General features: G+C 42.0%; 1 protein-coding gene, 1 long non-coding RNA gene and 2 other non-coding genes across 6 annotated transcripts; 3 read left to right on the top strand and 1 right to left on the bottom strand.

The window, feature by feature from the left end:
* Positions 1 to 13,639: 13,639 nt before the first annotated feature.
* LOC134357175 (U4 spliceosomal RNA) lies at positions 13,640 to 13,780 on the top strand. Its single transcript, XR_010020533.1, has one exon. It is a non-coding gene; the product is annotated as a U4 spliceosomal RNA (small nuclear RNA).
* Positions 13,781 to 24,840: 11,060 nt separating this feature from the next.
* LOC134357174 (U4 spliceosomal RNA) lies at positions 24,841 to 24,981 on the top strand. Its single transcript, XR_010020532.1, has one exon. It is a non-coding gene; the product is annotated as a U4 spliceosomal RNA (small nuclear RNA).
* A 362-nt stretch (positions 24,982 to 25,343) lies between these two features.
* LOC134356795 (uncharacterized) lies at positions 25,344 to 28,638 on the top strand. The gene is made up of 3 exons (XR_010020431.1): positions 25,344 to 25,522; positions 26,744 to 26,882; positions 27,530 to 28,638. It is a non-coding gene; the product is annotated as an uncharacterized LOC134356795 (long non-coding RNA).
* A 168-nt stretch (positions 28,639 to 28,806) lies between these two features.
* On the bottom strand, positions 28,807 to 66,735 carry uba3 (ubiquitin-like modifier activating enzyme 3). Of its 3 annotated transcripts, none has more exons than XM_063067937.1 (18): positions 66,708 to 66,735; positions 66,554 to 66,592; positions 65,144 to 65,264; positions 62,167 to 62,247; positions 60,580 to 60,662; positions 57,317 to 57,397; positions 54,942 to 54,985; positions 52,184 to 52,248; positions 42,651 to 42,806; positions 41,716 to 41,818; positions 37,548 to 37,661; positions 37,406 to 37,459; positions 35,238 to 35,274; positions 35,064 to 35,145; positions 34,214 to 34,314; positions 31,751 to 31,814; positions 31,611 to 31,665; positions 28,807 to 30,164 (listed from the first exon to the last, which is right to left on the bottom strand). In XM_063067937.1, the coding sequence occupies exons 1-18, from the start codon at positions 66,725 to 66,727 to the stop codon at positions 30,076 to 30,078; spliced, it is 1,389 nt and encodes a 462-aa protein (XP_062924007.1). In that variant the 5' UTR covers positions 66,728 to 66,735; the 3' UTR covers positions 28,807 to 30,075. The 3 variants fall into 3 exon arrangements, with proteins under 3 accessions (XP_062924007.1, XP_062924008.1, XP_062924009.1); XM_063067938.1 differs by having other exon boundaries at positions 66,508 to 66,592; positions 66,708 to 66,725; XM_063067939.1 differs by lacking the exon at positions 66,554 to 66,592 and having other exon boundaries at positions 66,708 to 66,728.
* Positions 66,736 to 72,089: the final 5,354 nt, after the last annotated feature.

Genomic DNA, 72,089 nt, shown 5'->3' with positions numbered 1-72,089 from the left:
ACTAATAAATATTATTAGTTTATAGCAATACTGAACTCCAAAGTGTTTTCCATCTCTGCTGGTTCTTTATCCCCGTCACGGGGTATGTGACAATGGGTAGTCTTGAGATTTACAGTGTGAAAACTAACAATAGACAAGCAACACACATCGAAGTTGCTGGTGAACGCAGCAGGCCAGGCAGCATCTCTAGGAAGAGGTGCAGTCGACATTTCGGGCCGAGACCCTTCGTCATTCCTGTTGTTTGCGTTTTTAAATAGACAAGCAATATGGCTTACACCAGAAGTGAACGGCAAATTAATAAAAATGGAATTGGACGTTGGCTTGGCTGCTTCACTCATTCCACTAAGTGAGTTTGAACGGCATTACAAAGATACTGAACTGAAGCACGCAGATATCCAGTTATGAACTTATACTAGAGAAAAGATCAACCCTGTGAGAATGACAATCATAAGAGTGAAATACAACAGCTAACAAACTACATTGGGTTTGTAGGTCGTAAAAACAAGAGGGCCAGCATTGTGGGTCCTTGATTGCCTAAGACAACTACAAGTTGATTGGAGATCCTTCCACCATTTGCATGCCACATCCCTGCAAAATCGTCAAGTGAAAGCAAATTTTAAAAGGTGATGGATGATGATGTAACCACAGTTTCCAAGGAAGGCATTGGAAAACTCAAACATATCAGGGTTAAAATAGTGTTAAATGAAAATGCTACACCAAGTTTTCCAAGTTCTGGTTCCTTATACCATTAGTGATAAAGTAGCCAGTGATCCAGATCACATGGAGGCCGAAGGAATTTTTTCCCAAGTTGAGTGGAATCCATGGGCAATACAGTGATTCCAGTAGCCAAGAGGCTACACAGAAGCTACTCTCCTACACAGTGAAGATTGCTTCTGATGTCATCTGGAGATGATACATTAAGGAAAGCAGAATCAATTGTTAGAGAGAAGAAAGGAGCCCGGAGCTGTCAGAACCACTTCCTGCAGTCCCATAGTTAATTCCTACAACCACCATGGAGGAGGCCCCAGAACCTGCAATTGCTTCACAGTCACAAGTTGCAATTGCCAAGCAGAGTGATTCCCTGCCTTGTCAGGAGAGATGTTATCCCACAAGATTAAGATATCCTTCACAATAATTAAATCTTTAGGCCTGAATGGGGCGATTTAAAAAATTATCATCCTGTGGATATCTAGATAGTTGTTGTATTATGTAGTACATTGTATATATAGTTTAGATGCATTCATTATTGATTTGGAGTTTATAACTCAGCAAGGAGGAGTGTTGTGTATTTGATATTTCAATAATATTTGAACAATATTGTAAATCTATTATGTGATTAAGCATTCTTTGATGTTTACAGAATAAATTACTGGTTTCATGTAAAAGTACTTGAAAGGCATATGTCATTACACCACCACATCATATGTGTGCCCCTCTCTAAAAGAAAAACTTAACATACAAAAGTTCCCCAGGGCTCTCGTGCTTTTCTTTCGATTCATTTCTGGAGCTCCAAAACATAACCAAATCTCTTTGTCTGGAAAATAAAATAGTGAGGACATACTGTAGATAGGATGGCTATTAGAAGTTTTTTTTTACCCCATGACAAGGGAGTCTAAAGCTAGGGGGCATTCGTTTTGGCTGAGAGGTAAAATCTTAAAGGAGATTTGAGTGGTAAGTAGTTCATATGGAGGGTGGTAGTTACATGGAGGACTGGCGGGGCAGTCCAAATTACAACATTTAAAAGGACTTTGGACGGAAAGGAGTTGGGGATGTGGGCAAATAGGATTACCCTAGACCATTTCATTCTCACCACGTTCTCCTCAACTCTCCCAGGTTCTACCACTCACCTACACATTAGGCCGACTAACATACCAACCCCAGCACATTTTTGGGAAGTGAGAGGAAAGCAGGGCACCCAGGTGGAATGCACTCTGTCACAGCGATAATAAGCAGCCTGCATGCAGATGGTACGCGAGTTCAGGAGTGAACCAGGGTCTCTGGTTCTTTGAAACCAGCTACAGCACTGAGCCATCTGAGAGAGAGAAAAAAGACAAGGGTCATGGCAATTCTACTTTTGCTCTGTCCAAGGAGAAGAAGGTGTAAAGGCAAAGGCACAGGACATAGATGACATGTGGGCAAGGGCTCGGTTTTCCATGGCAGAGGGGAACTCCTGTCACAACCACGGACTCAGCTGCAGAGTCTGGGCGTCCTCACAGTCATGCTCCTGAGTATGCATGTTCCGGCCATTTAGAGTTTATTTGTGGTTGTATTTCACCGACTTCACTTTGTTACAGTCTTGACCGATGCACAATGATGGTAACGCTCCCTGCTTACCGTATCCACGCTCCGGGAATGAAGATTCCAATTCAGATCGACAGTGTGAGTTTAGTATTCAGTTACTGCTTCTGTGCCACAGTGACAGCGTTAGATTTTAGTTAGCGGTCCTGTTGGCCTAGTCTTTATTATTTTTATCATTTTGCTCTCAACAGTTCGTATTGAAACTCAGTGAATTGTTTGTTCTGCTGCCGTGTCTTCCTCAGCACTTGGCCCATCACTGAACACAGTATCAGTGAGACTCAATCACTAAAATAGACCCAGTGCAGAGAGAACAGCTGACTTTGGGCCTGCATTTTGTTAGGCAGGTGGGAAAGGAGTGAAATTCAGTGGAGGCCGGGCTGGCGGAATGGCTTACGCTGTGCGACAGGCGCAGTCCAAACCGAAGTTCGTTCGGCAGGTAGAAGAGAAGGTTAAGTCAGTGGGGTCCGCTTGGCAGAAATGCTCGCGAAGCATGACAATTGCTTTTAGAGTGGCAAGTCCAGTCTAAACAGGAAGAAGAAATTATTCATGTGCATAGATGATGCCTGGGCTGCTAAGTTCTCTAGCATTTTGTGTGTGTTGTTTGGGGAGAACAGGGTCAGCGTTTGCAGCGACAGTTCAGCGGCTCTGCACTGTCAGCCAGAATCAGTCAGGACAGTCCCACTCCCAGCATCTCCCATTTCCTCCTCAGTAACAGTCTCGTCAGCCTCGGCCACTGGAGCCCCATTCCCCCGGCAGTTTCCGGATCAAAACCGAGCTTTCCTCCACCAGTCATGTACCCTGGTGACCCCGGCAGCCGCAGAAACTTCATTACCCAGTGCGAGCTGACTTTCCCGGCCCAGCCAGGACAGTTCGGTGAGGATGCACGCAAACTGTGGAGAATCTCTCAGGCGCACCCCTGCTCAGTTCAACCCTCTACGAGAACAGGATTCCCCTGCAGCAACTTGTAGTCGAGTTGAAGAGAACGCTTGCTGCCCGCTCCTGGACCTGCGCCGAGGGAAAGGGCCAGTGAGGGACTATCAGTAAAGTTCTGCAGGCTTGCAGTTGAGATGGGGTGGAATGAGAGATCCCTCATGATGCACTATCAATAACTCCAAAAGACTGGAAGTGGAGTAAATACTGAAAGGCTTTTATTAACAGTAAAATGGGACCTCATCCATGCTGAGTATCTGCCCCTGGACTGAGAGGAGGAGCAATGACACAATCGCCCTTATTCAGGGGTCTGTGGGAGGAGCCCAGGGGCAGTCAGCAGAGGGGTGTGTCCAGACAGGTAACCCAGTTACAACATATATATATGGTTTACCACATTCACCCCTCCTTTATTTTAAAAAAAGAGTCCCGCGGGGTGAAGTGATTGACAATATTTACAAGAAGTATATTTACAGGTTAAGTCTATCAGGCGGTCGAGTCCGTCGCTGTGATCTACGTAGCACCGGCAGTGATTGCACCGGCGATGGCGGTTGTGCTGGCTCCCGCCTGACTTGAGGTGCCAGCACGTTAGGCATTGGTAATCCCTCGTGCGTGTGCGTCGCGCCCGGTATGGGAGTGTGGTGTGGTGTCTGTGTAGGGTTTGGAGTGCGCGGTGTCTCGTGGGTATATATATCGGTGGGTACGGGGTTAATAGTCACCACGGAGTGTTCAGGGTAGGGGCCCGGAGCTCCTGCGGGCGCCAGGTCGCGGATGGAGACCGTGTCCTCCCACCCATCGGGTAAAACCACGTAGGCATACTGGGGGTTCGCATGAAGTAAGTGAACCCTCTCGACCATCGGGGAGTATTTATTGCTCCTCGCATGTTTCCAAAGCAGCACTGGCCCCGGGGATGTCAGCCAAGTTGGTAGGGTGGTCCCAGTGGTCGACTTTCTGGGAAAAGAAAAGAGCCGCTCATGAGGGGTGGCATTGGTGGCTGTGCATAACAGGGAGCGGATGGAGTGGAGTGCCTCGGGAAGGACCTCCTGCCAGCGGGAGACCTGCAGTCCCTTTGACATGAGGGCTAAGAGTGTGGCTTTCCACACTGTGCCATTCTCCTTCTCTACCTGTCCATTCCCCCGGGGATTATAGCTCGTGGTCCTACTAGTTGCAATTCCCCTAGCCAGTAGGTATTGGCGCAGCTCGTCACTCATAAACGAGGACCCTCTGTCACTGTGGATATAGCATGGGTATCCGAACAGAGTGAAGAGCTTGCGCAGGGCTTTTATAACTGACGTGGTAGTGGTGTCGGGGCAGGGGATGGCGAAGGGGAACCGCGAGTACTCGACAATAACATTAAGAAAGTACACATTGCGTTTGGTGGAGGGAAGGGGGCCCTTAAAATCAACACTCAGTCGCTGAAAGGGGCGGGTGGCCTTGATGAGTTGTGCCTTTTCGGGTCGGTAGAAGTGCGGTTTGCACTCTGCGCAGACTTGGCAGTCCCTGGTCATCGTCCTGATCTCCTCAAGGGAGTAAGGCAAGTTCCGGGCTTTCACGAAGTGGAAAAGCTGGGTGACTCCCGGGTGGCAAAGATCTACATGTAGGGCGTATAGCCAGTCGATCTGCGCGCTGGCGCACGCTCCCCGGGATAGGGCATCGGAAGGCTCATTGAGCTTCCCAGGCCTGTACATGATGTCATAGTTGTAGGTGGAGAGTTCGATTCTCCACCTCAGAATTTTATCATTTTTGATTTTGCCCCGCTGTTGGTTACTAAACATGAATGCGGCTGAGCCCTGGTCAGTCAGCAGGGTGAACTTTTTGCCAGCAAGATAGTGCCTCCAGTGCCTTATAGCTTCCACTATGGCCTGGGCCTCTTTCCCCACCGCGGAGTGCCGAATTTCAGGGCCTTGAAGGGTACGGGAGAAGAACGCCACCGGTCTTGCGGCCTGGTTGAGGGTAGCAGCCAGCACGAAGTCGGAGGCGTCACTCTCTACTTGGAAGGGAATGGCCTCATCCACCGCATGCATTGCTGCTTTGGCAATGTCCCCTTTAATGCAGCTGAAGGCCGTGTGGGCCTCGGCTGAGAGGGGGAATGTGGTGGACTTGACCAGGGGGCGGGCCTTGTCTGCGTAGTTAGAGACCCATTGGGCGTAATATGAAAAGAAGCCCGGGCACCTTTTGAGGGCTCTGAGGGTGTTGGGAAGAGGGAGTTCCAACAAGGGGCGCATACGGTCGGGGTCAGGGCCAATGACTCCATTCTCCACGACACACCCAAGGATAGCAAGTGGGGTGGTTCTGAACACACACTTATCCTTGTTATAGGTGAGATTGAAAGCTTTGGTCGCTTGGAAAAATTTTTGGAGGTTGTTGTCGTGATCCTGCCGGTCGTGACCACAGATGGTGATGTTATCCAGATATGGGAACGTGGCCTTCAGTTGGCACTGGTCCACCATCCGGTCCATTTCCCTCTGGAAGACAGATACACCATTCGTGACACCAAAGGGGACGCACAGGAATTGATAAAGCCTGCCGTCCGCCTTGAAGGCAGTGTAAGGGCGATCCCCTCGGCGGATGGGGAGCTGATGGTAAGCGGATTTTAGGTCTATGGTCGAGTACACCTTGTACTGTGCTATCTGATTGACCATATCCGCGATGCGGGGTAGAGGGTACGTGTCGAGCTGCGTGAACCTATTGATGGTCTGGCTATAGTCCACGACCATCCTATTCTTCTCCCCGTTCCGAACAACCACCACCTGCGCCCTCCAAGAACTTGTGCTTGCCTCAATGACCCCCTCCCTGCGCAGCCGCTGTGCCTCCGACTTAATGAAGGCTCTGTCCCCCGCGCTGTACCTCCTGCTTTTAGTTGCCACAGGTTTACAGTCGGGGGTCAGGTTGGCGAACAGCGGTGGGGGAGGGATCCTGAGGGTGGAGAGGCCGCAAGTGGCATCGGTAGTGTGGCTGTTGGCATGGTGTTGGGTTGGATGTGCGGGTCGGTGTGTGTGTGTGGTCAGTAGCGGGATATGTGACGTATTCCTACAAAACTGAGGATTTATGACAGTGATTGGTGGGAGGGGCCCATCATACTCCATTGTCACGCTTTTCAGGTGGCTCTGGAAGTCGAGACCCAATAGCACAGGGGCACACAGTTGAGGCATGACCAGTAATGTAAAGTCTCGATATTCTGTGCCTTGCACCACTAGCGTCGCTACACAACCCCCGGGATGTCTGTTGTATGCGACCTGGAAGCCATGGCGACCCTCTGACTTACCGGCCGTATCGCAAATCTGCAACGCTGCACCGTGTCTGGGTGGATAAAACTCTCCACCAGGATGTCCATCATTGACCTTGCGAGCTGGTGGGGAAGCGCTTTGGTCACGGAGGCCAGAGTTGAGTTGCTGTCTTAGTCCGGTGCGGTGGGGTGCCCCGTGGGTCGTAGGCGGTGGGACGTGGCGCTGACCAAGATGGTCGCCCCCATGTCTCGCACGTGGTGGTGGCGTGCAGGCAAGATGGTAACCCCCATGCCTTGCACGTGGCGCTGCTCAATCCTGCTCGCGGTTTGGACTTACAGCTCTTGGCGAAGTGGCCCTTCTTTCCGCAGCTGGAGCAGGTAGCTTGTCGGGCCGGGCAGCGGTTCCGGGGGTGCTTCTCGAGTCCGCAGAAGTAGCACTTCACGGACTTGCGACTGGCAGCAGCCGTGGTCGATTTGCCGGTGGGTTGCAGGGTCTGCGGTGTCCACGAGGCCATCGGGGGATCACGTGCCTAGAGAGCCTCAGAGTTGTGCAGAGCGGCCTGTAGCGTGTCGGCCAACTCAATCGCCGAACGTAAGGTCAGCTAGTTCCAGCAGCTGCTGGCGCACATACATTGACCTGGTCCCCATGACGAAGGCGTCTCACACTAGGAGCTCCGCATGCTGTTTGGCCGTCAGTTCTCGGCAGTCGCAGGTCCGCACGAGTGTCTGCAGGGCCGGACAAACTTAGCGCTCGACTCCCCGGGCCGCTGCTGCCACGTCGCTAAGCGATGTCGTGCATAGACGGTGTTTACCGGCCGCAGGTATTGCCTTTTGAGGGCACTCATTGCGCCGTCGTAGCTCAGCTGGTCTCTGATCATGGAGTAGACCTGTGGGCTGACCCTGGAGAGGAGAACTCTGCGCTTCACGGTGGACGCGGTCACTTCAATCGCCTCTAGTTATGATTTGAAGCAGGCCAGCCAGAGTGCGAAAGCATTTCCGGCTTCAGGTGTTTGCCGGTCGAGGTCTAACTTGTCGGGTCTCAGGATGTGTTCCATGGTTTAAAATTACTGCTAATAAAATTGATGCACTATCAATAACTCCAAAAGACTGGAAGTAGAGTAAATACTGAAAGGCTTTTATTAGCAGTAAAATGTGACCTCCACCATGCTGAGTATCTGCCCCTGGACTGAGAGGAGGAGCAATGGCCCAATCGCCTTTATTCAGGAGATGTGGGAGGATCCACAGGAGCAGTCAGCAGAGGGGCACGTCCAGACAGGTAACCCAGTTACAACATATATATATGGTTTCCCACACCTCATGACCACTTTCCAGCATGGGCTGAGCACTGGGGTCTGGCGTGAGGTCTCAGCACATGATGAGCAGGACAGCCGGGATTTCCTGATAAATCTGGCCATTTGAATAGACAATAGAGTGGTGCAAAGAGATCAGTTTCTGCCTTCACCTTTTCTCTCATCACCTAGTGGTCTGTGGAGGAGTAGTCGGTCATGCACCTACCTCAGGAGGGCTGAGATCTGCCACAGGGGAGCAAGTTCCTGCCTCTAACGTGGCACTCCAGGACACTTCTGAGCATCCTGTCTCAAGTGCCCGGTGAAAGAGGTTACCTGTCAGCAGGAAGAGGAATTTGAGGGGATGATTCTCCCTGCAAGCACGTAATGCTCCCAGCTTTCTTGTCTTTGGGGTGGTAAACCCATAGGCTTCAGGCATTTATCGATTCCAGCCAGCCCGGAACCTCATGAGTATCACTCAGGCTCAAAGTTTGTGAGTCCCCACTCAACACATGAGACAGAATATTGATGTCAAGGCTTTGGATCGTTGGCCGCTGGGTACCAGCAAGATTCCCCTTTCCACAGAACCCCTTCAGCTCTTGGCAGAAGGCAACCTTAAGGGACAGCTCTCCAAACTTGCTGATTTGCCTGATCTGCCACTGGAGTCGAATTGAATTGACCTTATTACTTACAACCTCTATAATCATGAGGAATAAAAATCTTTACGTTACGATTCTGTCTAAATGCGCAATTTATAGCAATCTATAATAAATAGTATGTACAAAAAACAGGACAGTCAATATAACATAGAAATACAATTGTATCAGCGTGAATTAATCAGTCTGATGGCCTGGTGGAAGAAACTGTCCTGGAGCCTGTTGGTCCTGGCTTTTATGCTGCGTTACCATTTCCTGGATGATAGCAGCTGGAACAGTTTGTGGTTGGAGTGTCTCAGGTCCCAATGATCCTTCCGGCACCTTTCTCACACCTGTGTTTGTAAATGTCCTGAATAGTGGGAAGTTCACATCTACAGACGTGCAGGGCATCAGCTGGAGGTTGATGTGTCAGATGTTGGCATAAGAGCTGCACTCTCCTAGTGCTCTTCTGTGGATTTTCTTTCCCATCCCATGTCGGAAACTGAGAACTTCTGGCTGTCAAGGAGGTCCTGGGGGCACAGCGACACTGGCTGGAGGGAGCAGAGCACCCAGTTATGGTATAGAGAGATCCACAAACCTCTCCTGCATTCATGATACCAAGATACTTCACTTTCGTCAAGTCCACCGGGCTCTCTTCTTCACCCAGTTTACCTTCCCCCTCACCATCAGACCTGGCAGCAAAAATACTCAGACCTATGCTCGCTTCATCGTACCATTGAGGACAACACCTGTCATTCCTCGCTTGTGCAAAGCTGCTCTGGTGATTTAGGGAATAGAAGCAGAGGTGAGCTGCAAAAAATTCGGATCCAGGCCCGGGTGGGTTCCTCCCAACCTGCTGTTTGTTCCTGCCACTGTGTGCCCCTGAGTGTTGGAGTGGGGTCACTCTTCCCATCTGGGGGATCAACAGATCCAGGAATTTATACAGATGTTGAATTATGTCCCAGAATTCCATGACTTTGTCTCTGTCTGTCCCACTTCTGCTCAGAACAAGATGTCACATCACCACCCTGCTGGTCTGCATTGCCCATTGTGTGTGCCTCACCACTCCTCATCCCACCTCTCGGAGCTTCATCACTGGTCTGCCTCTGTCAGATGGGGTCACTGCCATTCTGGTAGTTGTGGACCGGTTCTCCAAAACAGTCTCTTCATTACTCTCCCCCAAGCTCATGAAACTGCCACCTTCATCGTTCAGCACGTGTTCAGGCTGCATGACCTCCTTTGGGATGTTGTGTCTGATCGAGGACCACAGTTCACTTGCCGTTTTTGGAAGATTTCTGTTCTCATCTGGTTTCCAAACCCAACTGAGAGAATGAATCAGGAGTAGGATGTGCTGCCTAGTATAACCATATAACCATATAACAATTACAGCACGGAAACAGGCCATCTTGGCCCTTCTAGTCCATGCCGAACTCTTACTCACACCTAGTCCCACCGACCTGCACTCAGCCCATAACCCTCCATTCCTTTCCTGTCCATATAGCTATCCAATTTAACTTTAAACAACAACATCAAACCTGCCTCAACCACTTCTGCTGGAAGCTCATTCCACACAGCTACCACTCTCTGAGTAAAGAAGTTCCCCCTCATGTTACCCTTAAACTTTCATCCTTTAACTCTCAACTCATGTCCTCTTGTTTGAATCTTCCCCACTCTCAATGGAAAAAGCCTATCCATGTCAACTCTATCAATCCCCCTCATAATTTTAAACACCTCTATCAAGTTCCCCCTCAACCTTCTACACAGCAAAGAATAAAGACCTAACTTGTTCAACCTTTCTCTGTAACTTAGGAGATGAAACCCAGGCAACATTTTAGTAAACCTCCTCTGTACTCTCTCAATTTTATTGACATCTTTCCTATAATTCCGTGACCAGAACTGTACACAATACTCCAAATTTGGCCTTACCAATGCCCTATACAATTTCAACATTACATCCCAACTCCTATACTCAATGTTCTGATTAATAAAGGCCAGCATACCAAAAGCTTTCTTCACCACCCTATCCACATGAGATTCCACCTTCAGGGAACTATGTACCGTTATTCCTAGGTCCCTCTGTTCTACAGCATTCTTCAGTGCCCTACCATTTACCATGTATGTCCTACTTTGATTGGTCCTACCAAAATGTAGCACCTCACATATTTCAGCTTTAAACTCCATCTGCCATCTTTCAGCCCACTCTACTAACTGTCCTAAATCTCTCTGCAAGCTTTGAAAACCTACCTCATTATCCACAACGCCACCTATCTTAGTATTATCTGCATACTTACTAATCCAATTTACCGCCCCATCATCCAGATCATTAATATATATGACAAACAACATTGGACCCAGAACAGATCCCTGACGCACACCGCTATACACCGTCCTCCAATCTGACACACAGTTATCCACCACTATTCTCTGGCGTCTCCCATCTGGCCACTGCTGAATCCATTTTACTACTTCGATATTAATGCCTAATGACTGAACCTTCCTAACTAACCTTCCGCGTGGAACCTTGTCAAAGGCCTTACTGAAGTCCATATAGACAACATCCACCGCTTTACGCTCGCCAACTTTCTTAGTAACCTCATCAAAAAATTCAATAAGATTTGTCAAACATGACCTTCCACGCACTAATCCATGTTGACTGTTCCTAATCAGATCCTGTCTATCCAGATAATTATATATACCATCTCTAAGAATACTTTCCATCAATTTACCCACCACTGATGTCAAACTCACAGGCCGATAATTGCCAGGTTTACTCTTAGAACCCTTTTTAAACAATGGAACCACATGAGCAATATGCCAATCTTCCGGCACCATCCCCGTTTCTAATGACATTTGAAATATTTCTGTCAGAGCCCCTGCTATTTCTGCATTAACTTCCCTCAAGGTCCTAGGGAATATCTTGTCCGGACCCGGAGACTTATCCACTTTTATATTCCTTAAAAGTGCCAGTACTTCCTTTTCTTTAATTGTCATACTTTCCATAACTTCCCTACCTGTTCCCCTTACCTTCCACAATTCAATATCCTTCTCCTTAGTGAATACCAAAGAAAAGAAATTATTCAAAATCTCCCCCATCTGTTTTGGCTACGCACATAGCTGTCCACTCTGATTTTCCGAGGGACCAATTTTATCCCTCACTATCCTTTTGCCACTAACATAACTGTAGAAACCCTTTGGATTTATTTTCACCTTACTTGCCAAAGCAACCTCGTATCTTCTTTCAGCTTTTCTAATTTCTTTCTTAAGATTCTTTTTACATTCTTTATATTCCTTGAGTACCTCATTAACTCCAAGCTGCTTATATTTATTGAAGATCCCTCTCTTTTTCCAAACCAAGTTTCCAATATCCCTTGAAAACCATGGCTCTCTCAAACTTTTAACCTTTCCTTTCAACCTAACAGGAACATAAAGATTCTGAACCCTCAAAATTTCACCTTTAAGTGACCTCCATTTCTCTATTACATCCTTCCCATAAAAGAAATTGTCCCAATCCACTCCTTCTAAATCCTTTCGCATCTCCTCAAAGTTAGCCTTTCTCCAATCAAAAATCTCAATCCTAGGTTCAGTCCTATCCTTCTCCATAATTACACTGAAACTAATGGCATTGTGATCACTTGACTCGAAGTGCTCCCCAACACATACCTCCGTCACCTGACCTATCTCATTCCCTAAGAGGAGATCCAACCCTGCCCCTTCTCTAGTTCGTACCTCTATGTATTGCTCCAAAAAACTATTTTGCACACATTTGACAAATTCCAAACCATCTAGCCCTTTTACAGAATGGGCTTCCCAGTCTATGTGTGGAAAATTAAAATCTCCCACAATCACAACCTTGTGCTTACTACAAATATCTGCTATCTCCTTAGAAATTTGCTCCTCCAGTTCTCGGTCCCCATTTGGTGGTCTATAATACACCCCTATAAGTGTCACAACACCTTTCCTATTCCTCAATTCCACCCAAATAGCCTCCCAAGACGAGTCCACTAATCTATCCTGCCAGAGCACCACTGTTATATATTCTCTGACAAGCAATGCAACACCTCCCCCTCTTGCCCCTCCTATTCTATCACACCTGAAGCAACGAAATCCTGGAATATTTAGTTGCCAATCACACCCCTCCTGCAACCACGTTTCACTAATCGCTACGACATCATATTTCCAGGTATTAATCCATGCTCTAAACTCATCCACCTTTCTTACAATGCTCCTAGCATTAAGAAACTCTCCACCTCCCACTCTCTGTTTATCCTTAATGGAGCAAACTTTGTTATCTTTTTCTTCCTTTCCCCCTACATCAACCTCCCCTTTCCTAGTCTCTTTAATTTGATTCCGTCCCCCCAACCATTCTAGTTTAAAGTCACCTCAGTAGCCCTCGCAAATCTCCCAGCCAGGATATTCGTCCCCCTACGATTCAAGTGCAACCCGTCCCCTCTGTACAGGTCACCCCTGCGCCAATAGTGGTCCCAATGATCCAAAAACACGAATCCCTGCCCCCTGCTCCAATCCCTCAGCCACGCATTTATCCTACATCTAATTGTTCCTACTCTCACTGTCGCGTAGTACAGGAAGTAATCCCGAGATTACTACCTTTGCGGTCCTTTCTCTCAACTCCCTTCCTAACTCCCTATACTGTATTCTTCTTTCAGGACCTCTCCCCTTTTCCACCCTATGTCATTGGTAAGTGTCACTCTGCAGCTTCCTGCGTTCACCCTCAGTCTCCACTCCCTCCAATTTTAGAACAGTTCACAGGCTTTCACTAAAGTTTAGCAGAATGATAGGCGATCTCATAAAAACATACAACATTCCAACAGGCCTGAACACATTATTAGCAAGACTTTCCTCCCATCACAGGAGGGGGTTTAATATTTTAACCATAGAAAATAGAAAGAAGAGCGGATGTTGAAACCACGAAACAGAAACAAAACAAAATGCAATCCGGAATCGGAAAACAGAACTGTCTGCCCTGCGAGCGGAGCAGCCGAATTTACAGCTCTCACGTTAATTCTGACTCGATGCTGCTGAATGATTAACATATCACCATCCCATAATCCTTTATCTCCTAGGCGAATTTTTAATAGAAACGATTTTTTTCTTAATTTCATGAGGAACCTAACATGATTGGAGGCTTCAGAAATGATCTATAATCTTACTAACAACAAAAAAAAAGTTTTAGCAGAGTTGATCGACAGTCATTACAACTGTGAGTGGCGGGAGGCAGATAGATGGTATCTCCGGGAAAGGTGATGGGTAGCTTTGCGCAGTGGCAGTATCGTAGCCGATGAGGTTTACCCGAGGCGCGATTATTGCTTATTGAAAACTTTTCCCAATACCCCGCTATGACGACTTGAAATATAGTCGGCATTGGCAATTTTTGACAGTCTCTGCGGAGACTTCACTCTGTTTCGAAAGATAGATCAAACAGAAACTCCACTCTCAGAATATTGCGGGTGGCCGAGGACTATTTAATATTCTCACTCCTTTGCTTTTTCCCTGTTCGGTTTTTCCGTGTAATTGTGATTTCCAGTCCTCAAGTGTCACTACTCGCTTTGTCTCCCTGAGCTTGTAATGTCTTTTCCGCTGTTACTCCATCATTCTTCATTCAAAAGCCGCTGCGGGAGAGGACTTCATGAGCTTGTGGATTTCCTGTGCCGACTATCATCGGCATTTTATCAAAAGTATTATTTTTCGTTGTGTGTGTGTGTGTCATGTGATCATTTGGTGTCACGTGATAGGGCGCCGTGTAGGCCTTTTCAGCCGAAAACTCGATTAAAAGCACAGTTAGTTCAGTTCGTCCACTGCCTAAGATAATACATACTCTGACAATTATACAAATGGCATAAGACTGGACATAAGACAGTTTTTGATTTGAGGATTATAACAGATGATTTAGCTTTAGCTTCAGAAACATGAAATATTGAGGGGTATGGTGGTGACTGGAGAAAGCAGAGCTTCAGCTGGAAAACATGGAACACTGGGTGAATATGATGGTAGGTGCAGTCGATAACAAGCTCTTGGTAGCTGTTTCTACTACAACTGGTTTCACGTAGCGCTGAGCCAACTTGCAGCTTTCAAAGGGAGATCTCCAGATGCCAGCCAGACTTTCTTCCTTGACTTGGGAGGGGCCTTGCCTGTTGGCAGAGCCGATCAGCCTGCCGGGCATACGGTTTCTGAGTGTGAGTGTGTCCTGGCCGTCTCCACTTGTGTTTGCAACATTCGACCAACTGCTCAGCAGCAGGAACTCCAATGTCAGTCCCGTGGTCGGGGAAGAGTGATGGCTGGAATCTGTTCCGGCATTCAAAGGGAGGCATGCCAGTGGAAGATGACTGGAGATAATTGTGGGTGATCTTTGCCCAGACAAGTTGGGAGCTCCAGATGGTGGTGATGGAAGACACAGGCAACACATCCTACTACTGATTCATTCTCTCAGTTGGGTTTGGAAACCAGATGAGAACAGAAATCTTCCAAAAACGGCAAATGAACTGTGGTCCTCGATCAGACACAACATCCCGAAGGAGGTCATGCAGCCTGAACACGTGCTGAACGATGAAGGTGGCAATTTCATGAGCTTGGGGGAGAGTAATGAAGAGACTGCTTTGGAGAACCGGTCCACAACTACCAGAATGGCAGTGACCCCATCTGACAGAGGCAGACCAGTGATGAAAGCACCGAGAGGTGGGATGAGGAGTGGTGACGCACACACAGTGGGCAATGCAGACCAGCAGGGTGGTGATGTGACATCTTGTTCTGAGCACAAATGGGACAGACAGAGACAAAGTCATGGAATTCTGGGACATAATTCAACATCTGTATAAATTCCTGGATCTGTTGAACCCCCAGATGGGAAGAGTGACCCCACTCCAACACTCAGGGGCACACAGTGGCAGGAACAAACAGCAGATTGGGAGGAACCCACCCGGGCCTGGATCCGACTTTTTTGCAGCTCACCTCTGCTTCTATTCCCTAAATCACCAGAGCAGCTTTGCACAAGCGAGGAATGACAGGTGTTGTCCTCAATGGTACGATGAAGAGAGCATAGGTCTGAGTATTTTTGCTGCCAGGTCTGATGGTGAGGGGGAAAGTAAACTGGGTGAAGAAGAGAGCCCGGTGGACTTGACGAAAGTGAAGTATCTTGGTATCATGAATGCAGGAGAGGTTCGTGGATCTCTCTATACCATAACTGGGTGCTCTGCTCCCTCCAGCCAGTGTCGCCGTGCCCCCAGGACCTCCTTGACAGTCAGAAGTTCTCAGTTTCCGACATGGGATGGGAAAGAAAATCCACAGAAGAGCACTAGGAGAGTGCAGCTCTTATGCCAACATCTGACACATCAACCTCCAGCTGATGCCCTGCACGTCTGTAGATGTGAACTTCCCACTATTCAGGACATTTACAAACACAGGTGTGAGAAAGGTGCCGGAAGGATCATTGGGACCTGAGACACTCCAACCACAAACTGTTCCAGCTGCTATCATCCAGGAAATGGTAACGCAGCATAAAAGCCAGGACCAACAGGCTCCAGGACAGTTTCTTCCACCAGGCCGCCTGACTGATTAATTCACGCTGATACAATTGTATTTCTATGTTATATTGACTGTCCTGTTTTTTGTACATACTATTTATTATAGATTACTATAAATTGCGCATTTAGACAGAATCGTAACGTAAAGATTTTTACTCCTCATGATTATAGAGGTTGTAAGTAATAAGGTCAATTCAATTCGACTCCAGTGGCAGATCAGGCAAATCAGCAAGTTTGGAGAGCTGTCCCTTAAGGTTGCCTTCTGCCAAGAGCTGAAGGGGTTCTGTGGAAAGGGGAATCTTGCTGGTATCCAGCGGCCAACGATCCAAAGCCTTGACATCAATATTCTGTCTCATGTGTTGAGTGGGGACTCACAAACTTTGAGCCTGAGTGATACTCATGAGGTTCCGGGCTGGCTGGAATCGATAAATGCCTGAAGCCTACGGGTTTACCACCCCAAAGACAAGAAAGCTGGGAGCATTATGTGCTTGCAGGGAGAATCATCCCCTCAAATTCCTCTTCCTGCTGACAGGTAACCTCTTTCACCAGGCACTTGAGACAGGATGCTCAGAAGTGTCCTGGAGTGCCACGTTAGAGGCAGGAACTTGCTCCCCTGTGGCAGATCTCAGCCCTCCTGAGGTAGGTGCATGACCGACTATTCCTCCACAGACCACTAGGTGATGAGAGAAAGGGTGAAGGCAGAAACTGATCTCTTTGCACCACTCTATTGTCTATTCAAATGGCCAGATTTATCAGGAAATCCCGGCTGTCCTACTCATCATGTGCTGAGATCTCACGCCGGACCCCAGTGCTCAGCCCACGTTGGGAAGCGGTCGTGAGGGATCTCTCATTCCACCCCATCTCAACTGCGAGCCTGCAGAACTTTACTGAGAGTCCCTCACTGGCCCTTTCCCTCGGCGCAGGTCCAGGAGCGGGCAGCAAGCGTTCTCTTCAACTCGACTACAAGTTGCTGCAGGGGAATCCTGTTCTCGTCGAGGGTTGAACTGAGCAGGGGTGCGCCTGAGAGATTCTCCACATCGGCCAGTTTGCGTGCATCCTCACCGAACTGACCTGACTGGGCCGGGAAAGTCAGCTAGCACTGGGTAATGAAGTTTCTGCGGCTGCCGGGGTCACCAGGGTACATGACTGGTGGAGGAAAGCTCGGTTTTGATCCGGAAACTGCCGGGGGAATGGGGCTCCAGTGGCCGAGGCTGACGAGACTGTTACTGAGGAGGAAATGGGAGATGCTGGGAGTGGGACTGTGCTGACTGATTCTGGCTGACAGTGCAGAGCCGCTGAACTGTCGCTGCAAACGCTGACCCTGTTCTCCCCAAACAACACACACAAAATGCTAGAGAACTTAGCAGCCCAGGCATCATCTATGCACATGAATAATTTCTTCTTCCAGTTTAGACTGGACTTGCCACTCTAAAAGCGATTGTCATGCTTCGCGAGCATTTCTGCCAAGCGGACCCCACTGACTTAACCTTCTCTTCTACCTGCCGAACGAACTTCGGTTTGGACTGCGCCTGTCGCACAGCGTAAGCCATTCCGCCAGCCCGGCCTCCACTGAATTTCACTCCTTTCCCACCTGCCTAACAAAATGCAGGCCCAAAGTCAGCTGTTCTCTCTGCACTGGGTCTATTTTAGTGATTGAGTCTCACTGATACTGTGTTCAGTGATGGGCCAAGTGCTGAGGGAGACTCGGCAGCAGAACAAACGATTCACTGAGTTTCAATACGAACTGTTGAGAGCAAAATGATAAAAATAATAAACACTAGGCCAACAGGGCCGCTGACTAAAATCTCACGCTGTCACTGTGGCACAGAAGCAGTAACTGAATACTAAACTCACACTGTCGATCTGAATTGGAATCTTCATTCCCGGAGCGTGGATACGGTAAGCAGGGAGCGTTACCATCATTGTGCATCGGTCAAGACTGTAACAAAGTGAAGTCGGTTAAATACAACCACAAATAAACTCTAAATGGCTGGAACATGCATACTCAGGAGCATGACCGTGAGGACGCCCAGACTCTGCAGCTGAGTCCGTGGTTGTGACAGGATTTCGCCTCTGCCATGGAAAACCGAGCCCTTGCCCACATGTCATCTATGTCCTGTGCCTTTGCCTTTACACCTTCTTCTCCTTGGACAGAGCAAAAGTAGAATTGCCATGACCCTTGTCTTTTTTCCCTCTCTCAGATGGCTCAGTGCTGTAGCTGGTTTCAAAGAACCAGAGACCCTGGTTCACTCCTGAACTCGCGTACCATCTGCATGCAGGCTGCTTATTATCGCTGTGACAGAGTGCATTCCACCTGGGTGCCCTGCTTTCCTCTCACTTCCCAAAAATGTGCTGGGGTTGGTATGTTAGTCGGCCTAATGTGTAGGTGAGTGGTAGAACCTGGGAGAGTTGAGGAGAACGTGGTGAGAATGAAATGGTCTAGGGTAATCCTATTTGCCCACATCCCCAACTCCTTTCCGTCCAAAGTCCTTTTAAATGTTGTAATTCGGACTGCTCCGCCAGTCCTCCATGTAACTACCACCCTCCATATGAACTACTTACCACTCAAATCTCCTTTAAGATTTTACCTCTCAGCCAAAACGAATGCCCCCTAGCTTTAGACTCCCTTGTCGTGGGGTAAAAAAAACTTCTAGTATCCATCCTATCTACAGTATGTCCTCACTATTTTATTTTCCAGACAAAGGGATTCGGTTATGTTTTGGAGCTCCAGAAATGAATCGAAAGAAAAGCATGAGAGCCCTGGGGAACTTTTGTACGTTAAGTTTTTCTTTTAGAGAGGGGCACACATATGATGTGGTGGTGTAATGACATATGCCTTTCACGTACTTTTACATGAAACCAGTAATTTATTCTGTAAACATCAAAGAATGCTTAATCACATAATAGATTTACAATATTGCTCAAATATTATTGAAATATCAAATACACAACACTCCTCCTTGCTAAGTTATAAACTCCAACTCAATAATGAATGCATCTAAACTATATACACAACGTACTACAGAATACATACAACTACTATCTACATATCCACAGAATGATAATTTTTAAAATCGTCCCATTCGTCCCTCTATCATGTCTCCTCTCATCCTCCTTCTCTCCAGAGAGTAAAACCCTAGCTCCGTTAATCTCTGATCATAATGCATACTCTCTAATCCAGGCAGCATCCTGGTAAATCTCCTCTGTACCCTTTCCAATGCTTCCACATCTTTCCTATAGTGAGGCGACCAGAACTGGACACAGTACTCCAAGTGTGGCCTAACTAGATTTTTATAGAGCTGCATCATTACATCGTGACTCTTAAACTCTATCCCTCGACTTATGAAAGCTAACACCCCATAAGCTTTCTTAACTACCCTATCTACCTGTGAGGCAACTTTCAGGGATCTGTGGACATGTACCCCCAGATCCCTCTGCTCCTCCACACTACCAAGTATCCTGCCATTTACTTTGTACTCTGCCTTGGAGTTTGTACTTCCAAAGTGTACCACCTCACACTTCTCCAGGTTGAACTCCATCCGCCACTTCTCAGCCCACTTCTGCATCCTATCAATGTCTCTCTGCAATCTTTGACAATCCTCTACACTATCTACAACACCACCAACCTTTGTGTCGTCTGCAAACTTGCCAACCCACACTTCTACCCCCACATCCAGGTCGTTAATAAAAATCACGAAAAGTAGAGGTCCCAGAACAGATCCTTGTGGGACATCACTAGTCACAATCCTCCAATCTGAATGTACTCCCTCCATCACCACCCTCTGCCTTCTGCAGGCAAGCCAATTCTGAATCCACCTGGCCAAACGTCCCTGGATCCCATGCCTTCTGACTTTCTGAATAGGCCTACCATGTGGAACCTTGTCAAATGCCTTACTAAAATCCATTTCGATCACATCCACTGCACTACCCTCATCTATATGCCTGGTTACCTCCTCAAAGAACTCTATCAGGCTTGTTAGACATGATCTGCCCTTCACAAAGCCATGCTGACAGTCCCTGATCAGACCATTATTCTCTAAATGCCCAGAGATCCTATCTCTAAGAAACTTTTCCAACAGACGTAAGGCTCACTGGTCTATAATTACCCGGACTATCCCTACTACCTTTTTTGAACAAGGGGACAACATTCGACTCCCTCCAATCCTCCGGTACCATTCCCGTGGACAACGAGGACATAAAGATCCTAGCCAGAGGCTCAGCAATCTCTTCCCTCGCCTCATGGAGCAGCCTGGGGACTAATCCATCCTAATATATTTTAACAACTCCAATACCTCCTCTCCCTTAATATCAACATGCTCCAGAACATCAACCTCACTCATATTGTCCTCACCATTATCAAGTTCCCTCTCATTGGTGAATACTGAACAGAAGTATTCATTGAGGACCTCGCTCACTTCCACAGCCTCCAGGCACATCTTCCCACCTTTATCTCTAATCGGTCCTACCTCCACTCCTGTCATCCTTTTTTTCTTCACATAATTGAAGAATGCCTTGGGGTTTTCCTTTACCCTACTTGCCAAGGCCTTCTCATGCCCCCTTCTTGCTCTTCTCAGCCCCTTCTTAAGTTCCTTTCTTGCTTCCCTATATTCCTCAATAGACTCATCTGATCCCTGCTTCCTAAATCTCATGTATGCTGCCCTCTTCCACCTGACTACATTTTCCACCTCACTTGTCACCCATGGTTCCTTCACCCTACCATCCTATATCTTCCTCACCAGGACAAATTTATCCCTAACATCCCGCAAGAGATCTCTAAACATCGACCACATGTCCAGAGTACAATTCCCTGCAGAAACATCATCCCAATTCACACCCGCAAGCTCTAGCCTTATAGCCTCATAATTTGCCCTTCCCCAATTAAAATTTTTCCTCTCCTCTCTGATTCTATCAGAAGAGGATTCTAAAGAAGAAGAAGCTCAATGCACCTCAGTTTTAAATAATCAGCCCCTTATGTTGTTACTGTGTCCCCAGACTCTTAGCCCATGCAGTTGTTTATGATGTGTTACATACCTCAAGGAGATCTGTGATTTTTTTTTGTGAGAATGATGTAATGGTCTTTTGGAGGTCACCTGATGTAATTTTCCCGCCGATGTGAGGTCACGTGATGATAAGGGAAGACAGATGACACAGTTGGTTTTTAGTTCCAGCTAGAACGTGCGTATGTGTCTCCGTTTCTGTTGCGTATTTGTTTTTATGATGCAGTTTCATTTTTAAAATGGAGTGTACATTCTGTTGCAAGGTACAATAGTGCTGGACTGGAAATTTTTGCTAGATGTGTTGATGTACTTTATTCCAGCAGTAGTACGGGAGAGTGAAGGCTTTATCGAAGTACAGGACCCGAAGGATTGAGAGGAGTCAGTATCGTTCAGCAGTTTAACAAAGGATCGACCTTACTGAGTCTTCGTTGAAGGGGTAGTGACCTGCATCAAAGATAACTCTTGCCAAAAGAGCAAAAGTTCATGCAAGGTGCTCTCTAGAATTTAAGGTCAGTTGTTTTAAACTGTTTGTTTCCTGCACCATGAATCCTTCGGACAGAACCAGCAGGAAAGTCGCGTCTATGAAGAAATCCTTCTCCAGAGAAGTCTCTCCCAATTGAACATATAAATCTGTTGGACTTTCGAATTTACCATTTTAAGAACTATATATGACTTTACTGCTTTAAGAACTGTTTTTGCATTTAAAACTTTAAAAACCAGTGCCGAGTGACGATCTGTTGAACGGCTGTATAGCGGTTAACTTCCGGTTAAGGTTTTCGTTTGTTTTTTTATTATTGTTTATCCGTGATTAATAAATGTTTGGTTGTTTCTATATAACCTGTCGCAATTGATATTCATTGTTGCCAGTTACGTAACAGATGAAACTCTGCATCACTTCCCAGAGTTGTTCCCAAACAGGGCCATCAGTTGACTCTTTTGCCCTTGAGCATGATCTTCCAATCAATATGACCTTCTGTTTCAAAAGCAGAAAATGGCGGGTACATTGGAAAGGTAGATGCATTTGATTGTACAACAGATAACTGGGTCACGTATACTGAACATATTGAGCAATATTTTGAAATAGCCAATGAAAAGCGAGTGCCAGTTTTGCTGAAGGTTTTGTAGGTGGAAAAGAAGACAGCTTACCTAGAAGTTTGACTGCTCCAAGCAAACCAGCCAAAATGAGCTTTGGTGATTTGGTGAAAGTAGTGCAGAAACATTTAGAACTGAAACCATTGCTGATTGCAGAACACGTGTTTTTTTAAACAACTGGAATCAAAGGATGGGGAGTCTATTTCAGCTTTTGTGACTGAACTGAAGGGATTGTTTGAGCATTGTCAGTTCAGTGATGGGCTTCATGATGCACTGAGAGATTGTTTAGTTTGGGGAATCTTACAAGAAAGCATTCAAAAACGGCTCCGAACTGAAGCACAACTTATATTTAAAAAAGAAATTGAAATCGCTTCTTCAATGGAAACAGCAGCCAGAGAGCCAATTGAGTTGCAGGCAGGAATGAAAGTGAGTGAGAACAAAACTGCAATGTTAAAATAAAATCCTGCCTAGCCGAACCAATTGTGTTACCTTGTGGCAGGGGATCACATACATTAGATTAGATTATGAGGACACGCAGTCCTCTTTTATTGTCATTTAGTAATGCATGCTTTAAGAAATGATACAATGTTCCTCCAGAATGATATCACAGGAACACAAGATAAACCAAGACTGAAAAACTGACAAAAACCACATAATTATAACATATAGTTACAACAGTGCAAAGCAATCCCGTAGTTTGATAAAGAACAGACCATGGGCATGGAAAAAAAAGTCTCAAAGTCTCTCGAAAATCCCATCATCTCACGCAGACGGTAGAAGGAAGAAAAACTCTCCCTGCCATGAGATACCAGTGCCCCAAACTTGCCGATGCAGCTCCCTGGAAGCACTCTTGAGTCCATCCGAGAACTTCGAGCCTCCGACTGGCCCTCCGACACCGAGCACCGAGCACCATCTCTGTCAAGCGCTTCGACCCTGGCCTCAGCAACAGGCAATAGGCAAAGCCAAGAATTTGGGGCCTTCCCCTCCAGAGATTCTCGATCGCACAGTAGCAGCGGCAGCGAAGCGAGCATTTCAGAGGTTTCTCCAGATGTTCCTCCGTGCTTCTCACGTCTGTCTCCATCAAATCAGGATTGTGCATGGTACCTACTTACAAATATAATATCATATCGGAGCGGCCGCGCGCGCTGTGTTGCGCCGCTATCTTCTCCTCCTCTCCCATCTTCACATCCTAGACCAGCATGGGTTTAAAGGTGAAAATTGCAGAGAATGCAACAAAGTTGGACACATATAAAGAGCAAACAAAAATAAATGGACTGCATGGGGAAAAAGATAAAAAGTCAAGTTGCAGTTTCAAAAAGAGCACTAACCTGCATGCTGTTAATGAAAAATCTGATCACGATAGGTAGTCTTGAGATTTACAGTGTGAAAACTAACAATAGACAAGCAATACATCTTACACCAGAAGTGAACGGCAAATTAATAAAAATGGAATTGGACGTTGGCTTGGCTGCTTCACTCATTCCACTAAGTGAGTTTGAACGGCATTACAAAGATACTGAACTGAAGCACGCAGATATCCAGTTATGAACTTATACTAGAGAAAAGATCAAACCTGTGAGAATGACAATCATAAGAGTGAAATACAACAGCTAACAAACCACATTGGGATCTCCCAGTGGCCACACATTTTAATTCCACATCCCATTCCCATTCTGATATGTCTATCCACAGCCTCTTGTACTGTAAAGATGAAGCCACACTCAGGTTGGAGGAACAACACCTTATATTCTGTCTGGGTAGCCTCCAACCTGATGGCATGAACATTGACTTCTCTAACTTCCGCTAATACCCCACCTCCCCCTTGTACCTCATCCGTTATTTATTTATATACACACATTCTCTCTCTCTCTCTCTCCTTTTTCTCCCTCTGACTATACCCCTTGCCCATCCTCTGGGTTTCACCCCCTCCCCCTTTTCCTTCTCCCTAGGCCTCCTGTCCCATGATTCTCTCATATCCCTTTTGCCAATCATCTGTCCAGCTCTTGGCTCCATCCCTCCCCCTCCTGTCTTCTCCTATCATTTTGGATCTCCCCCTCCCCCTCTCACTTTCAAATCTCTTACTAACTCTTCCTTCAGTTAGTCCTGACCAAGGGTCTCGGCCTGAAACGTTGACTGTACCTCTTCCTAGAGATGCTGCCTGGCCTGCTGCGTTCACCAGCAACTTTGATGTGTGTTGCTTGAATTTCCAGCATCTGCAGAATTCCTCGTGTTTACATCTGTAGTCTGTGGTGTCTCCATCATTTTATAAGCCTTTTAAATGTCACAATGCAGCTTCCTGCGTTCACCCTCAGTCTCCACTCCCTCCAATTTTAGAACAGTTCACAGGCTTTCACTAAAGTTTAGCAGAATGATAGGCGATCTCATAAAAACATACAACATTCCAACAGGACTGAACACATTATTAGCAAGACTTTCCTCCCATCACAGGAGGGGGTTTAATATTTTAACCATAGAAAATAGAAAGAAGAGCGGATGTTGAAACCACGAAACAGAAACAAAACAAAATGCAATCCGGAATCGGAAAACAACTGTCTGCCCTGCGAGCGGAGCAGCCGAATTTACAGCTCTCACGTTAATTCTGACTCGATGCTGCTGAATGATTAACATATCACCATCCCATAATCCTTTATCTCCTATGCGAATTTTTAATAGAAACGATTTTTTTCTTAATTTCATGAGGAACCTAACATGATTGGAGGCTTCAGAAATGATCTATAATCTTACTAACAACAAAAAAAAAGTTTTAGCAGAGTTGATCGACAGTCATTACAACTGTGAGTGGCGGGAGGCAGATAGATGGTATCTCCGGGAAAGGTGATGGGTAGCTTTGCGCAGTGGCAGTATCGTAGCCGATGAGGTTTACCCGAGGCGCGATTATTGCTTATTGAAAACTTTTCCCAATACCCCGCTATGACGACTTGAAATATAGTCGGCATTGGCAATTTTTGACAGTCTCTGCGGAGACTTCACTCTGTTTCGAAAGATAGATCAAACAGAAACTCCACTCTCAGAATATTGCGGGTGGCCGAGGACTATTTAATATTCTCACTCCTTTGCTTTTTCCCTGTTCGGTTTTTCCGTGTAATTGTGATTTCCAGTCCTCAAGTGTCACTACTCGCTTTGTCTCCCTGAGCTTGTAATGTCTTTTCCGCTGTTACTCCATCATTCTTCATTCAAAAGCCGCTGCGGGAGAGGACTTCATGAGCTTGTGGATTTCCTGTGCCGACTATCATCGGCATTTTATCAAAAGTATTATTTTTCGTTGTGTGTGTGTGTGTCATGTGATCATTTGGTGTCACGTGATAGGGCGCCGTGTAGGCCTTTTCAGCCGCAAACTCAATTAAAACCAGAGTTAGTGCACTTCGTCGACTGCCGAAAATAATATATACAGTACTCTGACAATTATACAAATGGCAATGAAATATTGAAGGGTGTGGTGGTGACTGGAGTAAGCAGAGCTTGAGCTGCAAAGCATGGATCACCGGCTGAATCTTCAAATATGATGGTAGCTGCAGTCTATAAGAAGCTCTTGATAGCCTTATCTACTACAACTGGTCTCACGTAGCACTGAGCCAACTTGCGGCTTTCAAAGGGAGATCTCTAGATGCCAGCCAGACTTTCTTCCTTGGCATGAGAGGGGCCTCGCCTGTTGGCAAAGCCGATCAGCCTGCTGGGCATACGGTTTCTGAGTGTGAGTGTGTCCTGGCCGTCTCCACTTGTGTTTGCAACATTCGACCAACTGCTCAGCAGCAGGAACTCCAATGTCAGTCCCTTGGTCGGGGAAGAGTGATGGCTGGAATCTGTTCCGGCATTCAAAGGGAGGCATGCCAGTGGAAGATGACTGGAGATTATTGTGGATGATCTTTGTCCAGACAAATTGGGAGCTTTGGTTCACAATTGGTTCTGCTAGGCAGGTTTTTATTTTAACATTGCAGTTTTGTTCTCACTCACTTTCATTCCTGCCTGCAACTCAATTGGCTCCCTGGCTGCTGTTTCCATTGAAGAAGCGATTTCAATTTCTTTTTTAAATATAAGTTGTGCTTCAGTTCGGAGCCGTTTTTGAATGCTTTCTTGTAAGATTCCCCAAACTAAACAATCTATCGGTGCATCATGAAGCCCATCACTGAACTGACAATGCTCAAACAATCCCTTCAATTCAGTCACGAAAGCTGAAATAGACTCCCCACCCTTTGATTCCACTTGTTTAAAAAACACGTGTTCTGCAATCAACGATGGTTTCAGTTCTAAATGTTTCTGCATTACTTTCACCAAAGCTCATTTTGGTCTCGGCCTGAAACGTCGACTGTACCTCTTACTAGAGATGCTGCCTGGCGTGCTGCGTTCACCAAGCAACTTTGATGTGTGCTGCTTGCATGAATTTCCAGCATCTGCAGAATTCCTGTTGTTAGCGTGAACATCGATTTCTCTAACTTCCGATAATGGAAACCCCCCCCCCCACCCCCACATCACCTTTCCACTTCCCCCTTCCCCTCTCACCTTGTCTCCTTACCTACCCATCACCTCCCTCTGGTGCTCCTCCCCCTTCTCTTTCTTCCATGAAAATCTGTCCTCTCCTATCCACTTCCTCCTTCTCCAGCCTATCATCTTTTTCACCAATCGCCGTCCCAGCTCTTTACTTCACCCCTCCTGGTTTCACCTATCACCTACATCTTACCCCCTCCCCCCACCTTCTTACACTGACTTTTCTTCCTTTTTTGTCCTCCAGCTCTGAAGGGACTCCGCCCGAAATGTTTCTCTTTTCCAGAGATGCTGCCTGGCTGCCTAGTTCCTGCAGCATTTTGTGTGTGTTGGTTATATAGCTGCTTTAAACGTGGGCATTTTGCACCTCACGTGAAGATTTTAAAGTAAGTCAAAGTAGGTTAACAAGTATACATAGTTTTTACTATTAGCATGTGATCACATTTCAAAACAAATTAGATTTGCCTTGAGCACACATTAGCAACAAGAATTTAGTAATTTAAACACGTTTTTATGAACTGTTTGAAAACAAAAAAATGAGTTTTTGTTTGCATTCCTGTTCAAGTCATTAGTGTATACAGAGATCAATTTCAGAATTGCAAACATCAGAATTTGAAAACCAAGTGAACTTCAAGGATGGTAGCGTAATTCTGAGGATTTCACAGAGAAAAAGACAGTCTGGTTGAATGGGAAAATAAGTGGCAGCTGACATTTAATGTAAATTGCAGCACTACTTTTTGACAGGGTGAATAAGAGGTAAAAATAAAGGGCATCATTTGAAAAAGGGAGAATTCCTTTGAAGGGCAAGGGTAGACCCTGGTTGGAAATGCCTGTAGAGCTGAGAGCGCAGGGACATGGAAAACGTGATGTTCACCCAGTGACAAAGGACTTCAATTGCAGGGAGGGCAGAGATGCTGGGGTTATTCTCCAATAAACAGAGAGGGAGCTTTGAAGGGATCAGACCAAAATCTCAAAGTAAATTTATGATTGATATATACACCATACCGCTGTCTTGAGATCTGTTTTCTTGCAGGCACCCCCAGAAAATGAAACATAAAGATCGACAGAACACCCACCGTGCAAGAGGACAAATCGTACAAATAATAAAATGTAAACAAATACCACACAGAACGTGAGTTGTGGCTGTGGCAAGTGAAGCTCCGTGGCTGCAGAGCAACAAGTGCTCCCAAACATGACAGCGTGGGACCCAAGATTCCTGCATCACTGATGTATTTAAAATCATTTTGATCAATTTGCACTAAAATTTTTGTTCTAATTGAGTTCTTGTAAAAACTGTGCTCTTTCTGCTGCCATCGTAAGTTCTCCATTGTATCCGTGTATACACGTATTTGTGCATGTAACAAAATCTTGACTTTTCACACAAAGAATTATAAGCGGAAGGATCAACAATTCAGACAAAATATTAAAATGACTGTCAATAGCCAAATTTTGGCAGAAGCAAGCATTAGTGGGTGTAAATAGAAACAAATTCAATAGCAGAGTCTTGAAAGGGGGCCCCGAGTAGGCATCTGAAGAGAAATCTGAGAGAACTGGTTGTAGGACTTTCAGATTAGACTAGTGGTTGAAACACAATTGGTCAACAGCAGGTCAAATGGCACCTTTCCTGTTGCAACCAATAAGAATAATAATGAAATGTTGCAAAAGCACATCTGGTTCAATAACTTCCTTCTGGCAATTTACCGCTACATGCAATACAGCTGACCTAAAAGCAATGCCATAGTTGTATTAAAATATTGCGAGACTGAAACAATGTAGACTTGTAAAAAAAAACCCAATTGTTTCAAAAGGTAATCATTAGATGAAAAATAACAATGTCCGACGAAAAACACTGTGCAACTCTAGTCAGAGTGGGAAGGAAGTCACTGCAGTAACTCAACGTCACTGGGCCAACAGAGATGGGGAAAGTAAAATTGGGAACATCTCCAAGTTTTGATTGCTACCCAGTCTCCCCCAGTGTATGCATGCACATCAATTCAATACAGGTCTATTCATTTATTTCCAATTAAGCCTATGTTGGTTCACTATTCCTCCACTACCTTTCTCTGTAATCAATTCTCCCTACGTTCCCACCACTCTAACACCAGGGGAAATTTCCAGTGGTCAATCAATAACATATCCTCCCACAATCAACAAGCCAGCCAGCACTTAATTAGGCAGGCAATACAGAATGCACATGAATTAAAATTTTGTTCATGCCTGTGAAGCCATACTTTAGCAGAAGTAATCACAACAGAATACTGGCACCATACATGTTTTGCAAGGAAAACCTTTGAACATTGACCAAAATATTTTTAATAAGATGCTTTCCAGTGTCACAACTTGATATTCACCACTGCCCAACTTATATACAATTACAATAAATATTTTCAAGTTGGAACTTTAAAAAATTTTACTACAAGAGGTGTCCAACATTCAGCACAACACTCTCATTCAGGTCTCAACAGATGTCATTTAAAAAATCTTTTATGTTTCATTCTATGCTGTACCCTTTCTTTATTTCTATGAGCCAGGCGGTCACTTGCAATGTTCAGCTTCCTCCTTCTGTCATGCATCTTGGCTCCACATGCCTGTGCACCAGTACGTTTTTTAACAGTTCAATCTATTTTATTAGTTTGAGTCCACACTCAAAGAACCACAAACTCAGCAAAAATATCACACTATTATATCCTACCCACCAGTATTTCAGACTTGCTGCTATGTGAAAAATGTCTCAAAGACTTTGGATACACCAGAGCTTCATGATGAATAAACCCATCTCATCTTTTTAAAGCATTGTTCAAACATATTACAAATGAGAATATTTTAGGTATCTTTCAGAATTTACACATTTAATGCAGACTCTAGTTTACAACCCTAAGAGTATTTACTTTATTAGAGAAATTCACAAACTTTGAGTGTAGCAGGATGAAAGATAATTTACATTTTTTAAACTTTAAAAACATTTGTTTTAACAGCTTATGGTTTGGAATTTTACTAAAGCCACAATCCATCAATTATCGAACATCTTTTAAAAGCACATAGAAACCAAAAGTGGAACTTAATTGGCCTATGACTTTATCCTGAACTTCATGTTTATTCGTAGGCCAATTAGATATTACTTTAAAATAATTAATTAGGGACAACGTTTAAGTGGCTTACTGAGTACTTTGATTAACACCCCATGTCAATAAATATGTACAAAACCTAAACTACAAAAAAGAAATTCTGAAAAATTGACAAAAAGCTGTACACATTTTTAAACAAAATTTATCCCTCATTTTCTTAATATAAAATTGAAACAATACTTTGGGGCTATTCTATGTGAAGTGAAAAAGAACAAGAGTCAGTCTCTACACTCAATGTCATTACAATAACTTTAAATTGACAATTCATATTTTGTCACATTTAAACTATACACAAATTAAACTTTCATTTATGGGTCTGATGTGATACTAGTGAATATATTCAAACTCAAATCCAAGTCCATTCCAGAATGACAAGGTACACTGAAGAAAAACAAATAACTTTCCAAAATGAACTTCTGTACAATTGAACTATTCAAAGTTTGCAAAAAAAAAGTCAAGGTGTAAAATGGAGTTTGAACAGCACTGTTTGGGGTGTGGTTACATCAGCCACTGCCAGCTCTTGTCCATTCGTAAGGCCAAGCTCTGGAAAATAAAATTCAGCTTAGTTAATGCTGTATTCTTCAAGTGAGAATAATAACCAAAAGTGGCAAGTGTTCTTTTGAGATTATTCAATACTCCCTCCATTAACCCTCAAATCAGCTCCATTGTGCAATGTCTGCAAACACATTGATCTCATAGTCTGTGGCTGTAAAGGTTACTCCAAATAACTATTAACAGATCCATTAACTAAAATAAATTAGTCTTTATTAGGACTTGAAAGGGGAAATCCACTAAATTTTCAAATTATATCATTGTACTGATACCCATTGCCAGCTCTCTTGACCCTTTTCATTAACCTATAGGCCAAGAAACTTCCTTTCCTGCCTCCTACAGCAGTTGGTGCTCCCTAGTGTTGTTGTACAATGCTGCTCATACTAGAGAGCTGTGTTGGCATGTTTAATTGGATACTGTAGGTGTAGGTGGCCGAGAGGAGAATCAGTAGACGGTGAATGCACGACAGTGAGAATTGGTAACAGGGAAACAAGTGGATGAGTGGGACTAATGCTAGTGCTGAGACCCAGCATTTTCAAGGCCAGCAATTAAGAAATTACATTCTGAATGCTTTTCTCAGGCACAGAACTTTCTTACTTAACATACTGCCCTCAAATCTTTCCAAAAAAAGAGTAGACTATCCTTGCAAACTACCACTACATTTTGAAACTCTTTTCCTACCAGAAGTCCTTGAATGTGCCTTCCACGTTCATTCCCATCTTTTCTACTGGTATCATACTTAAATCATTCCAAGCTTGGTTCTGTCGCTGATGCAGGACAGCTCCCAACTGTAAAGATCTATCCTTGTCCAATACCACTTTCATCTACCTGCAAGCTGTCCTGCCCCTCCATCACAATGGAAAACTAATCACAAACAAGAGAAATCTGCAGATGCTGGAAACCTGAGCAACACACACACACACACAAAATGCTGGGGGAAACTCAGCAGGCCAGGCAGGCAGCATCTTTGGGGGAAAAAAAAGTATAGTCAACACTTTAGGTCTACCGAAGGGTCTTGGCCCAAGCGTCAGCTGTACTTTTTTCCCCATAGACGCTGCCTGGCCTGAGCTCCTCCAGCATTTTGTGTGTGTGACACAAACTGTCGGCTTCCACAGGAATACTGCTGCCCATCCAGCTAAACCTCAACTTTCACCTTTCCACTGTTTCTATTAAAGCACTTTCTTCCAACAAAACTTCAACCAGGCAGAAAAATGTAAAATTTAGTCAGCTGAGCAGTTAGATTCAGTTAATTGGCTCCTAGCCTCCAGCCCTCAAAAATGCTCTCCAGTACTGATTTATCAACTCATCCAAGACTTGAATGAACTGGCTCTCAATGTTTACTTGCTGAATGCCAGAAGACAAACTGGAGCCAGCTCAGCCTTGTGGAAGCAATGTACTGTAAACAGCAGGACTATCAGATATACATCTTGTACTAACCTTTTAGTGTTTTTGATAGATTTGGTCGTGTTCTTTCTTCAATTGATGATACTGTCTATAAAAAACAAACATGACATTAGCTTCTAATAGAATACTATGATACTCATACTTTCGTTGTTTGGGCATGAATTAATACATACCTGTAAATAAAGTGTTTTATTTTTTCCATCCAAAGTTGCAGTAATAGCTGGGGACTTCATTTGCCTGGTTAAGACAAACAAATTACTGTTTATTTATCAACAAGCCTTCACACCCTCTTCATTGTGAAAAGGGCTTAATCCATTTAATTCTGGACTCATTTTGAGAATTTTACTTTTAACTCCTGGTGTAAGAAAATTTCAAAGAATTGCATCAACCATCAAATTAAAGAATGACCCTTTATGGTTAAGTTTATTGTTAAGAACATTGTCCTTCAGGAGAAGAAGTGTAATCTATTGTGTCATACCAACTCAACAATGATGCTCTGGATCACCTATGTGACATCCACATTAGAGTACGATAGTACATTAGAAAATTGCTTCCCGATAGTAAATCCATTATATATAACGACAAACAAGAGAAAATCTGCAGACACACAAAATGCTGGAGGAATTCAGCAGGTCAGGCAGCACCTGTGGAAAAGAGTACAGTTGACCTTTTGACAGGTCAAATATATTATGACAAATATCTTCTGCTTTTCTTCAGCCACCCTTACTCTTTCCCCACCTGCTAGCCCCACAAGTCCAGTGTTTCTCATCTTAACCTTGCATCTTTCACAAGCAGACATCTTTAACCTAAATGCTGAGGGCCAGGTCAGTGAAGTTCAAGTCAGGCTACCAAGTAAAATACAAGAGGTCCAGGTACGATCTCCAGAAAGTCACCTCACATGCAAAGTGGCAAATCCAGACCAAACCTGAATCACTGAAGAACGGTCAACAGCTGTGGCATGGCTTGAATGCCATCTGCTCTTACAAAGTGAAACCATGCAACATAGGGGACAAAAAAGCTTCACTCTCAGGTGAGCTCTCCTTTTATGCTCCCTTTGACCACCAAAACATGAAGGTGCCTTCACAAACTCCCACAGCCCCCAACAATCCTGTGATTTCCATCTCCAAGGCCGACATGAAGAGTGTCCTTCAGGAGGGTGAACTCACAGAAAGCAGCCAGCAGCCAGCCCAGACGGAGTAAATGGCTGAGCATTAAAGACCTGTGCTATTCAACCGGCTGATGTGTTCACTGATATCTTTAACCCCTTGCTTCAGCAGTCTCAGGTACTCACCTGCTTTAAGCAGGCATCAATTAAACTGGTGCCCAAGAAGAACGTGGTAACCTGCTTCAATGACAATCGTTCAGTAGTACTTACATCCACTGTGTTGAAGTGCCTTGAGACTGGCGATGAGGCCTCAATTAATAAGCTTCAAGATCTCGGCCTCAATACCTCCTTTTGTAACAGGATCCTCAATTTCCTCACTGGTAGACTGCAATCAGTTTGGAATGGCAACAATATCTCCATCAGCACAGGTCTACCACAAAGCTTGTGCTTAGCCCCCTGTTCTACTCATTTTATACTTATAGCTGTGAGGTTAAGTACAGCTCCAATGCCATTTTAAAGTTAGCTTACGACATCACTGTTGTGAGCCAAGTCAGCATATAGGAGGGAGATTGAAAACCTGGCTGAGTGGTGTCACAACAACCATCTCACTCAATAACAGCAAAACCAAAGAGCTGATTATTGACTAGAGGAGGAAACCAGAGGTCCATCAGAGGTGGACAGAGTTAGCAACTTTAAATTTGTTGGCATTATCATTTTAGAGGGTCTGTTCTGGGTCCAGTATGTAACTCATTATAAAAAAGGCATGGCAACACCTCTACCTTCTTATAAGTTTGCAGACTAGTATGCCATCTAAAAGTTTGACGCACAATGGAAACTGTACTGATGGGTTGCATCATGGCTTGGTATGGGAACACCAATGCCCTTGAATGGAAAGAAAACACTTCAAAAAGTAGTGATAGCCCAGTCCATCACAGGCAAAGCCCTCCTCACCATCAAAGAAAGAGTGCTATCATAGGAAAGCAGCATCCATCAAGGGCCCCCACATTCCAGGCCACGCCTTCTTCTCACTACTGCCAGCAGGAAGCAGGTACAGGAAACTCAAGTCCCATACCACCAGGTTCAGCAGCATTTATTACTCCTCAGTCATTCGGCTCTTGAACCAGAAGGGATAACCTCACTCACTCCAGCACTGAACTGATTCCGCAACCTATGGACTCAGATGCAAGGACTCTATAACTATTTATTGCTTGCTTATTTATTTATTTAGGTTTCTTCTCACTTTTGCACTGTCATTGTTTGTACATTGGTTGTTTGCCCATCCGTCATGTGACTTTTTTCATTGATTCCCTTAGGTTTCTATTTTCTGTGAATGTCCACCGGGTGGGGGGGGGGGGGGAAAAAAAATCGGTAGGATATGGTGGGATAAGTAAAATTTACTTTGTACTTCTGTAAATGCACACAAACATACTAATAGCTTCCCATCCAAAGTTTTTGATAGCAGTTATCAATATAGAAAAAGTTTCAACATACAATAAACACGCAAATATTTAAAGAGAATAAAGGCACTTACAATGAAGCATTTTGAGTTAAGTAATCAAGCAGTTCTTGAAGTTTTGCAGATGGCGAAAACTGTAAATCCTGAGGAACCTGGCTGCAGGCTGGACAATTTTCCTTTAAATTAAAACCAGAGAAGACGAAAAAAAAATCAGAAGTTTGTGTTTTCCTGGTAATAGTCTTAGGTCTCCAGATAGTTGAAAGGTTGAGACAAAAAGTCTGATTAAATTGGCACTATTTAATAGATTGTAATTTTAAGTCATTTCATTCAAATTATCCAAACTGAAAATTTTGAAAAAAAAACAGCAACCACAGAAGAACAGCTTCTTCCCCTCTGCCATCAGATTTGTGAATGAACACTATTCTTTTTGCTCTCTTCTTGCACTACTTTAAAAAAATTATACACGCTTCTATTGCAATCTTTAGTTTTTATTCTGTATTGCAATGTACTGCAGCCACAAAACAAACTTTATGACATATGCAAATAATATTAAACCTGATTTGGGGGCAATGATGCATGGGTAAACTGTAAAAGGTTTGGCATTCAGCACTTGAGCAATACATTCCAATTTCCTTGAAGAACCACATGCCAAGTTTCCATCTTAGATTGACTATGCTGTTGAGTAGAAACCAACCATCTCCATCATTTCTTGAATCATGTAACTAGGTCCCCAACAGTTCTGATAGATTTGAGGCAGAGAAATTCACTGTACAAAAATATTTCCAGTTGTATTTATTTTGTTGCTCATTATTCACACAGTAAACTATGTAGCATTGACATTACAAACTGATAAAACAGAGGTTCAATATCAGATCCATCAACTGTTACATGTCTGCTCTATTATTTTTAAGTAACAGGGACTCACCTTCCGCTCTGCTTCAAATGTGTATGTGTAAAGCCCATCAACGTCATTGAAGACCAAGTAGTTATTCAGAGGAATATATGCACTGAAAATACAAATCCGGTGTAATTTAAACCTTTATTATATATCAAACCAAATTATGAAACGATTATCAATTGTTTTAAAATTAAAATTCACCTTGAAGCAATTTTGAAGACTTCCGTCGCACATACAGCTAAGAAGGAAGAAAAAAAAAATCGAAATCACTATTTCTGTATAACCACATAGGTCAATAAATTCTACCATATTGTTTTTATGATTAAGATAGTAAACAATGTTGTCGGCTCCCATTTTGTCACAATGGTTTTCTCAAGTGATGCCATGTCTTAGTTTGGAGAAAATTAGAAGTCAAACCTTGGAACCTATGTTTGATTTTGAGAAAAGATGGTGTTCATTTGCTCGTTACTATCACTTGAGTTAATTGAAGATTTCCTCCATGATCTAATTGTAAATTTTTGGTACATTTTTTTTCTTGCTGGTGGTTTGATGTTTATCTTTAGAAGCTTTTTTGTATGATGCATGGCTCCGGGGTTGAAAGCCTAATGGTTCCCCCCCCCGCCCCCCCCTCACTTTTCTTTGCTTTAGTAGGGGTTTTTTCTTTTCTCTTTTTTTTGTCACCAAAATTTTTTCAACCTTTAAAACAATGTTTTTTTTTCCTTGAGACACTGCAGGTGTTGCCTACTTCAATGTACTCTTGTTAATTTTGGATAATAATAATAAAAAAAATTTTAAAAGAGTGAACAATTAGCAAAATATGCTAAAAAGCAGCTTCCCCATCACTTCCTGCTAGCCTTTACTGAATGAAACAGGTGATGAACATTTGTGAAATATTCATCTTCCTTTTTTAGCTCAGCAATTTTACAATTATGAAGAAACTAAGTCTTTTTAAAAACTTTTGGATACCAAATATATTTCAACAGGACTTACATAATGACATGCCAGTATGAAAGGAATTAGTGTCTAAAGTATCACTCATCATACACATGAACAAACTAATGAGTGATTTATTTCAAGGTTTAATGCATTAGCAAGTTAACTGTTGCCCTCTGTTGTTTTCTTCTTGTATTGCAGCGATTCAGATATTCCAAAGTTTTTACAAAGAATAAACAATTATTAAAGGACAAAAAAAAACTTTATACTAGAAAGGGAATGGAACATTGTTCAAGGAATGTAAGAAACACAAGCAGATATTTTGTAGGGATGTATGACCAACTCACTTTGGAATGCTGAATTTCTGCACTCAAATTCTATGTTGATAAATTCCACAGCTAATAAAGCACACTATTTGGAACATCCCATGAATATTCAATATTGAACTGAACTACTATACAATAAAGTGTAAATACTTCACCTTCATAAATAAAATGACTGAAAATCAAACATTTCTTCATGCAGTAACTCGCATTTAGCAACTGAACAGAAATTAACCACTGCACCAGCAGTCTAAGCCATAAACACGAGATAGTAGGATGAATAATGGAAGTGTCTGAATATTTATTGTAATACTGACAATTGAGAAATACAGCTTAAACAATGCCTTGTAAGCTTTAATTTATTTCTCTCCCATTATACAGACTTGCCAAGTATTTCTACATTCTATCTCTATTTCATATTTTCAACATCTACAGTCTTCTTTTTTTTTGTTCTTAACTTAAGGGAAATAGTTTGCTGGAAACTTTGCAAACAGATGTTTGGAAATATGGAATACAACTAACAGTAGTTGATTTCAACAGCATTTAAATCCTCAGTATGAATCTAGCCGATGTTTGATAAAATTACTAAACTGAATTATAGGATTAAGGATTATAAATTCAATTAAACTCAAGCTACAGGATACATTTTGCAAGTTGGTGACCAAAATGATGTTAAATAGGAAAATGATCAGTCTTGTATCAGAATAATTTAAGCACAAAAAACACAAAATGATTAAACTTAAGTAGAAATGGAAAATGAGTAAATACCATCCATGTTTAGTCACCTTGGATCAGAAGGTTTGCATTCTCTCATGGGCAATGCAATAGTTAAAAAACTGGATTAACATCAGTTCATTCTGAGGCAACAGTCGGGACTAGGAATAAGACAATAGTTAATTGTAAATCCACAAGATTAAAAAATGCTCTGATTATAAATAACCAGATTCCTGATGCTCCAAAAATAAGTGTGTGCCCTTTAAAAGTATCTGCAACTAAAATTTGTAGCAAGTGAGATACTTTACTTTCCTGCTATCTCTATTTGAAACCTAACACTCAAAGTTTGTACAAACATTTACTGGCATTCAGAAAACATTGTTGAACCACTAACAGTACCTGCAATTACAGCATTTGTTGATGCTACTGCAGGGATAATTCTCTTGACAACACCTGTAATAAGAGAAGTTTAGTTAATTTACATTTAATTTACCCCAATGCAAATGTGCAAAATTTCATATCCATACTTTATGGGACTTGCCTTGTGTAAGTCTGTATGTGACACCTGTAATGTTGAACTGAGCAGCTCTTTCAAGTGATTTCAGGAAAACCCACTGAATATGTTCTGGATCATCACCATCTAATACTATGCCCTCTGCAGGAAAGATGAGGTAAATAAAGCATCTGTAGACATTATGCTGCTAGCAAAAAAAAATTGTCAAGTTAATCAGACTGCTGAATAGATGGCATATCTAGTTTGTTGAATTACAGCAAATGCTAGGAAGTGCAGTTCAAGTCTTTTCAGCATCAAAAACTCAAATCTAGCATGGAATCCAACAAACACGACAAGTGATCAAAAAAAAACTGGTCCCTTCTGCTCCCCTGAATTCTTCCTCCAAAACTAGTCAACCCAATAATCTCAGTAAAATTCCTCATTTCACTATAATGTTTGCTCAAATATGAAAAAATTACCTCAGATTAATTCAGTTATATTGATACAAGTCTTTAACCTAATTGCAAACGGGGATGAATCAAATAGATCCCTTGTGCAAGAGACAGGCGTACTGATAAGCCATAGTACCCTCCATTTGTTTTTAAGGAACAGGATAATACAGGAATGCTATACAACTGGCATATGAGGAATCAAAACCAAATGCAGAACTAACTGAAGGAAGATTGAAAGGCAACGGAATAACAGGAACCTGACAGAGAAAGGGGAAGTTAGTGGCAGACAAGAGATAAAACATTTACTATAATTAACTAATTAGATTGGTGGGGAAGGAAAATGGTGCAATTCTTCTGCATCGATTTCAGCTGGTCAGGAATGCGAATCCAAACCGGAATCCAAGGATATGAAAGAACATAACAACTGGAAAAGGGCAAATGCTTGACTCAGACTCAGAATTGGGTTTATTACTACTGACATATGTCGTGAAAGTTGTTGTTTTGTGGCATCAATACAGTGCACTACATAAAAGATGCTGTAAACTATAACATATTTAAAATATTAAATTAGTGCAAAAAGAGCAAAAATAATGAGGTGGTATTCATGGTTTATCATCATTTCAGAAATCTGAAGGCAGAGGGGAAGAAGCTGTTATAGTCATAGAAAGTATGGCGCAGAAAAAGGCTATCTGGTACATCTAGTCCATGCCAAACCATTTAAACTGCCTAGTTCCATTTATCCCCCCACCAGCACCCCCCAAACCCCTACCATCCATGTACCTACCCAAACTGCTCTTAAATGTTGAAACCGAGCTCTCATGCACCATTGTGCTAGCAGCTCATTCCACTCTCACAACCCTGAATGAAGTTTCCCCTCATGCTCCTCTTAAACTTTTCGCCTTTTACCCTCAACCCATGACCTCTAGTTGTAGTCCCACCCAACCTCAGTGGAAAAGAAGCATGCTTGTATTTACCCTATCTCTACCCCCTCATAATTGTGTATACCTCTATAAAATCCCCTCAATCTTCTAATATCTTTGTAAATTTTCTCTGCATCCTTTCAACCTTATTTACATCTTTCCTGTAGGTAGGTGACCAAAACTGCACACAATACTCCAAATTAGGCCTCACCAACATCTTATACAACTTCAACACAACATTCCCATCTCCTGTACTCAATACTCTACTTTATGGAGGCCAATGTGCCAAAAGGTTACTTACGCTTCTACCTGTGACACCACTTTCAATGAATTGTGGACCTGTACTCCAAGATTCCTGTTCTACCACACTCCTCAATGCTCTACCATACCCTGGTTGGTCCTACCGAAGTGCAACATCTCACACTTGCCTGCATTAAATTCCACCTGCCATGTTACAACCCATTTTTCCAGCTGATCTAGACAGCTTTTATCACTTTCCACTACACCCCTAATCTTGGTACCATTTGAAAATTTGCTGATCCAGTTGACATCATCATCCAGGGAGTTGACATAGATGACAAACAACAACGGAAACAGCACCGATCCTTGTGGTACTCCACTAGTCACAGGCCTCCAGTCAGAGAGGCAACCATCTAATACCACTTTTTGGCTTCTCCAACAAATCCAATGTCTAATCCCATTTACTAACTCATCTTGAATGCTAAGCAATTGCACCTTCTTGACCAACCTCCCATGCGGGTCCTTGTCAAATGCCTTGCTGAAGTCCATGTAGAAAACATCCACTGCTTTGCCTTCATCCACTTTCCTGGTAACTTCCTCAAAAAAACACCAAGATTGGTTAGTCATGCCCTACCACAACACACAAAGCCATGCTGACTATCCTTAACCAGTCCATATCTATACAAATATCTATCTATCCAGTCCCTTAGAATACCTTCCAATAACTTTCTCACTACTGATGTCAGGCTCACTGGCCTATAATTTCCTAGTTTATTTTTAGAACCTTTCTTAATCAGAACCACATTTGCTGTCCTTCAAACTTCCAATATCTCACCTGTCGCTAAGGATAATATAAATATCTCTGCTAGGGCCCCTGCAATTTCTGTACTTGCCTCCCGCAGGGTCCGAGGAAACATCTTGTCAGACCCTGGGGACTTATCCACTCCAATTTACCCATGGACAGCAAACACCTCCTCCTCTAATCTGTATAGGGTCCATGAAGTTGGTGCTGCTTTGCCTCACTTCTACAGACTCTGTATCCATCTCCGGAGTAAATACAGATGCAAAATAATCATTTAAAACCTCGCCCATCTCTTTTGGCTTAATGCATAGATTACCATTCTGATCTTCCACAGAACCAATTCTGGCCCTTGCAATCCTTTTATTCTTAGCGTATCTGTACAATCCCTTAGGATTCTCCATCACCTCATTTGCTAGGGCAACCTCTTGCCTTCTTTCAGCCCGCCCCCCCCCCCACCCCTCCAATCTTTCTTAAGTGTTCTCCTGCATTTTTTTTTTAAAAAACACATCATAAGCACCTCATTTGTTCCTACCCATCTATACCTGCTGAGCACCTTTTTTCTTAACCAGGGTCTCAATCTCTCTCAAAAACCAATGTTCCCTACACCTGTTATTGTTACTTTTTATCCTGAAAGTCACTAACACTCTCAAAATTTCACTTTTGAAGGCCTCCCACTTACCAAGTACACCTTTGCCAGAAAACAGATTGTCCTAGTCCACACTTGCCAGATCCCTTCTGATACCAATTTTCCAATAAATCGACCTTTCCCCAATTTAGAATCTCAAACCGCAACACCAGACCCCTATTTGCATATTTACTTTGCATCTAGTGATCATAATGCCATTAATTTCAAAGTGTTCCCCAACTTTAACTTCTGTCACCTGCCCTATCTAATTCCCTGATATCAGATCAAGTATCTCACACTCCAGTTCCTAAAATTGAGTCACGACTGTGTCTTGAGTGTGACTCTTCCAACACCCAACCACAGAATAATTGCAACTTAGAAAGGAAACAGCAGGGTATCTTATATTGTGTCATAATTTAAAATTTGATGAAATGGATGGTAGGTTGGTCAAGGTTTTTAGGAAGCAAGGAATTTCTCCACTACAAAACAATGTTAAAGATTAAGCAATGTGTAATGAACATATATTAAATTATTCTAACACAAGAAAAAACAGATCAACACATCCAGTACACAGAATTACAAAATGAAGCAAGCAGTACACAAAATAAATCTGAGAGGCAATGAAATGTCCAATTACTGATACACGTGGATAACAGTCAGAAATGGAGAATCCACAGGAGAGTTGGGAATAAAAAAAAATGCAAAGTCAACATAAAATGTAATGTGAAAGTTGATGAAAATGTTTTGATACGGAAGGCTAGTCCCAGTATGACAAACTGGTACAAAAGGTTCTATTTTGAAATGTAACAAGGAGTAGCTCCTCCCTCTTTACACAGGGCATGTGGGAGTATCTCTACATGGGAGGATGTACTCAATATATGATGCAGCTTCTGTTTAGAACAACAGTTATTAACTAAAATTGATTCAAAGTTTCAGGTTAAACTTTAAATGTTCAGACAAAGTTTCAGATTGTTTCTAATCAACTTAAGAGTGTACCGCTATGCCTGTATTCTTAATTTCCCACACTTATTTACAATGGAGATTTTAGTCTAGGCACAACAGAGCAGTTAGAGTAAAACACTTGAGTTTGTATACAGGAATCTTTTACACTCACAGTAAACAGCGTATATAACTCAAAACTGCAAATCCCAAAATATTAAAGTTTGTTTAACTTTACCTCCAAAAGGGTTTTCTTTGGGCCATTGTAGGACTCTAACATATTCAATACAATGCTCTGGAAGTCTAGGCATTGAAGCAATAGTACACATAGGAAAGTTTATCTGGAAGAACAAGAGGTTGCAATATTATTTTCATTTACTACCATTACCTTGAGAACCCTGTCACCAAAAAAAGGAAAAATCAGGCCATGATCAGTTCAGCCAGCATCTTGAAGAATAGCCTAGGGTTTGGGGATATGACCCGCTCCCATTTTAATTTCTTAGGTTATTAATGTTTTAATTTTAATTTGTTGTTGTTCAGTTGCATCCAATTCTTCATGACCTCATGGACCATAGGGCCTTTCTTCCACACAGATACTGCTGCTGCCCAGGTTGGGACCTGGCTGGGTTTGAACTCAGGACCATCTGCCTTGAAGTCCAGTGCTGATGCCACTACACCACCAGCCAGCCTTTTAAATTTTAATACATACACTAAAACTAGATTTCCCATTAGTTAAAAAATAGATCCAATAATTGCCTAATCTAAAATACAGAGCAGAAAGAAATAAACATAAATCCCTATAAGAGTTCCATATTTTAAAAGCACCAGGGAGGAAAATGCTGAGTATACTGAAATTAAGTACAAAGGTTTACACTCATTACCCAACGAGCACAAATATAGTAACATTAATAGATTTATGAGTTAGGTTATTTTAGTCTTTCTTGGAATAATGTAGATTGATCCAAGGGATATTAATAAATGGTAATAAACTATTCATATTAGTATTGGCAGAACTTGAACTGAAAATTAATTGGTAAAATTGGGAATATGCTTAAATATGAATCTTAACGACAAGGATTTAAATGAGCAAATGCCTTACTAAATTATTAACTTTACCGTCAATGATTGAATTCCAAAGATTGAATCAGTAACAACTTTGTGATGCCAAGTTACCTGAGGAGGGTATAATTCCAATGTACATTCTATACATGCTGTCATTCCTGGAAGTATCACACGTGCATTACCCTTAAATCCTTCAGTCCCACCATCAATCAGTGGAATAATGGAGCTTGGGTCTAGAGTTCCGTCTTCAAAGTTCAGCAGGGATATCTACAAGAAAAAGTATATTTTTAGAATATACAACCACAGAATCACTACAAGGACAGCCAACACTTGTAGCTCTCTTAGCAACCCTAACAAAAAAAATCTAACATTTCCTTTCGTTCATCTATTGTCTTTGTCCAATTACATAGCAATTTTCAAAGTTCTCTGTGCTACAGACCCTAGCCTTTTCCTTACTAGTGATGCCAAACTAATGGGCATGCATTTCCCACTTTTATCCTTCCTTTGTTCTCAAATCGTGAGATAGAACTAATACTTTATAACCCACAAGGCCATTTCAAAACCTAGGGATCTCTGGAAAATCTAGTCCACATCCAAAATCTCTGTAATCACCTCAAACTCAACTTTTTGTTCCCATTATTTTAGAGTGATAGAAAGTTAGAGGACAGAAGCAGGCCAATGCCAAACAATTTAATCTGCCTAGTCACATCAACCTGCACTCAGACCATAGCACTCCATATCCTTCCCAAACATGTTCCTTATCCAAACTTCTCTTGAAGTGTTGAAATTGTCTCCACCATTTGCACTGGTAGCCTGTTCCACACTCTCACCACCCTCTGAGTGAAGTCTCCTCATGGCCCTGTTAAACAATTCATAGAGGACATGGGTTAAGTGTGAAAGGTGTAGTCTCACCCAAACTCAGCAGAAAGAACAAATACAAAATGCTGGAGGAACTCAGCAGGCCATGCAGCATCTATGGAAGAGAGTAATCAGTCAATATTTCAGGCTGAGAACCTTCACTAGGAAACATGGACTGTTTACTCTTTTCCATAGACGCAGCCTAGACTGCAAGGTGCCTCCAACATTTTGTGCTTGTTGCTTGGATTTCCAGCATCAGTAGGTTTTCTCATCTCAGTGGAAAAAGCCTGCTTGCATTTACCCTATCTACCCCCCTCAATTTTGTAAACCTCTATCAAATCTCCCCTCAATCTTCTAACGCTCTAATGAATAAAGTTCTAACCTATTCAATCTTCCCTTATAGTTCAGGTCCTCCAGGCCCAGCAACATCCTTGTAAATTTTCCCTACCTCTTTCAATGTTACTTACATCTGTCCTGCAGTTAGGTGACCAAAACTGCACACAATACTCTAAATTGAACACAACTTCAACACCACTCTTGTACTCAATACTTTGATTTATGAAGGAGAATGTGCCAAAAGCTTTCTTAACATCCAGATCTACCTGTGACACCACTTTCAATTAATTATGGACCTGTACTCCCAGATCCCCAGATCTGTGCAAGACCTACCCTGGTGGTCCTCTCAAAGAGGAAGGATTCAGGTTTGGGTATGCGGACAGTGAGCAAAATATCCCTCTAGTATTTGTGGATCTTGTACTGGAGATGCAGTATCACTTCACCCTGCCACTTTGTTTTTGGTCCATGTTGTCATCATCTCGGTCCCTGACTTGCCTTTATTGGGATCTTCCTCCTTGTTAACCTCCATTCTGGAGTTTAAGTTAAAATGGTGGAGTTATTGCTGATGTATAGTGTTTTGGATTTGGGTGTTTTTTTTAAAATAGGGACTGGGTGCTGTGATGTGGGGGTTGTGCAGTAGCTAATTGAAGGGTTTTGTGAGGAGGGACAGGCCTGGGGGTAGAGTTTGGTAATGGGGGTTGAAGATTCACAGTGAAGGGAGGTGGGGTGGGGTGGCAAACGGCATTGCAGGGCAAACACGAGGAAATCTGCAGATGCTGGAATTTCAAGCAACACACATAAAAGTTGCTGGTGAATGCAGCAGGCCAGGCAGCATCTCTAGGAAGAGGTATAGTCGACGTTTCGGGCCGAGACCCTTTGTCAGGACTAACTGAAAGAAGAGCTAGTAAGAGATTTGAAAGTCAGGAGGAGGGGGAGATCCAAAATGATAGGAGAAGACAGGAGGGAGAGGGATGGAGCCAAGAGCTGGACAGTTGATTGGCAAAAGGGATATGAGAGGATCATGGGACAGGAGGCCTAGGGAGAAAGAAAAGGGGGAGGGAGGGAAACCCAGAGGATGGGCAAGGGGTATAGTGAGAGGGACAGAGGGAGAAAGAGGAGAGAGAAAAAGAACGCTTGTATATAAATAAATAAATACCGGATGGGGTACGAGGGGGAGGTGGGGCATTAGCGGAAGTTTGAGAAGTCAATGTTCATGCCATCAGGTTAGAGGCTACCCAGACGGAATATAAGGTGTTGTTCCTCCAACCTGAGTGTGGCTTCATCTTTACAGTAGAGGAGGCTGTGGATAGACATATCAGAATGGGAATGGAGCGTGGAATTAAAATGTGTGGCCACTGGGAGATCCTGCTTTCTCTGGTGGACAGAGTACAGGTGTTCAGCAAAATGATCTCCGAGTCTGTGCTGGGTCTCGCCAATATACCCCTTGCCAATCCTCTGGGCTCCCCCCACCCCCCTGCCTTTCTTTCTCCCTAGGCCTCCTGTCCCATGATCCTCTCATATCCCTTTTGCCAATCAACTGTCCAGATCTTGGCTCCGTCCCTCCCCCTCCCGTCTTCTCCTATCATTTCAGATCTCACCCTCCCCCTCCCTCTTTCAAATCTCTTACTAGCTCTTCTTTCAGTTAGTCCTGACGAAGGGTCTCGGCCCAAAACGTCGACTGCACCTCTTCCTAGAGATGCTGCCTGGCATGCTGCATTCACCAGCAACTTGCTTGGCATTGCAGGGGGTGGGTTTTGCAGGCCCTTGCAGTGGGGGGCGGAGGGCTGAGGTTTCCAGGGGTGTGTAGGAGGGTTGGAGATGTTAGGTTTAGGGGTAGGGCAAAGGACTGTTACGCCAGCCCTTTTGTGGGGTGTGGTTTGGGTTATTTCGGGTCCATTGGAAGTTAGGGTAAGGGTGAAGGGTAGGGTTGGGGATGTTTGTGGGGTGGCTTGGGTTTATGGGGGAGTGTAGGAGGGTTAGAGGTATTAGGATTAGGGGTATGGCTGGGAGCTGGGGCTGCGGGACCTTGCGGTGGAGGGAGTGGTTGAAAGAGCACCCGGGTTGATGGTGGGGCGGGGTGCAAGAGGGGACGGTGGGGGCCGGTGTTACGTAAACCCTTTTGTGGAGACTGGCTTGGGTTATTTGCGGTGCTGTCTGGTTTAATAGGGGTGCGCGGTCCATTAGAAGTTAGGATTAGGGTGAAGGGTAGGGTTGGAGATGTTTATGGGCTGGCGTGGTTCTGGTGATGTGGGGTGAACGTGGCTCCCTGGTGGGGAGAGGGCTAGGGTTTAATGGGGGCGTGCTGAAGGGTTGGAGGTGTTAGGCTGGGTAGTGGGGCCACGGGGCCTTGCAGTGGTGGGAGGGTCAGGGTCTAGCTGGTCCAGATCCCTCTGCAAGTCTTGATAGCCTTCCTCACTATTTTCAATCTTGGTATCATCCAGATTTGCTGATCAAATTAACCACATTATTATCCACATTGTTGATATAGATGACAACCAACTAGAGGCCCAGCACTGATCCCTGCGGCACTCAAAGGAACCATCTACAACCTCTCTGGTTTCTCCCACAGAGCCAATGTCTAATCCAATTTACTACCTCATCTTGAATGCCAAGCAAATGAACCTTCTTAACCAACCTCCCATGTGGGAGCTTGTCAAAGGCCTTACTAAAGTTCATGTAGACAACATCCACCGCCTTGTCTTCAACTTTCCTGGTAACATCATCAAAAAACTCTAAACTGGTTAGACACAACCTACCACACGCAAACCCATGCTGACCATTTCTAATCAATCCACCTGTCCAAACACTCAGATATCTAGTCTCTTAGAATCCCTTCCAATAACTTTCCCATTACTGATGTCAGGCTCATTGGCTATAATTTTCTGGTTTATTCTTAGAGCCTTTCTTAAACAGCAGAACAAAAGTAGCTATCCTCCAATACCTCACCTGTTGCAAAGGACCATTCAAATATTTTTGCTAGGGCTGCTACAGTTTCTGCGCATCTCCCACAGGGTCTGAGAGAACACCTTGTTCAGCTCTGGGGATTTGTCCACCGTGAAGTGCCTTAAGACAGCAAACACCTCCTCCTTCTTATCCTGTATAAGGTTCATGACCTCATTGCTCCTTTGCCTCATTTCAATAGACTCTGTTCTTCTCTGGACTAAATACAGATGCAAAATATCCATTTAAGATCATCTCTTTTGGCTCCAGACATAGATTACCATTCTAATCTTCCAGAGGAAGAATTTTGTCTCTTACAATCCTTTTGCTCTTAATGTATCTGTAGAAAGCCTTAGGATTCATTTCCCAAGGCAACCTCATGCCTTCTTCTATGTCTTCTGATTTCTTTTAAGTATTCTCATTGCACTTCTTATACTCGACAAGTACCACATTTGTTCCTACCGGCATATGTGTTCTGCACCTCCTTTCTCCTCTTAACCAGGGCCTATCATCTCTCAAAAACCAAGTTTCCCCAAAGCTGTTATCCTTGCCTTTTATTCTGACAGATATATAAAAACTTTGTACCTCACATTTCGCTTTTGAAGGCATCTGACTTATCAAGTACCCCTTTGCCAGAAAACAGCCTGTCCCAATCCACACTTGCCAGATCCTTTGATGCCATTAAAATTGGCCTTTCTCCAATTTAGAATCTCAACCCGCAGACCAGACCCATCTTTCTCCATATTTACTTTGAAACTAGATGGTGTTCACCTATACAAACTTCTGTCATCTGCCCTGTCTCATTCCCTAATAGGAAATCCAGTATCACACACTCTTGTTGGGACCTCTATATATTGATGAAGAAAACTTTCCTGAACACATTTGACAAACTCTATCCCATCTAGTCCTTTTACAGTATGGGTGTCCCAGTCAATGTGGAAAGTTAAAATCATCTATCACATCTTTGTTTTTTTGCAACAGTCTGCAATCTCTCTACAAATTGGTTCTTCTAAATCCCTAGGACCATTGGGTGGTCTATGATACAGCCCCATTAACGTGAGCATACCTTTCTTATTCCTCAGTTCCACCCATAAAGCCTCACTACCACAGTTCTCCAGCCTGTCCTGACTGAGCAGTGGCATGACACTTCCCCTGACTAATATTGCCACACCTCCCCCTTTAAACACTCTCCCCATTGCGTCTAAAACAGAAATCTGAAATACTGAAGTGCCAGTCCTGCCCCTCCTCAAACAAGTCAATAATGGTTACAATGTCATAATTCAATGTGTTGATCCATGCCCCGGGCCCATCTCCATTTCCTACAATACTTCTTGCATTGAAATATAAGCAACTCAATAGTCTTCAATAGCTTCTATGCTACTTTCTTTAAGTTTCCCTTTCTCATTAGATTCTTGGTTCATCATCATTTCTGAGACTTGGGCTTTCTGTTCTGATAGCACACAAACTATTTGGTTGAAATATCTGCTATTTACCATTACATTTCTCATGTTTCTAAGAGGCATGTTTTTTTTTTAAATAACCCTCTTTTAAATGCAAACCAAAGCTGCTTTAATAACTTGATGTTATACCTTCTGATAGCCTGTGCCTGTTTTACATCAATTTAGTTATTCAATGTTGCATTTCCAAAAACCTTCTCAATCCTCATGTTATGTTACCACAAAGAATGATCACCATTATTAAATCAAAAACATTTTTGGACACTTTTCCAGTTCTAATTTCCTCGATGAATTGCATGTTTGTTACAAATAATGAATTATTGATTTAAATTCTTCCCATTTAATTTTTGTCTGCTCAGCTACGTTAATTGCCAAGTTTAACTGGGTTATTTTTGAAGATACAAACCCTTATTAGTGTAGGTAAATCACTCTAAAATACTATTAAATCTATCATATTAATATCAGTGTTCCTTAAAGGATCTTTAACCACAAAATTATTAATTTAGTTTTGTTGCACAATGCAAAATCTTAGTTTGCCTCAAGTTGGTTTCGAAATGTTCTGATTAGTGAACTATCTTGATTGTATTTACAAATTTAATCCTTCAAGCCTAACGTGAACTTCAAATGTCATGCTAACATTCATCCAGTGATTCATGGCTATAAGCACCCTAATTTTATCATATACTCCAAAAACTGTTTATCACTCCTCAATGAGAACATGAACGAATACTACAACCTCATTCTTCAGGATGTGGTGGGCAAATGTCGTTTTTATGCTGTGTGACTATGACACGGTGCAATATTTTTTCAGTTTTTAAAATCAGGGAAACACATTCCTGTTGCTCTCTCTACGACTGTAACCCTCTTCCTTTCTATTATGACCATTTCCTAAAAATCAAATATTCTAAAATACTTAGTGTGCAACTCTGCCCTCTGCTACATCTCTCATGATTATTGAATCAAACCACTTAGACAAACACTTCTCCTTCACGTTGGTTAGATACCTATTTAACACATACAGTGGCATGCAAAAGCCTGGGCACCCCTGGTCAAAATTTCTGTTACTGTGAATGGCTAAGCGAGTAAAAGATGAACTGATTTCCAAAAATCATAATGGTAAAGATGACACATTCCTTTAATATTTTGAGCAAGAAAACTATTTCCATCTTTTACAGTTTCAAAATAACAAAAAAGGAAAAGGGCCTGTAGCAAAAGTTCGGGCACCCTGCATGGCAGTACTTAATAACACCCCTTTTGGCAAGTACCACAGCTTGTAAATGCTTTCTGTAGCTAGCTAAGAGTCTTTCAATTCTTATTTGGGGGATTTTCGCCCATTCTTCCTTGCAAAAGGCTTCTAGTTCTGCGAGATTCTTGGGCTGTCTTGCATGCACTGCTCTTGAGGTCTATCCACAGATTCTTGATAATGTTTAGGTCAGGGGACTGTGAGGACCATGGCAAAATCTTCAGCTTGCGCCTAGAGATAGTCCATTGTGGATTTTGAGGTGTGTTTAGGATCATTATCCTGTTGTAGAAGCCATCCTCTTTTCATCTTCAGCTTTTTAAAAATTATTTATTTATTTATTTTTATACAGACAATGTGATGTTTGCTTCCAGAATTTGCTGGTATTTAATTGAATTCATTCTTCCCTCTACCAGTAAGTGTTCCCCGTGCCACTGGCTGCAACACAAGCCCAAAGCATGATCAATCCACCCCCACACTTAACAGTTGGAGAGGGATTCTTTTCATAAAATTCTGCACCCTTTTTTCTCCAAACATACCTTTGCTCATTGCGGCCAAAAAGTTCTATTCAAAAAATTCAAAGGATCATCTAAAACAAGCCTGATGCATCTTGGAAACAAGTCCTGTGGACTGATGAAGTTAAAATAGAACTCTCAAACAAGAATTGAAAGACCCTTAGCTGGCTACAAAAAGCATTTACAAGCTGTGATACTTGCCAAAGGGGGTGTTACTAAGTACTGGCCATGCAGAGTGCCCAAACCTTTGCTTTGGGCCCTTTTCCTTTTTTGTTATTTTGAAACTGTAAAAGATGGAAATAAAAAAGTTTTCTCGCTTAAAATATTGAAGAAATGTGTCATCTTCAACTTTATGGCTTTTGGAAATCAGTTCATCTTTTACTCACTTAGGTATTCACAGTAACAGAAATTTTGACCAGGGGTGCCCAAACTTTTGCTTGCCACTGTAAATGCTTGATATGCCAATCTCAGTTGAGCCTGTTCTTTCAGCTCTGTAATAGTGTCAGGGGGGGGAAAAAAAAATAAAACCTCAACCACATTTGTAGCCTGAATAACAATTCGAGATTACTCAGAGAGTGCATATTTTAATACCATTCAAATTGTGACCATCACAAATTTCTATACCCAAATCACTTGCTGTTTCTCAACCTTCATCTAAACTTCTGACCACAGTGTATCCAAAATATATGCAATAATGCCAAGCTAAGTAATGCCAATCAGAGTCAATGCAACAGACGGGATAGTTGAAATGATATATTGCCCTCAGCAGAGCTCAAAAAATAAGTAAACACAGTATCAGTCTAGATGGTTGAGGGATGAGAAAGTTCTTATCAATTCACTCAATGAATGGTAAGGGCCTGGAACTCTGCTCCGTGGAGAGTGCTGATGCTTTTTTGCTGGTGGGATTCTTGGGGGGGGGGGGTCTTTGCTTTGCTGCTGCTTGTGTGTGGAAGGGGGGGAGCTGGGGGGGGGGTTTGGGGTTCTAACATTTTAACTGTCAATCATTCATTGGGGCACTACTGTTTTCATGGATGTTTGCAAAGAAAAATTTCAGGATGTATACATTTCTCTGACATTAAATGTACCTTTTGAAACCTGTTAAAAGGAAGGCAGAAATCCCCACATTTAAGTACCACTTGTATAAGAAACTACATAGCCGCTCAATGTCCAGGGATCCAGATGAAGATACCAAATGGCTTCTTCTGTTTGATTCTACCACAGGCATAAAATTAGATAAAAGTATCCCAGTTATGCTTGCAGTGAGGCATGGAAACAGCAAAACTAGTTTCATATATTACAACCACCAAGATGCTGTTTTGGATAAAAGACCATTCTGAAAAGTTCAAGATTGTTTAACGTTGTTTCCAGTACAAACTATTACTCCGGATCCAATGCAACACACAAAAAAAAACAATAATAAAAAAAATGCAATAAATATAAATATGCAAGATAGCTTATATACAGATTATATGTCCCTAAGGTGACACAAGGCACAGGAGTGTCTGTACATAAGGTGACCGGCAGAGAATGATAAAGTAGTGGTGGTTAGGGATTTGGAAGGGTGGGTAGGTGGTGGAGGTGTTGATCAGCCTTACTTCTTGGGGAATGTAACTGTTTGAGACTGGTAGTCCTGGTGTGGATGCTACGTAGCTCCTCCCTGATGGGAGTGGGACAACCAGATCGTGAGGATGGGTGGGATCCTTCATGTTATTGGCTTTTTTTTTGGCACCTTTCTATAAATACATCCTCAGTGGTGGCTAGGATGAGACCAGTGATGTGTTGGGGAGTTTTGACTACTCATTGTAAAGCCTTCCTGTCTGCTGTAGTGCAGTTTCTGTGCGCCAGCAGAATGACTTGAGTATAAAGGTACATTGTGTCAGGGCCAGGTACATGACAGATGTTATGTTTTCAGTCATAGACCAGTTCTGTTGGTAAGCATGTTACTGAGTGTTCAATGTGGCAGGAATGGAACTTCTGATATGTCCCATTACCAGCTGCTCAAAGCACTTCATGATGATTTGCATCAATGCCACTGGGCGGTATTCATTTAGTTCAAAATGGTGGCTGATTTGAAGCGTGTGAGGAAAGCAGCTCGGATGAGTTATGTGCTGAAGATGAACATTTCTACATGGTTACTGCCTTTGGTGCCAATGTTCCTTGTAATTTCTTTTTAAATGGATTATGTGTTGATAATGTCTCTTATGTCACCTAAAATCCTTTTTTTAAAAAAAAAATTGCTGCCATGGAGCCATTCCAGAATTGCTACTAGCTATTAAATATCCTTAGTATTATACATACCAACATTCCATTGATCCATCGCCGTGCAATGATAGAATCTAATCCACTAATAATAATGTGAAATTCTGAAACAAAAATATTCAATACTGACAGTTCTGTTTCAGCCAAAGAGATGCCCTTATTTCCCCAACTTTGATACTCACTTCGATATTCTAACTTCATAATTAAAGTATTATGTATGGGTCAATGATCTCTCAAATATTGTATCATAATATTCAATCTGAGTCCAAAGACAGTCTTTAGATTGGAAAACATTAATCATTTTGTACACAAAATCCCAACACGAATCAAATTAATCCTTTTTTTGTCAGTATTTTCATTTGAAAAAGCTGGAAGAACTAAGGAAAACTATCTCTGCAAATAGTATAGAACATAGAATAGTACAGCACAGTACAGGCCCTTCGGCCCACAATGTTGTGCTGACCCTCAAACCCTGCCTCCCATATAACTCCCCACCTTAAATTCCTCCATATACCTGTCTAGTAGTCTCTTAAACTTCACTAGTGTATCTGCCTCCACCACTGACTCAGGCAGTGCATTCCATGCACCAACCACTCTCTGAGTAAAAAACCTTCCTCTAATATCCCCCTTGAACTTCCCACCCCTTACCTTAAAGCCATGTCCTCTTGTATTGAGCAGTGGTGCCCTGGGGAAGAGGCGCTGGCTATCCACTATCTATTCCTCTTAGAGCTTTGAAAAACAAAATTCCAACTTAAGTGCTCTATTTAAATTGTTGAAGAAGCCTCATCCAACAATGCAGACATGGAGCCATGATGAAAAGTGAGAAATAACTATAGTTCTCTGAGTTCCTTCATGTCCTCCAATCTCTATTAAAAGACCCTCAACAGAAAATTACTGAGAAGAATTCTATTCTTATTCCATTCCCCAAATAACATGTTTGAGTACAAGTAGAAAGTGGACAGTAGGGAGATTTGTTCTATCCACCTACAAGACAGTATTTCAAAATACTTATTCACTACATTTCATATAATTGACACTTTCCTCCACATTCATTGTACAGGCCTCAAGGTTACAAATACCCTACTTATGAACAGCCCACATATGTACAAGAGTTTGAGAAAGTGATAGGACGGACTTGCTGGCTGCCTCAGGAATGAAGGAATCTTTTACTGGTTGGGCCATTTCCACAAATGGGGATTAGTTAGTACTAAGAACACTGATCAAACTCACTCACTAAGCCAGTGAAGCAGCTGGTGGCAGCACACTCTCCCGTCATAGCTGTTGCTGAAATTCTCTCACACAATGTTCTTTATTTTCAACATATGAAGAGCTCAGGATATGATCAGTTCTTAGGAATGAAACCCAATCATAGCCTGGGGTCTGCCTGTACCTTCAACTAAAACCATTCATCTACAACTCATTAATGCCATTCATGCTTCTTTCTTAAATAATGCATCAATAAACTGTTCGAGAGGCTGTTACATGGCATATTCCCAGGTGAAGAACTATGTGTTCAGGGATGCACTGAGGATCGGTGCAGCCACTGCAAAGTCTCTGGGGTCCGGCTGCCACTGGACTCTGGATTGGGACCAGCGTAACAGCCTCTCCTCTCCATTCCTTCTACCAATTACTTTAATTCCCTGACCAATGCTAGGAGAAACCATTCCTTCCCATTTACTCCATGCAGGTACAACTAAGAGTTATGCTCCTCAATTTTATCCACCCAGCCTGTCCCATTTCATAGAATCTCACCTCGTCTTATTCACTCTTCCCTTGTAGCTACAATTTTCAATCCCAGCAACATGCTCTTTACCTCCTTTGTAATCACACCACTACATTTATGAAGTGTAATACTCAAGTTGTGCTGCAACTAACATTGTATAAAGTTCAAACAGCTCTTTAGCTCTATATCAGCTAAGAAAAACAATTGATGTGCCTTTTTAAAAAAAAAACACCTTATTGATATGTTTGAGTTCCTTTAGGAATCTGCACAGCACAAGGTGGGTGTTCCTCCACACCCACTCAATATCCTTCAATTTATGCTGCACATCTCAAATAGATTCCTTATACGTGACTCAATTATGCTTGGATTTCTCACTTTGTACGCCCTCTAGTGCCAGGCCACTTTGAAGGCAGTATCAAGGAGGGTCAATTAACTTAGACAGGACCTTCCTTTAGGAAATTCATGCTGTCTATTATTAAATTAAGTTTTTACCATTTCTTGGTATTATTTTCAACAATATATTCAACACTGAAATTAAACTGACTAGTAATTACTTCTCCCTTTTTGAACAATAGTGTTAGCTGTCCTCAAATTCCCCAGCACCATTCCTATGTTAATATTTAGAGCTTCCACAATTTTCATCCAAATATGCTGTTCATCAATAAATACTCAATTCACATCTGCTCCAAATAACTTATTCAGCTGCAAAGCAGCATTGTTCCTAGACTGAGTGCTCTACATTCCTCATCTAATCCTCCTGTGACTTATGAACACAACAACATTCTTCATCAGTAGCAGCCATCACTACAAATCAATCACCCAACCCTTTATAGTTAATTACTTCTATCATTCATACACAAAAGTGGAAAACAATCACTTGAGTGTAACACCCCAAAGCAATTCATGTCAATGTTATTTATCGAGGAAAAAATAATTCTATCAAAACCACAAAGTCTGATTTTTGATTAGTAATTTCAACAGGGTTAGACTCTAAGATTTTCAGTTTTGTTCAGAAGTTGGAAACTTCCCATCAGCTGAATAAAAAGCCACGTTCTAGCAAGAGGCATTACTTACGCCTGTAAAATGTTTCATTGAAGTCTTGTATCCTTTTAAAATGGCTGAGAATAAAGGTAAGAAAAGTTGCAACTCAAATGTTTTTATTCATATTATTTACTACATTACTGACTTAGGTTCCCAATTTCATGATAGATTTGTATGAATTGCAATGTCTAGCAAAAACCCTTGACAGTAAAAGGTACACCACAGTACAGCATGACTACCCAACTTGAGCCTAGTAAAACTCAACTATGTTAGGCTCAAGTTGGGTCATTCTGGGTTAACTCAGAACTTTTCTAGAGTGCACTAACCATATTTTACCTTGTCTAGATTGCTGTGCTTTGGAATCCTAGATTAGTCTCATTACAACTAAAATACACACAACATGCACCAGCATCATACAAGAAAAAGCTCCTTTGCCAAACAACTAATACGACTTATAAATGCATTTACAGAAAGGAAGAGGAACATCAAAATGTTTCGGGACAAATCTGAAATTACTAATGTATCTATGTAAAAGTGAACATATTATGAGCTTGAAATTAAATTTAAAATAACTTCCCCATGGCCTTACATTTAAGTGTTGCAATCTCAGCACCAAACCAAATGCACAGAGGAGAAATATACCCTGAACGTGGAACAAGATTCTCAGATAACAAGACTATAAGATATAGAAGCAGAATTGGGCCATTTGGCCCATCGAGTCTGCTCCACCATTTCATTATTGCTGATCCATTCCCACCTCAGCCCCAATCTCCTGTCTTCTCCCCATATCCCATTGTGCCCTAACCAATCAAGAATCTATCAACTTTGCCTTAAACCTACGTAGATTTGGCAATGAATTCCACAGATTCACCACTCGCTGGCTAAAGAAATTCCTCATCTCTGTTCTAAAGGGATACCCCTCTATTATGAGGCTGTGTCCTCCAGTCTTAGACTCCCCCACCACAGGAAACATTGTCTCCACATCCACTCTATCGAGGCCTCTCAACATTCGATAGGTTTCAGTCAGGACAGGCCCAGAGCCATCGAACGCTCCTCATATGATAGGCCTTTCAATCCCAGAATAATTTTCATGAACCAAGGGGCCCAAAACTATTCACACTACTCCAGGTAAGACCTCACCAGTGCTTTATAAAGTCTCAACATTACATCCTTGCTTTTATATTCTAGTCCTCTTGAAAGGAATGCTGAAATTACATTCATCTTCCCCACCACCGACTGAATCAGCAAATTAACCTTGAGGAAATCCTGCATGAGAACTCCTAAGTGCCTTTGATTATTTAATTTTCTGAAAATTGAGAAAATAAGTCTATGCTTTCTTCTACCAGAGTGCATGACCATAACCTTCCCAACACTATTCTATCTGCCACTTCTTTGCCCATTCTCCTAATCTGTCCAAGTCCTTCTATAGCCTCTCCACTTCCTCAAAACTACCTGCCCCTCCACCTATCTTTGCATCATCGGCCAACTTGGCCACAAATCCATTAATTCCATCATCCAAATCATTGACATACACATGAAAAGGAAGTGGTCCCAACACAGACCCCTGTGGAATTACTAGTCACTAGCAGCCAACCAGAAAAGGCTCCCTTTATTCCTACTCTTTGTCTCCTGCCAATCAGCCAATGCTTGATCCATGCCAGTATCTTTCGTGTAATACCATGGGATCTTAACTTGTTCAGCATCCTCATGTGTGGCACCTTGTCAAGGACCTTCCGAAATCTAAGGACACAACATCCACTGATTTTTCCTTGCTTAACCTGCCTGTTATTTTTCCTAAGAATTCCAACAGATTAGTCAGACAAGATTTTCCACTTAAGGAAACCATGCCAACTTTGGCCTATTTTATCATGTGCCTTCAAGTACCCTGAAATCACATCCTTAACAATCAACTCCAACATCTTCCCAACCACTGAGGTCATACAAATTAGTCTATATTTTCTTCTGCCTCTTCCTTCTTGAAGAGTGGAGTAACATTTACTTGTATACAACTCCCATCAGAGTCTTTTTACCTTTGCAATTTCTTAGCTCTACCCACAATGATTCTACACTTTCCAATCCTATGTCACCTCTTTCTAATAATTTGATCTTATTTTTTAAAACCAATAGAGCCACCCACCCCTCTGCCTACCTGCTTGTCCTTTTGATACAATGTATATTCTTGGACGTTAAACCCCCAGCTATAATCTTCTTTCAGCCACAATTCAGAGAAGATCATAACGTTATACATTCCAATCAGCAACAATGCTACAAATCAATAGCTAACTTTGCAAATAGGCACTCAGTGGCAAACTCGATTTTTCTTAATCATCTTGTGAAATGCAAATCCCATTTTCAAATGAATTTCATTTTACAGTGAAAATAAAATTATTTCCTATATAAAAGGATACGGAACCACATTACAACCAGGTATTCGACCATTAATGAATTCAGCAGCGACTTCAGCTTTTGGCCTTCCTACGTCTTTTGGTCTGTTAAACAAAGATAAAGTAGTTAGGATATTAACATTATTATTTTTGTAACACACAAATCTTTATACATCTGCTAATTGAATGATATTTAAGTTCAAAACTGAAGAAATCAAACTCAAATCTCATTATTTTAAAAGATTAGCATAATGCACACACCTAAAGCATTTTATTCTGAAAAATAAAAGCTCATAGTGCAGAAGGTAACATATCAGCATGGAGAAGAGAATGAATAAAACAAGCAGAGAATAGATAAAATTGTGTCTTCATCAGGATGACATCAACTTTTTAAAAATTCAGACAGTGGAATCTGAGTGCTGGGTTTGTGCAAAAGGGAAGATAAGTATTATTTTACCAAGTTCATTTTAAGTTATTAGGGAATGCGTTTTGGGAGGTCCAATAAGAGTTGAGCATGCAGTGAATGGTAGGTCTTAGGGAGCACTGAGGAATACAGTGACCTTGGCATACAAGCTGATAGATCCCTAAAGGTGGTGGCAAAACTTGATAAAGTAGCAAATGGGTTTTCGTGAAATAAAATACAAGGGTATATAGAACCTAGAACAATCCAGCACAGGAACAGACCCTTCAGCTCACAATGTTATGCCAAACCAAGTAAATTAGATATCAAATAGCCAACTAACCTCTTCTGCTTACACAATGTCCACATCCTTCAATTTTTCTCATATTGTTCATCTAACCGTGTCTAAAAAATATGGAGGCCTTGGTACATTATAAAACCTAGCTCAGGTCACTACCAAAATATTTTTGTGTATAATTTTTGTCATCACAATATAGGAATCGTGTTTGCTTTGGAGCAGAGGAGATTTCCCAAAATGCTTGGATAGAGTGATTCAGGAATTGGAAGCGAATGAACTGAATGGATGCGCTTTCCTTGGAACTGAGAAGGTTGAGGGGAAGACCTGATAGTGGGATACAAATTTGAAGGACATAGATAAGGTGGATAATGAATTACTTTGCCACATAACAGATGTCAAATAATTAGTAGGCTTAGGTTTAAAGTGAGTAGGAGGGAATCTGAAAGGCGGGGGGGGGGAGAAAGAGGAAGAGGGTGTTGCGATATGGAATGCACTGTCTGAGGTGGTGGTGGAATCAGATCCTCATCATAGGCGGCTTCAGACCAAATGCTGGTAAATGAGATTAGTTTAGATTGGTAATTAATGGTGAGCATGGACATGATGGGTTAAGGGGAATGTTTCTTTGCATCTAACTTCAGTGCAGGCACCAAAAGTATGGCTATAGAATTTGCTGATGACAGAAAAACAGACAGGAAAGGAAGCTGATAGATAAAGTGGGCGGGCAAAAGAGGGGGAAGTGTAAAACAATGAGAAACTGAAAATGTTGATTTTGTTTAAAAAAAAAATCAAAATTTAAGCATCGTTTAAATGAGAGATTGCAGCATTTTTCCCTTGTGCATGATTTATAAAAGCCCATTTTACATATACAGCATGTTCTTGTGAAAGCTAACAAAGCATTATTTGTAGCTGGGGGTAATGGAGCACAAAAGCAGAAGAAATAAATTATCTGCTGGAAAACCACAGTATGTCAAGCTATATTGCAGGAGGAAAGTAACAGTTGGCATTTCAAGCCAAAACCTTACATTAGGAGCACGTAAAGCACAAAAGCATAAGGATGTGATTTAGTTACATGGGGACTGTGGAACCAAATTTGGAGTATAGGAACAATAATAGCTTCCTTATTTAAGGAAGGATGTTAATGCATTTGAAGTAGCTTACGTTTATTACGGGTGTCTTTAGAGGAAAAGAATGAACCAGCTACTGGATTTTAGAAGAACAAGAGGGTACTTGACTGAAACAAAAAGTTCCTGACAAGTCTTTGGCAGAATGAATGTGGAAATATTTCCTATTGTGCTGAAAGCTAGGGGCTGATGTTTACAAATAAAGGGTCACCCATTTAAAGTGTAGATTAAGCCAGTATCTTTTTCTCTCCAAGGAGCGCGAGTCTTTAGAAGAGTGGTGGTAGCAGAATCTTTGAATATTTTAAAATAGAGCAGAAAGGTAAGTGACAGAGCAGTGAAGCACAGGAAAAGGCCCTTCAGCCCATGCTTACACTGACGGGATGCTAATTGAAACTGCACATCCCTGCACTTAATCAATGACTCTCCATTCCCTGTCTGTTCCTATGTCTTAGTAAGTGCCACTGTCATATTTGCTTCCTCCACATTGTTAGTAGTTCAATGCTAACCATCATCTATACAAAAGAATTGCCTTGCAAATCACCTCTAAACTTTCTCTTTCATCTTAAACCCAAGCCCTCCAGTATTTCATATTTCCACCCCAGGAAAATAACCCCATCAATATCAACCCTATCGATGCCTCTCATACTTTTACATCAGTGGCATCTCAGCCTCCAGAAAAAAAAAATAATACAAGTTTGTCTAACCTCTCCTTATAACTAATACTCAATAATCCAGGCAACACCTTAGTGCACCTCTTCCATACCCTCTCCAAAGTCCTCATGTCCTCTTTGTAATGCAGTGACTATAACAGCACACACTACTTTAAATGTGGTCTTACCAAAATGTTATAGTTGCAACATGACATCCTGACTTTTATACTTAGTGGGCCCCCACCTATGAAGACACGTTTGCCTTCTTTACCCTCTATCTACATGTACATCACTTTTAGGGAGTTATGGACTTGCACCCCAGCATCCTTGTACATCAGTGAGAAGAGCCCTGACAGTTGCTGTGCACCTTCCTCTTACATTTGACCTCCGAAGTACAACACATCACGCCGTCTAAATTAAACTGCACATAACACTTCTCTGCCCAATTTACAACTGGCCTACATACTACTGAATCATCTGACTGTCCCAAATCTCTTGCCTTTACAAATCTGTGTAGATGCTATCTCAAAATAATCACCTCCAATGATTTTCCTACCACATCGCAAGCATGGTACAAAATTAAGGTTAAAAATCAGATCTGGCATGAACTTATTAAATAGCAGAGTGAGCTTGTGGGGTTTAGAGGCCTATACCTTCTCATTCTTCACGCAAGGTTATGTATGCATAAAACGAAAACATACACTTGTACTAGTTATGTTAACTGGCTTTCAAAAGAAACAAATGCAAATATTCACAGATGAAGCACTTTTTCATCCAAATTCCAATACTGTGACAGCAAAGCTTATGTAATTGCTCACCTAAATAAAAACTGTCTGTTCAGATTAGAAACATCTATTGTGTCCATATCAATGACATCAATTTGTCTGAAGCCCATTAGACCCTGCAGAAGGAACACATGGGTTTAGTGGTAACAAGCAAAAGATAATCCTTCAGATTAAAATGTTGACTTGTTCAGAAAAATATAGTTGCAAAGCACAAAAAACAAAGAACTGCTTCATTTATTCCAACACATTCTTCTTGAATATGATCTGCCATTTTTTGCAGAAATCAGTGAAATACATATTCAATGAACAGGTTAGAGGAAGGAACCTAACTCAACAATTCAAGGCTTCCACATACACCAAGCAAATTACATCTTTAATATCAACTGTGTACAACATTCCTTGGGACCAAGGTGCACAACATGGTACATATAACTCACACACATAATACAAAGTCATATTACCACCAGTAAATTAAGGTGCATTTATGACACAAGTTAAAAAGTAATCAGTATAATGCTGCTGCCACTTCATGTCTGATGCAATCTGGAAGGTGGCAGGGAGTTCAGTCATCTTACGGCCCAGGGGAAGAAACTGTTTCCCATTCCAACAGCTCTTGTCCTAATTCTACAGTTCCTCCAGCCTGATGGTAGGGGGGCCAAAGAGATTGTTGGATAGATGGGAGCAGTCCTAATAAATAACTAATGGGTGGAAGAGAGACCCCAATGATCCTCTTAGCAGTCCTTGCAATCCTTTGTAAGGACTTGCAGTCAGATGCCTTACAATTCCTGTACCAGATGGTGATGCAGCTGGTCAGGACACTCTCGATTGTACTCTTGTAAAAATTTGTTCAAATGGGGGGGGGGGGGGGATGGGAATGCCCGCTCCCATCCACTCTTCAAATTATAGAAACATTTTTCTATTAGAATTCAGATTCGGTTGTTGAAATTCCACAACAAAATGTCAATTCAACAGTCCTAAACCTAGGCACATAGCAATCAATGGACATGCACTGTACAAAGATTTTTTTAGCAAAATAATAAGAGGCTAAGATTTTTTTAAAAGATACAAATTCCATAATAAACAAAAGGTGAGATGATACTGGAACTGATTGGAATATGCTTAGTATTTAAGGATCCAGCTCCAAGAGTAGTTTTTAAACATTTGTGAACTGTTTTTCTTCAATGAAAAAATGTTTATGTAAAATGCAATTTAGTTGTATTTCCATGGGATGTAGTAACACTCATTTCCCATTCTAACTGACAAACTTGGGTCGTTTTCAGTATCAACTATATGCAGGCACACAGTGGATTCACCAAAGTTCTTCAGGACATAATTACAAATGTGATTCTGTAACAAGCCATTGTTTCTCTGCTCACCATAACAAACACTCGCTTTATTTCAGATATGCCTAACTGACCAAACTGAAATTACCAGCTGCATTTGAAATCATCTCTAGACTATTGGTCCAGGCTGACAAATTTCTAACACCACTCTCACAATTAGCCAACTATGCCTTACATTGCATCAGAAGGAAAACTTATGGGCTTATTTCAAATTACAAATTGCAATCTGATGATTTCATAACATAATATAAAATTACAACAAAATGAAATACATTACCAGATTTTTAAGGAGCTCACATCCCAAACCACCTGCACCAATAACAAGGACTTTGCAGGTCTCTAGCAGAAACTGGAGTGACTGAAATGAGAAATACCATAGTTCAGTCCACACCAGAAGGGAAAAAAAACCCCAGTTTACAGATTTATGATAAATATTTTGACTGGAAATTAAATCTACAATAAAGAAAACATACATCTTTAAAAGAACAATTTCAGTTTTCAGTCCACCCACCAACACCAGACAAAGAAACCAGCTTACATTAAATATTTTCTCTTCAGAATGCTGGATTATCCATATAAAGGAAGAGAATGATACAACTTTCACAACTGTTACATTATGCAAAATGAAATCCTGAATCTTTTGAATACAACTGCCACCTTTAAATATGGACAAATTGAGTATACTATATTTGATGTCAAAACAGAATAGTTAACATTTTGCAATCTGGATCATAAGAGTTAAAGCATCACCACCTGCAGGACACAGTCTAGGAATGATGTACATTATTAAAGCATAGTTCCTGAGCATCTAATTTTGGTATGGTAATGAAAAGATACCACAATCTCATTACAATAGTCTGGTCAAATTCCATATGTGCACACTTTTAAGACTGTGTAATGTCCAGCAAGGACCCTCTCAGTTAAATGATTTATAAAACCAAATGATGAGACCTTCATCCCCATCATCAGCATTAGATACAAAGCCTAATCCCATGTGCAAAAAAACAAAGGGCTAAGTTTAGCCCTTGTTTAACTACTAAAAATGTTAACTGCCAGCAAGGGAGGACAATTGCATTTTCCCTACATGCAAAACAAGCAAATCTCCATGGTCTGTGCATCCCTTCCAATAGAAAATAAGTTGTAATTAGGGTTTTAAAATTTGTTTGTAAAATATGTGGATGCAGTTGTAAAAACTGAAGATTTTTTTTTTGCCTCTAGATATTAGTAGTGAAAAGAGGTCAATACAAACAGCAGGTGGTAGAATGTATAAGAGGAGGGATAAAGGTGGCTTGTTTTTACAAAATGTTTTAGACTTATAAGCTAACATATCTGAAGGATCAGTGCATGTATCAATTTCTCAAAACATTGTGCAATGGAAGTTAAGATCAAGTATAGTCCAATGCAGAGGTTAAATGCTGAATACATAATGAACCAGAGATGATGTTACTTTGCATGTATAAACCTTTAAAATGAGATTTACAAATTTGTTCATTTATAAAAGGAAAAACATCAGTCTCAAAAATCCCAATGAGTAGATTAGTCAATGTGTTTCTCATTAATAGACAAGGAACCAAGAGAAAATTGAGGTTGAGGTTACTTAAAGCAAGCAGCAGCGAACATAGCTTGACAATTCACAGATAGTTTAATAGAGTTAAACAGTAGTAATTACAGAACACAAAGATATCACTTAGTTTAACTACTTTACAGTGGTGTTTATTCAAGAACATGAAGCACAATTTGACATTCCACTCCTCACCCATGGCCCATCTTCCAATATAATCATGGCTAATCTACATGAGCATAACTTTTTACAACTAATCCTTGAACACCCAAAAATTTATTTTTTTTGTCTTGAATATACTTTCACAGCCCTTTTTTTTATATTAAGGACACAATATGAGACAATAGACAATAGGTGCAGGAGTAGGCCATTCAGCCCTTCGAGCCAGCACCGCCATTCAGTGTGATCATAGCTGATCATCCACAATCAGTACCCTTTTCCTGCCTTCCCCCATATCCCTTCACTCCGCTATCTTTAAGAGCTCTATCTAACTTTTTTTGAAAGAATCCAGAGAATTGGCCTCCACTGCCTTCTGAGGTAGAGTATTCCACAGAACTACAACCCTCTGTGTGAAAAAGTTTTTCCTCAACTCCGTTCTAAATTGTCTACCCCTTATTCTTAAACTGTGGCCTCTGGTTGTGGACTACCCCAACATCAGGAACATGTTTCCTGCCTCCAGCGTGTCCAATCCCTTAATAATCTTATATGCTTCAACCAGGTCCCCTCTCATCCTTCTAAATTCCAGTGCATACAACCCCAGCCGCTCCAATCTTTCAACAAATGACAGTCCCGCCATCCCGGGAATTAACCTCGTGAACCTACTCTGCACTCCCTGAATAGCTAGAATGTCCTTCCTCAAATTTGGAGACCAAAACTGTACACAATATTCCAGGTGTGGTCTCACCAGGGCCCTGTACAACTGCAGAAAGACCTCTTTGCTCCTATACTCAACTCCCCTTGTTATGAAGGCCGGCATGCCATTAGCTTTCTTCACTGCCTGCTGTACCTGCATGCTTATTTTCAGTGAAATGAGATGAAGAAATTTCATTTCGATCAGAATCTCTGAAGCTTATTTTGAAAATGATTCGAAATTCTGGAAGACCAACAAAAGAAAACATCTTCCCTGCATCTACTGTCAAGTGCAAAATTCTTTTGGAACTTCTCATTCTTCGAAACATGAAAGCACACAAATCTAATTAGCTAATTTTAAAGAACAAATATTCTATTTGGAAACAGCCTTTACATACATCCTCGCCAGTTGACCTCAACAAATTGCACCCTTGATTATAGATTCATGTACTCACATTTATAAGGGAAAAATCTGACTCAAAAACTAAAACATAATGAAATAAGATTGTGCATATCAAAAGTGAATGAAAACTCACAAATGTTAATTTGAAATAACAATTATTTGATCAGAGTAGCCACCCTTTTATCAAACCATAAAAATACAGAACTAAAGTTAAAATTGACTTCAAACAATAACTTGTATGAATTAAAGCAAATGGACAGCATTTTAGCTGTTGAGCTTCAGGTTTCAAGTCAGAGGTAGCTCTCCATGTTTTGTTAGCTTCCTGAATTAGCTTTTGCATGAAACAGCTAATTACGACAGGATAGCAAGAACATGCAGCAAAACAAATAAGCAGAGCTGCAAGCCAGCAAGAAACTCTGATTTATAATAATGTTTTCTCACTTCAGTACTTGGTTCAAAGTCAGGATGTGTGAACGGGCCTGCACGCTCAAGGAACTTCTTCACATGATTCCAGCGACCTTCCCAGTCTCCAGTGTCCCCATACCCACCATCAACAGCCATTCTGCACAGAACACAATAAACAACTAGAAGTTCAGTTTTCACAACACAAAAATCAGATGAGAATTATTGAAAATATCCTTAAGATTAGATTTACAAACACAGATTAAAAGATATAATATCAAAGTTTAAAAAATTTAAGCAATCCCACACTTATTAAGCAGGGAGTCCAACTAAAGAAAATAGAGAGACGAAACTACAATATTAGTAATCAAACACTACAATATCTGTAACAGGGGAGGGAGGGTAAAACAAAGGACAAAGCAGAGGCTTGACCATATTAAGCAGCCAAAAACTGTATACATCAATAACCTAAAACACAGACAGGAAGTGTTGGAAATATTCAGCAGAACAGGTAGCACGTGAAGAGGAAGTGTTAACATTTCAGGTCAAATCTTTCATCAGAAACTGCCTGGCCTGCTGAGCATTTCTAGAGTTTTCCATTTTTATTTCAGACTAAATGATTCATATGCCTCTGGCATATCATACTCAGAACTAGAGATTCTTAATCAATAAATATATGGGATTGTCCCCCAGACCCCTTTTCAAAGTTTTATGGCAGTGCATTCATGAAGTCTCATACTTTCCCAACCAAGAAAGGTCAACTAGGGGTAAACAGAGATTCTGCAGATGCTGTAAATCCAGAGGAAAACACACAAAATGCTGGAGGAACTCAACAGGCCAGGCAGCATCTATGGAAATGAATAAACAGTTGCTGTTTCGAGTTGAGACCCTTCATCGGGACTGCAAGGTCACCAGGGCGAACTTTTTTTCTTTTGGGTGAGAATTACAGCTGTTGCACATTAGAGATAAAATTATAAGTGCATTTCAAGAAATATACTAAATTAATTTTAAAGCAAAACCAAATACAACTGTAAATTTTAAATCATGATAATTCTATTTGAGGCACAGTCTTTGAAATTCAGATTTGTTCTATTTAAATGTACACAATAACTGCTCTTGCAGAAATGGTACAAGTGGGAGGTTAGGTTGACAATTTACATCGTGCCAATAAATGCCAGGGTGATTTAACAATTCCAACATTTTACATTTAATTACAAATATATATAATTCCTGACTGATAGTCCATTTAGATCCTCATCTTAAAATTTTATTCCTCCAAGCAGTTACTCTCTCGAGTTTGGGATAAAATAAAAATGCAGGTTGCGGCCGGCCGGCTGGTGGGTTGATCCCGCTGCCTGTAGCTGCAGCTCACAGCGAGTTCCTGGCCCGGCCCGCAGCCTCACCTCACACAAGCAGAAACCAGGGCTGCTACATTCATTCAACACTAACTTGTCAGTGTGCTCTTCTACTTTCCTTCTTTTCTTCTCCCTAAAGAAAGAGAGAATAAAAGAAGGTTCAGACGTGCTCACCCAAGAGAAGAATGGGCAGAAGTCAACGTGAAAAAAAAGCCTAAAGCGGCTGCAGCTCACGCAGAGATACTCACGGCTCCGCTACATCCGCCATATTTTCCCTCCCCCCTCCCACAATCCACTAGGAAGGAAGGGCAAAGGCGGCCTCTTTTTAGCCAATCGGGTGCTCCCGGGGTGCACCGCGGCCGCTTGCGGGGTCCAGGCCGGAGAGAAGGGGGGTGGCGAGTTCTCCTGTGAAGGGAGACTCGGTTGTCAGGGGTAACAAACATCGGAACTTGTGGCCTTTGTTAACCTCCACACCTCCTACCAGCCTTTTCACCAAAGAATTCCATCTGTGGTATGGTTCTGGTTTGTGACACACCTGAGGGAAATGTAAGTCTCTCATAGTTTGTATACATCCAGATAAATCACTTCCTCAGCCTCATCTGTTTCAGTGAAAATAAACCCAATTCTGTTAATTCTTCTTTAATTAATCTATCTCTCAGTATTCCCATTGAGTATTATGCATGGTGCTGGAGGAACTCAGCTGGTCAGGCAGCATTAGTGAAGGGAAGTGGACAGTCCACTCTTTGCAATCCTTACTAAACCCGACTGATTCCTCTGGAATGCTACCACATCCTTCCTATTTTGTATTGACCAGAAGAGTACATAGTATCTTCTATCTACCTACCCACCCACACGATCAAGCAACTGCTCTCCGTTTGTCAAAGAGTATGCAAACCCTACATTGACCTCATTAGGCACCTCGGAACCCACAAAGCTAGTGTTGAAACAAGCCATCCATAATTCAGAGCAATGGCTTGTAAACACTCAATTCCTAGCTTCTTTATAGCAGGTGATTGCCAAACTGAAGGGAAATTTTTCATTGATCTTCTCAGAACTCCTTGAAAAGGAGAGAAAGCCCCTCAACTCTTGGAAATTCTTGGCCCTAATTGTTCAAAGTGGAGAAGGGGCATTTGGGTTGACATTAAGAACCTCATGTCTATGGTGTGTAAATAAAACGAAAGCGATGGAATGAGCAAACTACTTATCCATTTCCCCCATTAAGCACTCACTGTGCAACCTGTGGTTCGATTTTATCATAACTAACCGGATTAGGTGACTACATGGATGAAACAAAGTTAGAGCAGAGGTGAGCTATTCAGCCCTTAAACCTACTTCGCCATTTAACTCGGTCATACCTGATCCTCTTTTTCAAAACCATACACCTGCTCTCTTTTCATTCACTTTGGTGCTTTTTAGCTCTAGAAACTATATACCTCCTGTAGAAGACAACATGGTGGTACAGCATTGCCTTTGTGTCGCACCTCCAGGGAGTGAGGTGACTTTAGGTACTCTTTGATTGGAATCGATATTGGCTTTGTGACTATTTGAATTCCTAGTGTAGTATGGTTTTCTTCTGCATTTCGAGGTTATACTGCTAGGTTAATAGGTTACTGTGAATTACCATGGATCAATGTTAATGCTGAAAAGAATCAAAGGGAACTTAATGGTGTATATGGGAAAGAATAAATTGCAGGGATGCAGGATTGGGGAAGCAGGAGTAATAAAATCACTTCTCTGGTGGCTAGTGTGTGCTAAATAGGCTAAATGGACTTCTTTCATGTCATCATAAGTGTAAGAAAAACATTTTCAGTGATTGGTTCTTCATTGCTCATTAGTTTGCTAGTTTATTGCCATATATACCAGGGTTCAATGAAATCATTTGCTGGCGTGAAGCTTACAGAGTTAACAGTATACAAAATAATAATAAGTACAACAATAATTACAGCATTGCACACACTCCAAAAGAATGGGGCAAAGGTAGTCGTGCAGTCTGAAGTAATGCAAAAAGAAATGATGAAGTCACGACAATGAAAGAACCGAGGGAAGTGGAGTTAAGATTCTGAGAACATTGCAGTACCACCGGGAAGCAGATACAGTCGTAGAATGCTACAGCACAGAAACAGGTCCTTCAGCCCATCTAGTCTGTCCAGAACCATTAAACTGCCTAGTCCCATCAACCTGCACCTGGACTATAGCCCTCCATACCTCTCTCGTCCATGTGCCTATCCAAATTTCCCTTAAATGTTAAAATTGACCCTGCATCCACCACTTGTGCTGGTAGCTCATTCCACCTTCTAAGTGAAATTGTTCTCCCTCATGTTCCCCTTAAACATTTCACCTTTCACCCTTAACTCATAACTTCTAGTTCTAGTCTCACCCAACCTCAGTGGAAAATGCCTGCTTGTATTTACCTTATCTATACTCGTCATAATTTTGTATACCTCTATCAAATCAACTCTCAATCTTGTACATTGTAGGGAATAAAATCCTAACCTACTCAAACTTTTCCCATACCTGAGGTTCTCAACTACGGACAACATCCTTGTGAATTTCCTCTGCATTCTTTAAATCTTATTTACATCTTTCCTATCGGTAGTTGATCAAAACTGCACAAAGTACTCCAAATTAGGCCTCACCAATGTCTCATACAATCTCAGCATACCATCCCATCTCCTGTACTCAGTTCTTTGATTTATGAACACCAGTGTGCCAAACCCTGTCTACAGTACCTGTGACACCACTTTCAAGGAATTATGGATCTGTATTCCCAGATACCTCTGTTCCACCACTCTCCTCTTTGCCCTATCGCTCACTGTGTAAGATCTACCCTGTTTGATCCTCCCAAAGTGCAACACTCACACTTGTCTGCATTCAATTTCATCTTCCATTTTCAGTCCAATTTTCCAGCTGGTCCAGATCCCACTTCAAGCTTTGCAAGTCTTCCTTGCTACCACTACACCTCCAATCTTGGTGTCATCTGCAAATTTGCATTCAGTTTACCACATTATCATCCAGATCGTTGATGTACATGATAAACAGCAATGGACCCACCGCTGATTCCTGCAGTATACCAGTAGTCACAGACCTCCAGTCAGAGAGGCAACCATTTACAGCTACTGTCTATCTTCTTCTGCGAAGCCAATGTCTAATCCAGTTTACTACCTCATCTTGCATGGCAAGTGACTGAACCTTCTTTACCAACCTCCCATGCAGGTCCTTGTCAAAGTTCTTGCTAAAATCCATGCAGCCAACATCCACTGCCTTGCCTTCATCAACTTTCTTGGTAACATCCAAGATTGGTTAGAGAAGACTTACCATGCACAAAGCCGTGTTGACTATCCCAAATTGGTTTTTGTCTATCCAAATACTTATATATCCAGTACCTTAGAATACCTTCCAATAACTTTCCTACTACTGATGTCAGGCTCACCAGCCTATATTTTCCTGGCTTATTCTTAGAGCCTTTCTTAAATAACAGAACAACATTAACTCTCCTCTGGCACCTCAACCGTGGCTAAGGATGCTTTAAATATCTCTGCTAGGACCCCTCAGGATTTATCAAGACTGCAAACATCTCCTCCTCTGTAATCTGTATAGGGTCCATGACTTCGCTGCTACATTTCCTCATATCTATAGACTCTATGTCCATCTACCAAGTAAATACAGATGCAAAAAAAATAATTTAGGATCTTCCCCATCTGTTTTGGCTCCACACATAGTTTACCACTCTGATCTTCCAGAGGACCAATTTTGTCCCTTGCTATCCTTTTGCTCTTAATATATCTCTAGAAGCCCTTACGATTCTCCTTCATCTTGTCTGCTAGAGCAACCTCATGTATTCTTTGAGCCCTCCTGATTTTCTTCTTATGAGTTCTCTTGCACATAAAGGTTCCCTAAACCTGTTATCCTTGCCTTTTATCCTGACAGGAACATAAAAACTCTGTACTCTCAATTTTTCACTTTTGAAGGCCTCCCATTTACCAAATACATCTTTGCCAGAAATCAACCTAGCCCAATCCACACTTGCCAGATCCTTTCTGATACCATCAAAATTGGCCTATAGTGCATCCGTAGATGTTTGAGTGAGTCCCGTGGGAGAAGTTGAATCCTCTCAGATGCCTAAGATGCACCTTCTTGATCATTACATCAGTATGGAGGCACCAAATAAGGTTGCTGATTAAATGGATGTCTAGGAGTTTAAATTGTCGACCAGCTACGGCTGTTCCATTGATTAGGGCAGGGTTATATTCACTATTTCCATTTCCTAGGTCAACAACTAGCTCTTTTGATTTACTCATACTGTCTTCAGTGGAGAAAATTCCACAAGTTCAGCCTTCTCTAAGTGAAGAAATTCCACCTCATTTCAGTTCTAAATGCCCTGTTGCATATCCTGAAACTGTAATCGATCTTAGATAGCCAGCAGAAGAAACATCCTACTCTGCATTTGCTCTGTCATCCCCGTCAGAATTTTAGACATTGCAGGGAGATCCCCTCTCAGTCTTCTCCCTCTGGTGAATACAGACCTAATCAACCCAACTTCTGGTAAAACAGGGCTGCCATGCCAAGAATCTGTCAAAGTCAAAATCAAGTTCATTGTCATATGTATGCTGAGGTGCAATATCAAACTTACCTGCAGCAGTATCACGGACCCATACCAGCATATGAGCAGCATTCGCGAGAAAAAACATAAATAAGATAATCTTTAGAGGAAAAAACACAGTTATAACAAAAAAAAAGTCAATTTTAATGCAAAATAATCAGAGGCCATAGTGTTAGAACATAGAACATTGAAGAGTACAGTACAGGGACAGGCCATTCAGCCCACAATATTGTACTGAACCAGCTAAAAAGCAAATCAAAAACACCCAAACACTGATCTCTCCCACCTACACCATGTCCATATCCCTCTGTCTTCCATACATCCGTGTGCCTATCCAAACATCTCTTCAAATCCTCTAATATATTTGCCTCTACCACCGTACCAGGCAGCGCATTCCAGATTCACTCTTCTTTGAGTAAAGACTTACCCCTCACATCCTCCTGAACTTATCCCCTCCCACCTTCAATGCATGCCCTCTGATGATAACATTTAAGGGAATGGGGGATTCTCAAGATTCCTGTAAACAATGGATTAAGTACTGACTATGTCTGTGACTGCAATGTGTTTGAATAATGTCTCACAGCTGCTTTCTTTGGAGCAAGATAAGGGTTAAAGTTCGCCCAGATCCACATAGATGTCTCTGGGCTTTTCACACCTTTTGATTTTGACAAAAAGCAGTACCTGATGGAAATTAGACAGAACATTCCTTTCTTAATTAAAGCATAAATTTGACGGATGTTCTTATCTTTGTAATTAAGTTGTGGCTCCAGCAAACCAGGTGGGACATTCTCTTCTTTAATTAAGGTGGCTGGAGTGTCTAACAAATTGCTTGTACTTTTGTATCAATAGTCCATTGACTTGACTGAAATAGTTATCAAACTGATTGTTCTCTGTATCAATAGTCCATTGACTTGACCGGAATGGTTGTCAAACTGATTGTTCTTTTGTATTGGTGGCCTTATAACTTCTGACAATTCTGACATCAGGCAGTGAACTTGTAGAACCGCCGGGGAGATGAGAAAGGGTCTCT

This window comes from Mobula hypostoma, chromosome 15 (genome assembly GCF_963921235.1).
Source record: "Mobula hypostoma chromosome 15, sMobHyp1.1, whole genome shotgun sequence".
Classification (NCBI taxonomy): domain Eukaryota; kingdom Metazoa; phylum Chordata; class Chondrichthyes; order Myliobatiformes; family Myliobatidae; genus Mobula; species Mobula hypostoma.
The sequence above is the reverse complement of the archived record's forward strand: the minus strand, read 5'-3'. Positions and strand labels throughout refer to the sequence as shown.

Bases quoted from the DNA above. Each gene is read 5' to 3' on its own strand.
- uba3 (XM_063067937.1), bottom strand. From the start codon at position 66,727: ATGGCGGATGTAGCGGAGCC. The intron at 66,593-66,707 runs GTGAGTATCTCT...CTCTTTCTTTAG, and splicing joins ATGGCGGATGTAGCGGAGCC to GGAGAAGAAAAGAAGGAAAG. The intron at 41,819-42,650 runs GTAACTTGGCAT...TTGTTCTTCCAG, and splicing joins TGGAATTATACCCTCCTCAG to ATAAACTTTCCTATGTGTAC.